At 41.7% G+C, this 72089-nt stretch overlaps 1 protein-coding gene across 6 annotated transcripts; it reads left to right on the top strand.

The window, feature by feature from the left end:
- The first annotated feature begins 24638 nt into the window (after nt 1-24638).
- Nucleotides 24639-71869, top strand: esrrb (estrogen-related receptor beta). Of its 6 annotated transcripts, none has more exons than XM_040138100.1 (8): nt 24828-24861; nt 32701-32769; nt 42522-42931; nt 48878-49003; nt 55212-55322; nt 55869-56030; nt 65106-65375; nt 68600-71869. In XM_040138100.1, the coding sequence occupies exons 3-8, from the start codon at nt 42535-42537 to the stop codon at nt 68842-68844; spliced, it is 1311 nt and encodes a 436-aa protein (XP_039994034.1). In that variant the 5' UTR covers nt 24828-24861; nt 32701-32769; nt 42522-42534; the 3' UTR covers nt 68845-71869. The 6 variants fall into 6 exon arrangements, with proteins under 6 accessions (XP_039994032.1, XP_039994031.1, XP_039994033.1 ...); XM_040138095.1 differs by lacking the exon at nt 24828-24861 and adding an exon at nt 27097-27161; XM_040138096.1 differs by lacking the exon at nt 24828-24861 and adding an exon at nt 27099-27161 and having other exon boundaries at nt 48878-48994.
- Nucleotides 71870-72089: the final 220 nt, after the last annotated feature.

Genomic DNA, 72089 nt, shown 5'->3' with positions numbered 1-72089 from the left:
ACATGAAGAAGGATATCTGATAAGTGATGGTCTGATTTATGGAAGATATATGACTCTAGGTGCATGTTTCTGTGTAGGGCAAAGAGTGAAAGGAGATTCTCATACTGTATCTTCAAAGTTCATCTTGGTGTCACTCGGTGAGTCTCAGATTCACTCAGATTTTGCATTTCTGATTTTGCAGAAATCAACATACTTTACAGTTTTACACAAACAGGAATCAAATGATACAATCCATGCGCTCCCAGATATCGATCAAAATCATTTTTTGAAAGGTTCACAAGAGAAAGAAATATGTTTTCCAAAGGTTTAATAGTTATTTTTTCATTGTCTAAGATTTGGACAATAGCCTTGTGTTCTCACCACTATTTTAATGTTAAATGTTTCATTCCTTTGTGCATTGCATGGTGGAATAGTGGTGTCCATCAACAGCACACTCAAGTATGCTTAATTTTCATTACTTTTTCTGCCATATCAAAATGCTCCATCACAAGTTAAAGCCCTTCATTGATAATGTCACTTAAGAAAAAGTACATAAGTATTATTAGCAAAATGTACTTAAAATATCAAAAGTATCAAAGTAAAAGTGCCCATGATGCAGAAAAATGGCCCCTGTGAGTGTTATACTATTATATGGTATGTTATTGAATTATTAATACTGATGCATTAATGTTTAAGTAGCATTTTACTGTTTCAGCTGGTCAAGGTGGAGCATTTAATCTTATCATATGTTTTGTATGTAAAGTATTTATCAGCAAAGGAACTACAGCTGTCAGATAAATGTACTGGGGTAAAAAGTACAATATTTCTCTTCAAACATAATGGAGTAGAAGTATAATGTAGCATGAAATGGTTTTGCTCAAGTGCAAGTACCTTACTTGAGTAAATGTACTTAGTTACATCTCACCTCTGCGTTACGTACTACATGCATCATAACTTACCTAGAATCAGTGCGCAGTCTAAAATTGTGACAGAGTTTAGGACCAGGAACTGAGAGAGCATTTAATCTACAACTGCAACTGCTGCGGAGGTGCTACAGAGAACAGTCATATTTTCTCATTTTCCTAAAATTTATGGGCTCTTGTATATGGTGCAAAATGCAAGTCAATGGTTCTGTTTTTAAATATGCATTTGGATTGTAAAGTAGAAAAACGGTGTGGGGTTGCAGTTTGTACATACTCGTGTTCTGTTCAAAATTTACCTCAAGCCTTCCACGAGTCTTTGCCCACCCGAGGTTTGCCGCTAACGTGCTACGCACCCACTCCAAAGCTGAGGATCTTTCAGCAGAATGATCTTATTAACCAAGCACCTCCTGAATGTCATTCCTACACAGATAAAAAAAGAAGTGTGTTTTAATGAAGTGTAATATAATTTTAACTGTAAGTCTCTCAAATTAGCAGCGGCTGGATCATGACTGGGCGGCTGCTCTCATCGATGCCCCCAAATAAGCCTCACCTGTTTTTAAAGAGCACACGGGGCCTTCAATCACCAGCAAGTGAGCAGCGGACAGGTCGCTGTTCCCCAGCCCACAACTACAGGTATTAATAGACACAGGACCTGAAAAACAAACTCATACTGATCAACCAATGCAAGCACCTGTATTTAACAGTGTTTCAGAATATATTAGTTGTTTGCGTTCATTGTTAATCTCGATCCACTTGAGGTGAATAAAATAAATGAATTACATTCACTAACCGCACCGTCTGTGTAAACAATGTGAACAACGTTCAGGCCTACAACTTGATTCCACCATCCTCGCCATTCAGGCTCCTCACCTTTAAAAGACACAGCCTTAAATAGTTATTCGTGTTGACACCCTGGCTGATGTTTGTTGCTCAGTAATATATTGCATCGGCAGAGCAGAGCAGTTGTCTGCATTCTGCACCAACACAAGCCTTTAAGTCTTAAGTCTATAAATCTCAGTGCAGGGAGGAACCACAGAGCTCAAGTGTTCCACAGCCTGCTCACTGGACCCTGGGGTTGCCTGTTCTGTCAGCTTACACAAAGTGAACCCTAAGATATGTGTTTTTGTTAGTGCATATACTGTATGTTTGTTAGTGCGCGTTGGAGCCTTTGCAGGTGGCGGCGCTTTGATTAGCTGCCCTCGCCACACGAGTAGATTCCACGCACGATCTCCTCCCCACCTTCGTCTACGCCGCCCCAGCCCCCCCCCCACCCCACGTGCCACCAGGCTGTGCATATACAAATCACTACGGCCCTGTTAGCATAGTTTAGTGAAGTTGTCAGCTTTACGAGGGCCCGGATGCTTGCTATGCGTGTCAGGGACAGCACAAGGGGGGTACAGCGGGGCACACAAGCCCTACACTGTAAATTTAGGTCTGAGGTATGGGAGTTGTGAAATAACAGGCCCAGACCTTTGTGGAACAGTGTGAGCCCACGCCGCACCGTGTGATTTAACAGGGACACAGCAGAGCAGGCAGAATGGAAGCTGAGAGAATGGGATTCCTGCATTAAATAAAAAAGCTCCCTGTTTTCTGATATATCATAAATAATAATTTGATCATATATCACTGAAGATGCATTTTCCAGTGCTCATGATCAGAGCTACGATAAATAGACATTTGCTTATGAGTATTGTTTTGTGTGCGTGTGCGTGTGTGTGTGTGTGTGTGTGTGTGTTTGGGGGATGGTGAGGTGTGCGTGTGTGTGTGGGTGTGTGCTGGCATCATTAGATTGTTAATCTCATTTCCTTTCTGATGATTGAAAATGGAGAGAGGCTCTGAGTTTATCAGGCAGATAAATGGACAGCCCGTCCTCTGAGAAGATCTAATCTGTCATGCGTCAAGTCTGGGGTTTACCTGCCACCGGATAATAACCATGTCGAAGGGCACTGATGATTTAGGAGAGCTCAGCTCTTTGTTTGCCTTTGCAAACACCTGATGGTTTCATTAATTAACTGGCCACAATTAGCGGCCGACGTCATGCCAGATAGACTCCTTCATGAGAAATATGAGATATTAAAGAGCAGGGAGGAACTCCATTAGAGCTGACCTTTTCTGTGAAATTACTGATATTTGAGATTTAATTCAGAATTCAATGAAAACTCCATTTTTATTCTTACGACTGAGGCCCTCTCTGTCTCCAGTCTGAAATGGGGTCTCCTGCAGCCTGCAGGTCGTTAATTATGATCTTTATAAATTAAATTAAGAGGATGTCACCGCTTGATTTTTTTTTATCTTCCTGTCCTACAGGTTAAAGAGTAGATAAGATATTTATCACCTCTTGAATGATAGAAAAAATATGGCCTCTTACATATTAATAATAGCATAGACAAAATTACCCATTGGCTTCCTGTTTCATACATTTTGCATCCAACTATCAGGTAAACATTAATTATATATTACCAGAATGCATATTGAATATCCTTGTGAGTTTATCTGAACAAATGGCCTTTCTGCGTCTGAGGTAAAAACAATCTCACCTGATGGCTGTGTAAAATATTCCGCGACTTGAGCTGCTTTTGACATGTGAAGGATGTAGACTCTGGGACAGAAAAGACAATGTAATTCTGAGGGTATCCGTCCTGATAAAAATGCCTTTAGCAAGATTAAGCGCAGGGTATTGTTACACAGTAATGTTTTAAGATTTGTAATACTCCAGATGATTATATACTTGCTGAAGGGGATTTAGAACTGAGAGTACTGTCCTTCCTCAGTGTTTTACTCTCTTTTCTCCCTCTGTCTTTCTCTTACTTTTAAACACACACACACACACACACACACACACACACACACACACACACACACACACATACACACACAAATAACTGAGCACAGATGACCACCACACTCATCCCTCTAAGACTCCCATTCCCATCTCCTACTTTGACTGAGGGGCCACTGCAGCTGCCTGCTCGCATCTCATCTCTTCCTCTCTCTCTTTCCCACACACACTCACACAGACACACGCACAAACACACACGTCCACTGCAACCCCCGTGCATTTATTTATTCGTTATATTTCCTAATTCAGTTTGACGAATGAGTGACAGCTTGACACTTCATTCGGCAAGATTAATAGAACGACACAATATTTACGTGGCAGAGACAGCCAATTATCCCACCATCTATCATCCAGATTATCTTTCTGATTGAAAACTACTCGTCCATGTAATCGGAATTATTTGGAATTAGAAGAGAATTTATGGCTTCTTGTGTCACTTTTTCTGGACGGTGGTAAATTAGAAATATTAGATACATAAAGAGAGTGTAGGAAAATGGGATAAATAGAGGCCCGGAATTCATGTCACACGTCTCCATTTTATTTTTTGCCAGTCTGTGTGCCCCTGAACGAAACCCCCATTTTGAGTCACCATTTCATAGGTTATCTTCACATATTATGAACACACAACGCAGGTTATATTTTGTGTATAACACTGTATGAATCATACTTCTAAAGAAGAATTGTCACAACATTTGTCCAGCATTTTCTTTGCAAAAGGATGTAGATATGTTTGATCAAACAAACAGTTATTTTAATTAGAAAGCAGAATTAAATGTGCTCAACTTTGAAGACAGTAATGGATAGATCTTATCTACAGAGATAGCCTAGTCTATTGATCTCTGGCTATGTTTTTAAATGTCCATCTCACTCAAGGCAGAACTGACATTAGTTTACTCCTTCAACCTCTGTCCTTCAGCCTTTGTTGATCAATTCTCCTGACTCTTTCTATCTCACTCTACAATACTTTGTATTCTGTTTCCATACATCACCTTTTTGTACCATTCCCTTCTCAAACTTTCACAACTTGATTAATTTACCTAATCTCTCAGCCCCGCTTAATGTCTTTGAGTATCTACTTTTCGTGGCCAAACTACATTTTCATCCTACTTTTCATGAAAATCAAAAGAAACGAAGGAATGCAGTGTACCCGCGGACCGCACAGGTATGTGATGTGGCTGTCAGGTCAGTCAGCTGTGACACCACAGATGGACAGGGCTGACAGTAAAGCCCCAGCACGTCTGCATCTCACTGCAGCAATCAATATGCTCCACTTCTGCAGAATTTGAAACTTGTTTTTAAACAGCTATATCGTAAATTAAAATAGACTTATAATGTAATCTGGTGCCAAAGTGGTCAATAGCTGAACCAAAAATAAATATACCCAATATTTGTTATGGTACATGAATTGACTGAGCATTTTTCGCTGCGGGTCTTTAGTAATGAAATTTGGAAAGTGACGTTTCATCCATTTAGTAAATCCTGGCAGTCTAAAAGCCTAGCACTCAGTCATTTCTTGTTTTAGAAATGGTGAAAATTGCCATATATAACAATGTTGCTGGGGTTTGATTTAATTGGCCAGAGTGCGTTCAGACTTGTAAATGGGATTATGCCGTCCCAATATAGTGCTTCAACAACTCACTTGTTTATTTTTATCCTCTTATTAGGGGAGTTGAATTCTTAAAGGGTGCCAAAATTATCCTGCAAATCGCTGACAGGGAAAAATGAAAGGTCTCTAACGGTTATTATAAGCAATCTGTCTGCATTGAAGCACAATGTGACTGCTGCGCTTGCGATACCAACGAGGTGACCTCAGTGCGATGGGGAGGAGAGACATGTTGAAAGTCAGACACACCGTCTGGATGAGACCACCAGGAATATACACACACCTCACACACCACGTTCACACCACAGCCTACCCCCAAAAGGGCACTCACCATGGACTGTAGTCCAAGTCTCCATATGACTGTTTAAACAATATATCCTATAAACTGTTGTAATACATTGTCTGAATATATGGCTTGTGCGTTTGTATGTGGAACAAATACATGTGCGAAAATTACACCACGTCTTTATAATTGTCCAATGTTTTATGTGCACAGAAGCTACACTTTCGTCATTGTATCCAGTCTTTTTCATGGCAGTCTGTGTAGTATTTCATGATGTTACACTGTGGATTAAGTTTGATTAAAGGATGTACTGACATAACCATGGAATAATGGAGAAGAGACAATGCAGGGTGGGGGATGTGAAGTGTTCTCTCTGCCAGCAAAAGCCTATCAAGATTCACTTTAGCAAGATTAATTCAGATGGCAAAACACATAGAGTTGGATATACTTTTGATAGCGAAGAAAAGGTGATACTCGTCCCATAAACACGTCAGTCATAACCAAGAGATGACTAACAATGTTTTGCTATCGGCTTCACTGTCAGTGGACCAGGAGAGCCTTGTGTTGTTTTGTGTAAAAAAAAAAAAAAAAGATTAGTAACTAATGTAATAGTCAAAATAAATAAGCTGTTTGCGTTCCTGATAGTGTTATAATATTGGCTTGTTTTTCTCCAATATTGTTGACGAATGATAAAAATTAAATTAGTTTACATAAAGGGTTGGGGGGAATTTTTCTGCTTCCACAAGCGACCGTGATAGAAAAAGTTTGAAAACCACTAAAATAATATATATTTAAAATTTTCATACTTAGAAATTCTGATATTGAACCAGACACAGGAATTTGTTGAGTAATCACAACGAAAAATGTTGTCGGTAATTCACCTCTCCCTCCATAGTCTGAAACATGTCATGAAGTTGCTCCGTGTCAAACTTCTTTATCAAAGATGTCTACAGATTGCTGCAGGAGTTGGTATTTTGGATATATCTCGTGAGTTAGTGGAGCCAGATCAATCTGCTGCTTGACTCCTTGAACCCCAGGGAGCAAATTAACAGTATCGAGCTCTTGGCTTCCCTGTAACCTTTCCCCACCCTGACTGACATTTGTGTGGACTTTTGCCTTGGGCCTGGGCGTATGGCAGCCTGTCACAGGATGCACAGAGAGATGCTGCATATGTTAAACAACTGCCCGCATGTGTTAGTGCAGGCTTTTGTATCTGTGTGATGTGAGAATGTGTAAATGTCTGTGTATGTGTGTTTGTGTGTGAGCCAGTCCAGCTGTTGTGTGGGGGCTTCCTCGGCTGTGAAACTGAAACCCTGTGCAGGAGGCGGCTTCAGCGGAGGGGTCGTGACCTCGGAACATGGCACAGATTCACAACTCTGACTGGGATGTGTCAAGAGAGACACTGATGAAAACAAGAGCCTCCAAAGAGAGCTGGTATATTGTTCTCGAGCTAAGAAATCTTGTCAAGGTCTTGTCACATTATCATTACACTGGTACGGTAAAGCTCATACTGTGTATCTGGACTGCCAGTAATGTATTTTTTCGAATTGTCTTGGGTCTGCTAGTTGCCTTTTATACTGAGAAATTTCAGCACTCAGTGGTGTAATGTAACTCAGGTGCTGTGCAATTTTGAATTCCTTGTACTTTTCTGAGTATTTCCATTTTCTGCTATTTTATACTTATACTCCAATACATTGTACTGGAAAATATTGTACTTTTTAAAACACTACAGAAAGTTATTGGACAGCTGTAGTTACTAGGAATTTGCAGATTAAAAATGTATATACAATCATTATAGTCTTATAAAATGTGATGCACTATAAAAGATTCAAATAAAGAGTTAATAAAATAGTTCAAATCAGGTTGACCTCCTCGACCAGCCAAATTAAAATGCTTCTTATATGTTTCCGCATCAGCAATAACCATATAATGTGATATATATAATATAACTCTGATTGGGACCATTCTGCTGCATAATAAGTACTTACCCTTTTGATATATATTTTGCTGATAGAACTTCTGTACTGTTGCTTAAATAATATTTTTAATACAAGGCGTATACTTTTTACACTGTAGTACTGGTAATTTTACATATGTAAAGGACATGAATACTTCTTTTACCAAAGGACATGCAATTTTTTGTTATGTCCAGCTCTTGTTCCTACTATAACGTGGCTGAATGCAGTAAGTAATTTTGGGACATTTTGAATAAAAGCTATGGTTTCAGTTGTAGTCACATCAGTTTTGAGACCTGATTCTTGAGCTAAGATTTTAAGGAAATAAATCATCACTCTATTAGTTCTGGTTATGATTTCGATATACTGCACTGTGTATTTATTTCAGTCAGTATGCCGGCATTATTTTTTCATTCTTTTTTCACATGCTATATTTCCATTGCTTGTATTTGTACTGCTGTTGAACTATAAAATTTACACCACAGTGTGGAAAAAAATGTTATTCTTTTTATCCAAAACTCTTAATGTGACTGGATGAGTAAGCTGCATGGAAACAAATGTAATTGAAGTTTCGAGGAGCTAGGCGGCACACAGTGGATTTTAGTTCCCAGACCAGTTGAAGTGGTGTGGGACAAGAGGGATGGAAATACGGTTGAGTATATGAACCTTACAGTGGAGCTGTCATGGTACTAATGGAGGAAGTGGAACAGAGGGTCAGAAGTCCTCAGCACCTGTGTGGAAGATTAATGACCACAGAGCCATGGGAGGGAAAGACAGACGGACAGGGAGGAAAACTCTGAATCAGGCCTCGGCCTATCTGACTAACTCAAAGGTCAGAGCTACTTGACCTTTGCTAGGAAGCCACCATACTAACCATATCTTTTCACTTGTGTCACTAGCGTTAGTCTTAAACAGTTATATAAATATATAACATATATTAAAACTTGTCTGAGAACATGCTACAACATCACCCGGGATCATCATGTTACATGTAAAGTCTATGTAAGAGCAGTGAGATTCATATTCAGCACAAGCTGTTGTCCATTTAGACCATAAAAGGTGCTCTCAGGCAGTGATGACAGTAGGGACCTTTAGGATTACTTCAGTAGCATGTAGCGCCACAGAAAAGAGATATCATCATTATCTCGACACAAAGGCGGCCCTCACATTGTTAAAACAATTTGCTGCCTGCTAATGTGGGCTGTCAGAGCGCCACACAGGTCTAGTTCCAAGAGTTAAGTTGTAGGGTCCCCCCCCCCCCCACGCCTGTCTGCCTGGGGAATCACAGTGGGTACGAGGCTCATTTCCTCATCAAACACGGGACGAGTGATTTGGAATATTTATGAGGCTCCCAACTTAAGTTAAACATTTAACAAAAAAGCATCCGATTAAAATGAGACAGCAGAAAGGGTTAAAGTCCCTGTGGGCAGCCAAGGCTAAAAATTAAACATGGAATGCTGGAGATGAATTAAAGTAGCAGGTCTAAGAGAGATTTCAGCTCAGTAGCATTACTGTACAGAAGCAGCGCTGATATGGTATATGTTGAAACAAGCTTTTCATTGACTGTGACTAGAATTCTAATTAGGAATGAAGAGATAATGCTTTGATAAAGTGACTGCAAGATCATTTTTGAATAATTTGCATGCTAATGTCAGAATTTGATATAAATGAGACATCACATGAAAATACGGGAAAGTCGCACAAAAATCAAATACTTAAAAACAAAAATCTACAGTATTTCTGTTTTGCAATTTATAAATCCCACTGTGAAAGAAAATAGATTAACCTATGAAGAAAATATCTCATACGAGTCCCATAACAGAAATTGCAGTGTTAGACGATCATTATGTGATATGTTTCAGTGGTAAGGTAGTTAATCATTTTCAGTCACTATAATCAGGACATTACTGAATGGGGAAAAAAAAACTGATAAGCACACAACGTCCAATTTTTGAATACAGATAAATTAGGAACGTCTCCTCCAATAGTCCTGTTGAATCCTAGCATGCAGATATCACAATAAGGATATCAGGGCTAGTAACCCTGCTTAGGTCAGAGGGCACGTGTAACACAATGCCATATTGACTTTATTGATAATCTATGGCTCCCTTTTAATTCTTTCCCTCCTGTGTTCTACTAGCAGCAGATCAGTGAGAGGCTGAGAAAGGAGGGGTCAGCCTGCTCCTGGTCTGCTCAGTGACTCTCCCTACTTCCTGTTTAATCACCAGTCCCTCAGGGATATTCTGCCGTCCATCTATCACACCCAGAAGAAGTTCAGGTGCTCTATATCGCTGAAAGATGGAGGACTTATAGGTCAGGTATGTATATGTATGTGTCTCTTCAGTATGTGCCCCTACACTGGTGCACTGGTTTCTCTGAGATGCATATGAGATGGTAAATAACCTTTACTACGTGTCAGATCATTTGAATACATATGTAGAGTGCACACATCTGTATTCCTGTGTGTGTGGTGTACTGGATTTACTCAAAATAGCCACAGGCTTTTATGACAGGTTCTGGTGGAAAAACATCCCCTTGTGAGCTTGCAGCCGTCATCCTGGGATATTCTCTTCACTAGCCTCAACAAGACACCACAGGGTTAGCAGATCAGTCCAGAATTTATAGGAATAGTTCACCATTATGGGAAATAATCTCAGTTGCAGCTTTAGCTACCAGCCGGTTAGCTTAGCGTGACAACATTAAGTCAGTCAACATTAATACAGGTTTTATTAGTGAGACCATTTTACATTGAATATGTTTTCTTGAATGCTCCCTTGCAGAGGAGGAATGTTGTTTGTTTATGTTTTCACTGGCGGCCCTGAGGGAAGTGACTGATGCCTAAACCACAGAGACACTGCCTCAGGCCGTCATATGTTGCCCTCCAAGGTTCCCTAATGCAGTCTGCATCCGCTAGTGTGTGCGCACGTGTATGTACAGTATGTGTGTCTGTCCATAAAAGATTTAGCAATCTTAGAGGTGAGACGCAAAGCAGCAGTACATCAAGTGTTTTTCTATCTATCTATCTATCATGCCAGTTCTTACAATAAAAGACAACCAAGGGTCTCACTGAGTTGAATTACAGTAACAACCCCTAGCAACTGAACCAAAAATTAAACAAAATGTACTTAAATAAATCTGTAATTACTGAAGGACTGTATTGTATTGTAAGATTATACCGTTGTTTTGTTTGCTTGCATATATAAATTAGTATTTGACAAGGTGCCTGAATTCAAAGACTGGGTATCTCTGGAGCAGTTGAGAGTTACCACTTTACATTTTCATAAAAACACAAAAGCCTTCTTTAGCACTGTAGCTGCTGGTAAATAACAATACCTGAGATTCAGTTAACACCTGTTAGTGCCAAGCATTAAGAGAATTTATCAGGGTGTCTGATTTATTATAATGTCCCCTTGGTTGATGCAAATGGTTTTCCGCTATTATCTTGTAGCCTGGAATGAAGGTCTTCCAAAGGCAGCCCCCCTATTGTGACGGTGTGATCTCATTTTCTCAACAGAAAGGCGAACTGCTAGCCTCCCTCTGATCCACCTGGCAGGAGGGGAGTTGGGACTGAGACAGGCTGGCCAGCCCACTGACCTCTGGGTAAAATCTCTAGCTGCGTTGGGCAGGCAGCCGGTGTGGGCCAGCGATGGGGCATGAATGACTGAAGCAATAGTGCTGTGATTAGCTGACATGGCGGCTGGGTTTTGCAAGCTGTCCTATTCTCGGGCGTGGGTGGGCAAAGGGGCAGAGCAGCTAAAATGGGAATGAATGTATTGATCCTGCTAGCATTATGAGAATGACACACACAAGCTATTTTTACAGGAGGGGGGACACACTGCTGGCGAAAGCAATCTGTCTGTGACGTAGATAAGCTCCTAAAGGGTAGATGGACCCAATGGCTGGGAGAAAGATTCAGGCTAGATTTAAAGGAATAGTTCAATATTTTGGAATTCACTCTTATTTTATTTGCTTTCTTTCCAAGAGTTAAAAGGGAGACGATCAATACCGCTCTGGTGTCTGTGCAGTAAATACTGTGTATAACTACAACCATCGGCCAGTTATCTTAGCTTAGTTTAGCATAAAGACTGAAAATGTGGGAAAACAGCTAGCCAGGCTCTCTCCAAAAGGTAACTAAATCATCTTTCAAGCACCTCTAATCACTAATCACTAACGGCTCACTAATTAGTACATTATATCTCTTTGTTGTTCTGTTCATAAAACCAGGTGTAGTGGTTTTACAGGGGTTACAGTATGTGCTGGTCTATTTCTTAGCCAGTTGTGTCAACTTCTTGGATTGGCAACCTCAGCGTGACAACAAGATTCCAGGAAATGACTAAGTACAGCCAAAAAATAGTATGGCACACAAAACCCTGTAAAACCACCATTTGTTTAATTAGCTTAAAAAGCTTTAGAGGTGATTGTAGGCATTTTTTGATACCACTGGACAGAGCCAGGCCAGCTGTTTCCGCCAGTCTTTATACAAAGCTAAGCTTGCTGGTTGCTGGTGATAGCTTCATTTTTAGTAAAGGTATGGGAGTAGTATCAAGCTTCTCATCAAACTAAATTGATATTTATAAATTAAATAGATAAATGTGAATAAATGTTTAAGAATGAATTGATTTTGGAAGGATCCCCATTCAGTATGAGCATAATACCAGTGAATCAATGCAATTATGAATGATTTTTACAGCAGTAGTATACTTTATGTATGAATGCTGGATGAGCGATGTCAAAATAAGATCTCTGTCACAGTGCTACAAAGCTGTCCTCTGACATCTCCCTTCCCTCCTCGCTGCCCTTTACTACCCAGGGGAAGCGCGCTGCTCCTGTTGGAATGCTGCAGCCTGCCGACAACCCAGGTTCAGAGGAGGCTTATTCTCACTCATGCCACTCACTGAACTCCTCCACTCTTTTTGCATAAAGTAATTGCTGTCAGGGAGTGTGCACTGCAGAGAGTTGCTTGGGCTCCACAAGCACAGAGGGTGAGATTAGGGAATAAAAGAGCTAAGTCAGTGCTACTGCGTCTGTCATTGTGCTGCTGTGGATGAGGGCTGACAGTGATGAATATTGGCCAAAAGTTGGTATTCCACATGATGATTTTCCCTAATGAGAATTGATGAATGTGGGAGGGGGGACTCAGGATTGTGTGATGAGAGGAGGGACCACTCATTAGAAGCCAGTTATGCTAAGTTGAGCGGCTTTAAGGTGGGCGGGGCTGCTGGGCTGAGCTATGCCACTCCAGCAGTTCTTCAGAAAATATCAGCTTATATCGCTGATCAATACTGCCTCACACAGAAGAGTCTCAAATGAGATATATCCATAAGAGAAAAAAAAAAATCAATAAGGAAGCTCCTCCCTGTGCACAAACAGCATTTAGCAATACTGTCCACAGAGCAGTGCATTTATAAGTTGTGTGTCAGCTACCACATATGTTGTCAGCGATCTATAGCAATCTTTGTATCCATATGCATGAAGCTGTGGTAACACCTGGATGTGGGACAGTCACAGGCCTCTGCTGTCCCAGTTGCAGCCATGTCAGCCCGAGAAGAGGAGCCGGGCCACTGGTCTAGCAGATGGCAGTGTGGGCTTTGAAACGCCATGGCCCTGAACGAGCCCCGGGCAGCCCCAGAGGCTAGCGCTCAGCCAAAGCTCCACATGTGGCAAGCCAGGAAGGACATTAAGTGGATAATAGTTAATGGTGAACCAGGTCATTTACTATCATGCACGTACTTTATGGAGCACAACCGCCACTCCTGTGTGCAGAGGGGGCTGTGCCTAAGCGCAGGTTTAACTTTTAGATGCAGATAAAAGTGCTAAATGATCGTGCAGAGCCATTTGCAGACTGTCACACTCTTGGATAAACATTGTGCAATACCTCAGGTGATTTAATAGCTTGTTGTTGGGTTGATGAGAAAGCATATTGGTGGAAATGTTGTTCTTTTAGTCATATGACTGACCACAGAATATGGCCTTACTCATTTCAACATTTTCCATCCTAGAAGTTATTGCCCTTCTCCTGTACAGGACCCAGGGCCATGTGATGTGTCCCTCCACTATGGTTAAGTAGAGATGAGGAGATAGCCTCTCTAATATCCAGGAGCTCATTTAACAATGGCTGGCAGGTCACAGCATGATGACAGCTAAACAAGCCAGCCTACAGGATGGAACATAAGCCACACAGAGCATGTGGACTGTGGCCTTCACTTTCCTGCAGTGCACAGAGGATACAAAACACTCAGGATAGATTGTTATTAAGATACAGTTAGTGGGGAAAACATACATGCATTTGTGATTTGCTCTGGTATACACGTTGAAATAAAGATGCATTAAATTGCCAAATGCAATGACATGCATTTTTGAAATGCAAATGGCCTCCGCCAGCCAAATCGTTTCGAACTTCTCTGTTAAGGACAGACTGAATGTTTTGTCTTCTTCAGGCACAGAGATAGACTTTGTCAGTGGCAGATGCAAAGCAGGGATATCTAGGGACACATAATAGGATTGCCTTGTCTACATTGTATTTTCTCTCAAAAGTGAATTAGGATATCTCTTTTTGTCACAAAGTGAAATAATGTGTCCAATAGCTGCATCCAAACCCTTTAACCACTTTGTTCTGTACTCATAATTGGATTTTAACAGCAGTTTCCTTCAATCATCTAGCCATCACCATCTCCAATATTGGATTTTTCAAATACCTCTATTCATGAAGCCCTGTTTTTATTCCCTTCCTGTTGAAATGACATGGTTTTTAATCAGCCAATACACAAAATGTCTGACTGCACTGGAGTCATTAAACCTCTCTGCCTCTACACAGACACATGCACACATCCTACTGACTGCATAGCCTATTAGAGAGATGGAAGATTATGGCCTAAATGAAGCCATTAGTTACGCAAACCTAATGATCATCTTATTTGTATGTATAAATCTGATCCATTTCCTTTGCTCAAGGCAAATATTTCTTCCCTCAAATGATTTTGCAGGAACTGAGTAAAAACAACAGCAGCATCAACAACAAAAACAACATCAGGAGCCATAATGAAAGGAGCGGAGGCAAAGGCACTCAGGCGATTGCATCCATTACCCCTCTACACTATATGGACCCCTTCATAGGGATTACCCCTGGTTCCACAGAGGTTGATTATTAGATGCGCGCAAAGGTTTCGTTTGAATCGCCCCAGTTAAACGAGAAATTGCAGGCTGAGGAGAGAGGCTAATAACAGTTATTAACCCCGTGCGGGCGGTGGTGTAAAAGAGCGCCACAATAACGAGGTGCACTACCAAGGTTTGAGGCGCAGCGCAGCTAGCACACCCCCGAGGAGAAGCTAACTTATTAAAATAATGAATTAGCCGACCAGATTACTGCAGCCTGCGGCAAAGGCAATTATCCCCCTCCAAATCCCTGGACAGGGCTCCCTAGCGCCACCATAAAACAAGTGCTCAGAAAGCAGGAGCCCTCCGCTCCACACAAATGAATAGGCTGTTAATTAGGATCTCTCCCACTGCGGGTAGCCTTCCCACTGCCATGACGGAAACCACTTCCACGACAGGGAGAGGAGGAGGGGAGAAAGTAATGGGAGGATACTGAATGAGTGTATGATTGCAAAAGATAGGGAAATATGTAAAGACTGGGAGTCAGTGAGGAAGAGTGAGACTGCAAATAGTTTAAACATGAAAAAATGCATAGAATGACAATGCAAGAGCTCGATAGATTACCAGATACATAGAGACAGCAGGAACTGCATGTGGCCCTAATTGTGAGCTCTGTGTGAGGCCTCTTTGGAAATAACCAGGGAGCATTCAATCCCAGCCCAGAGCTGCACTATCTGTTCAACATTTGGTAGCTTTACTGTACGTGGTCAGGTCCTGTGTGAGCTGGTACGGCCTGAGGGTCAGTGCCCTCCTTCAGTAACTAATCTGCTGAGTTCAATAGGTTTCACACTAAAAATGTCAACCCTTGGGCCAAGCTCATTAGTTGCCTTTAAATCCCAAAGATTTTTAAAATAAGTTTTAAAAATAATAATAATAAATAATAATCATCACCTACAGCACTTAGGAATCCCTTAAAGTAAGAGTTCAGCTCTTCAGCAGACCAGTTTCTCCTGAAGTATAGGGGTTATCAGTCCTGGCATGAAGAAACAGTTTGACAAGGATGGAAGTGAAGTAGGTCAATGGCCACCCTGAAAAAGAGCCCACACCGTACCTCATGACATATATACAGGCCCTAATGGTTATAAATACTAAAGTATCACACGGTTGACATCATGAACCAAATCTGGCCACCTTCTGCTGTCACCTTCCAACTCCACATCAGTAGAAATCACAAAGTTTTGAAGGCTGAACTCACCTTGTCCTGCATAACTATACTTACACAGCAGCAGTGAGATGACTGTCAAAGTGGAAACTGTGCCAAAGGGATAACTGCTGCGCATATTGTAGTTCAGCTACCCATTTAGATTTAGTCTATCATGCACTTCACACTCGGACTGATTTATATTCTCAGGCTTGATCGGAAGTCTTTTTTTTCCACTATGGGTAAAGATTAACATACAGATACATCTGGTCTACATTTGAATGCTTCAACCAACTTGTGAAGTTTTCTTCGTAGCGCCTCCTAGGGTCATGAGGAATATTCCATTCTGTTTAACAAGAAACAAAAACTAATTTGTGATGGAAATATTTTCTTCCATAATGTCAGTTATTCCTGGGCATTTTTTGCCGCCGATTTTAATTGGCGGCAAAAAATGCCACCAATTAGTTTTAATTAACAAGACTGTTATATTTACATTCAGTGAAGTGAATTGTATATCCTTTACACCATAGAGTGCTGTATTTACTGTATGTATGTGTACTGTCATTTGAAAAATGAAACATTTTGTATTAATAGTTTGCAATTCATACCCTTTATAGTGTGACTTGCTCCCAAGAGGACGATTATATAGTCACACAGATATGCAGTGCACGAAACAAGACATTATGCCAGTGTACTGTATGAATATGCCTGCAAGGCTTGACATGAATGCAATTTCATGTAATTTGAATGCCTTTCATGAGGCAAGGACTCTTTTGAACTGTCTTAAAAAGCTCATCCACCATAGTAGCTGCCAGTGGCCCTGGGTACAGAGGAGTCATGTCGACAGGCCCAATTAATGATGGGGCGTCTGAGAGTGAATGAATGAGGAGCTTTGAGAGGATTCCTCCACCTTAAATCCCCCTGTGCTGCTGCTCCCAGACTGCCTGTGAAGAACAATCAAACGGCAGCAACCCCCTTCTATTTATCACTTTAAGACATTAGCCAGACATGGGCCTGAATATTAACCAGCTCCTTTTCCAGGAGAGTTCCACACCAAAGGCTGCGTGTGGCAACATACATTTTTAATCACAGGGGGAAACGAGGCCACTCAATCGCTCTCATCTATTACTGTGTGCTTAACTCTCCGCATTTTTTCTCCAGGGCTCTCACAGGAAACAAGTTATCGTTTTTTGCTCTTTTCTTGTGGTTTGAGTTTTAACAATTTTTATATTGTTTAACGTTTTATCAGAACTGCAGTGATCAGAACTTTATACTCAGTTTCATTCAGTGGTTTCTTGATGGATCGCAATGACTCCTTATCTACTACAAATTGTTTGTAAAGCATAATCTAAGTCTCTTTGTGACTGTCTTGACTATGCTGACAGAGTTATTTTCCCTGGGTTGACTGTGTGTCTTCCTGTGTAGGACAACTGGGTTGAGGCAGTGGAGCGTGAGCCAGGCTTCCACGGCTTAATTGGAGTCATGTTCTCCAGAGCCTGGAGCTGCTCCTCTCTCTGCATTGGCCTCTCTGGTGCTGGGCTTGTGGTGGGAGCAGGAAGGGTAGGGCACGGGTGCCAGGCATGCAGGGAGATGATCTGTTCACCCCTTCCTCCCCCTCTGGGTCCCCCCACTGTGACACATGGCACCCTGGTAACAAGGTCACTCCACTGTTGTGGCACCACAGGGGCAGCTGGCCTTATTATCAGGAGAGAAGACATTCTTAAGAAGAATCTAAAGGAGAATCTGATCTCCAATCACATTTATTCACACAAGACGGCAAAGTTCTCTATATCTGGAGCTTTCTTTTTAAGTTTTTCAAGGGTGAAAATTTAACTTAAATACATAACGTATGCATATGTAAGAAAAGCTCAAATATATTTTACATTCGATAAAATCGACAAATAAAAAGTATGTACGATGGAAACACAATAAGAGCAACACCATTACATGAGCATACAATCAAATACGTTGGCCCTTCAGTTAATGTAACTTTTGGAAATTTTCTAATGTTCAGTTATTCCTGAGACTGTCAGAGAGATATGGATTCAACATAATGGTAATTTTAAAAGGCAAGCCAATGTAACAAGATCAAAATTTGGTTCTGTTGGCTTACATTTAAGGTGTCCACCATCTATACTTAAAGGTGTTTTGTTATTTTCCCACCTTGTGTACATAAAAAGGTTATGAAAAATAAAAAAAACACAGGAACACTTTTATACAACACGATGCAATAAAACATCAGAACATTGTCAAAAATGACCAGAGTTGAACAGCTCTCTGACATAGTTTTGACAAAAGTGAGTGTTGAAAGCTTCGATAAAATAATAATCATATCAGGGAGTCTGCATTAGAGAACATTACATTTTTCAAGCATTGCTCTTTTTGCTCCGCGCCTGTAGAGTGAGACGGTATCTTGGAAGGAAAAGAGAGATTGGGTGATAATATGACAAAGATCAGAACCTCAACGAAATGATGATACACGCTAACTACAGTTTCCACAGCTCACTGTGTACCATGTATGCCTAAGCATGAGTATGTTATAAGACTTTTATTTTGAAATTATTTCATTTGGAATTGTTGTCTCGTCTCTTGTGTTATGCATTGTGTAAGGCGGATTTAAATAAAAAAATTAAATTAGCTTTTGAGAAACACAGAAATGCAAGCTGATATATAAATATTGAAATGTCTAATAAATCTCAAAAACTCACAAATCCAAACTCCAAACAATTCATTAGATTTACAGATTTACAGTTGCTCCCAAACAGAGCCAAAATATGTATACTGTAGTAAATGAAACATGATACAATCATCTAATTTTGATTATATATGTATTGTGTGGTTTTTGGAAGATCCTTGATACGCTCAAAGTACTAATGATGCCCTATAAGGCACAATACTGCCAGAACTCTTCAAAGCATGAATGATTATTCTATAAAGGGTGTTTCATGGTTATAAGACAAGTAATATACTTTGCCTTGTGGTTAAGAACTTAAAAAGCCTTATTAGCTAAATTTATTCTATGGTCTATTTTTCATTTGTTTAGGTAACCATTAATTATTCACTGTTTAGTGGGGAAATTACAGAAATCAGTTAAATGAGGTACACCATGCATGGGCTAGCGGTGCCAGCATTTATCAATCTCAATCTCTTTCACTGTGTAAGAAAGTGAAAACTAAGGAAAGTCATTTTGTGCCCAATGAAAGTTTTCCTTTAGAAATTTTGCCTTCCATTAAGAATCAAATTAAGCACTGGACCAGTGCTTTTCAAAATGCTCACCCCCTCGAAATACACACTCTCACACACTAATTTGTGATTTATTATGTTCCTGATGTGGAAGGAGCATTGGTGTGCTGTTGAGTGAGAGGTTGTTTTTTCCACTCCACAGTGGGCACAGTAGTGTTTGTGTGTGTGTGTGTGTGTGTGTATGTGTATGTGTATGTGTGTATTTGCCATTGCTTGTGTTTCACAGGGGGGGCTGAAGCAGAGCATGCAGCCATCATTCACTGCTGTGGGTCAGCCCTCACACATGACGGCAGGTGACCAGTGTCAGACAGGAAAGGTCACAGGCCTGCAGTCTGCACACTCTCCCAGTTTACAGAGCTTAAAGGGTCCTGCAGACAACTAGGGAAAATTTGACTCTAAGAGACAGGTTATCTTCCTCTCATGCCGTTATGAAACCGTTCGCAGGTTCGGGTCATGATGAGATATTTACTGGCCGACGCAGCTAAATGTGCAAGCTCCCTTCGCTGGATTTCTTCTCCCTTGATTTGTGTTCTCTGTCCTGCTCTCCTCTCTCCCTGTTTCACTTTCTTCACTGTCCCTTTTTCTCCAGAACTTAGATAGCACCGAGCCTTTCTTCCTGGCTCATCTGTCTGTATGGACACAGATGACAGTGAAGTCTGGAGGCAGCGTATTTGAACATCTTTCAGCCTGGCCACTCTCTGTGGGAGTCCTCTGACTTGAAGGTATTACCTTATTTGTCTAATGTGTGGTGATGCACATTTGACATTCAACTGTGTGAGCGTGTGTGTGCTTGTGTGTTTGTCTGGACCTTGGTTTATGTCCACTGGCCCATTAGTTAAATAGATAAAATGCATTGTTCCTTTTTCATCTCTGTATCGCCTGAGGGGTATTTTCCCTTGACTGCATTACAATCACAGTAAGTTTTTCTCTCATTAGTGGTAAGCATGTTTTAATTTCTTATTTTAGACCGGGAATTTCACACAATCACATGCTTACGTGTTTTTTGGTGTGAGCACAAGTTGCCGATTTTAATTATTTCAGGTGATGTTGTTGGTTATTTTGGTTTTATTTTTTTAGGGAGGGTAAAATCTGCCGAATGACGATTAGCTATGAAGTTTAACGTGGGAAACCTTTGTACTATCCCCTCCATTGTGGGAAAAGGGCATTGATAGGAAGGCAGATAGAGCTGATCAATAAGAAGTGCAGTTTTCTCCCCAGGCCTTCTTTCATATCTCTCTCTTGTTTGTGTTTTGAAGGGGTCGGGGTAGGGTGTGGTGAAGTGGTGGCGTGGGCGGGCTTCTGCCCCTTTATCAATCAGGATTTTAATTACACACGTCTAGGGCGACAGCTAGATTAGAAACCAATCGACGCTATCGGCCACAAAATCTAATTACTGTTTATTGACAGATAAGGGCAGGCCCCCTTCACTTTTCTAAATAAGATAAACCTCCCCCTTCGTACACAATGAAGAGCAGCTCATACTGTCCATGAAAGACTCTATGATAAGTAAACCCCCGCGAGAGAATTCCTCTATGCTTATGGAGAGACGTTACCTCTATGGACTTCTCTGTTGTAGATGACACAGGATCATTGTGAGGGAGCCAAATTACACCTCCGCTTTAGACTGTATAAGCTCTGTAATAGTAGAAGCTTTTTTATTAATACGGTACATCTGACCTGAGGATTTTTTTTCACCACAGTCATTCAGGGGAATTTTAGAGCTCCTCTCTGTAACCTTTAACCTCATGTTTCATAAACTCTGGTTGCTCCCTTTTTTGTTAGTTACTCATAAATCGATGGGATCTTAATGATGAGTAATGGGCGACCCTTAACCCCACCGAGCGCACGCAGGTGAACCATCCCGTCTCCTGTTGACACACATCTCCCCAGTGGACAGTCCATTCTCGCCCTGCTTGATGTCCTCCTCTCTCTTATCTCAAGACTGTCCCTCCACACCCTCACCCACATCAGCCGTTTTACAGCCTCCGTCATCGTGCAATGCACTTTGCCTTTAAAGCCGAGAATCTGCCTCAGGTAAATCTGTAGTAAATGATTGGATTATTGTTCTTTCATTTGGCTGTGTAGTAATGGCTGGATTATAAACATTGCAGAGTATAGATTTCCTGTCAGATCCTATGAATCAGACATCCTTATCTCATTTCCAGACTGCCGCTCCACCCAGCGCTGCCATCTCCCAGCCAGGGAGTCTGTGAGAGCATGGCGAAGCCACAGACATGCGTTTACGTACACACATGCAGACATAAACATAAACAGACAGACAACCAGACAAGCACACACAGTTACAGACACACACACACACACACACATAATTTAGAGCAAGAGAGAGAGACAGAGAGACTGTTGTCACCCAGCACAGCACAGGCACTCCAAAGTCCATTCGAAGATTTCAAAAACCACTTAGGCCCCCTGTCCATATTTGTTAAGCAAGTAAATCTAAGGGCAACAGCGCACTGAATTCAAAGAGAAAGGAGAGACAGCAATGTGGAGAGCATGAGAGAGAGGGGGAAAGGGAGAAAGATGTCTCCTAAATGAAATTTGGGTGAGGCTGGGATGGAGGGTGGCTGACAGCAGGTGGTGGGAGAGAGGCTTCAGACCATCTGATTTGGTTTGAATCGCGCAAAGAAAAATGTTTGGGTTTGAATTATGCAGCATTTTTGACCAGGACTGGAGATTGATGCATGATTCCTCCGATGCTTGGACATCATAACAGTAGTTGTGTTTGATATGTCTTGTGTTTTTCTCTCTCTGCCCGCCTCTCTGCCTCTTCACTAAATTTATTTTCACTGGATTACCAACACTGTAATTGGGTTAGGGAGCTGTGCGGACCAGCAACCGCTGGACAAACATGCTTTTGTTGGAATCCATCAAAAACTCACTGCACAACTGTGGAGAGTCAACAAAACAATGCACGCCAGACTGCTATTACAAAAATATAGGGTATATGTATATTCCCTATGTAATTGATTCTAAAGTTCAAAACAAACAAATGTGAATCAGAGTGTGAGCTTTCATTCTTTCTCAATCAAAAGTGCTTGAGCTTGACTTGTGTCGTGGATCCAGTCCAGTGAACTGGTCATTTCAAAGTAGCAGGCAGGGAAGTACGCAAGAGAAACTCGCTGTGGCGATGTCTGCCATTATCATAATTATTATGATAGTGACATTCAGGACACCGTAAGAAAACCTCATGAAATCACATTTGGGATAATCAGTTGATTTCAATATTAGAATATATGAATATGCTTTTTGTAAATCATATTGCAATGACAGAGACAAGTGAATGTCGTACACCAGCATCAGTTTAAATCAGTTTATCAACTAGAGCTGCTACTAAAAGTTTTCATTATCATGTAATCTCCCAACTATTTTCTTGCCGGTTTTGTCTGAGCAACCGCCAGATATTTGGTTTACAATGATATTAAATAGAAAAAAAAAAAAGCAGCAAATCCTCATATTTAACAGGACACAACTCAGGAATGTTTGGCACTTTTGCTTGAAAAATGACTTAAACAATTAAAGATCAAAATAGCTGATTAATTTTTAGCAGATCGACTAACCAATTAATAATGTAATCATTTCAGCTCTAGTTTGAACTTCATTAAGCAAAAACCTTGAGTGCAGACACTGAAACAAAGTTCTACAACTCCATAAAATCACTCTCCTGCTTATTAGCAATCATAGTTCCAGGCAATATCTCAGTGACATTACATATTAGAGCCTTACATCTCATGGCTTCCACTTTAACGAGAGGACTGTTTATGTTCGCCAATAAAAATTCAACGGTAAATTCTCAAACTGGGTGATATTCTCCTTTAGTTCACAGTCTGGGTAATCTTTCCGTGCGTTGCTGAGAGCCACTCACTGGTAGTTAATACACCTAACAGAGGGAACTGAACAGGACGTCTGTTGTCATTCCTTAGTGTAGAAGCGCTGTGCCATTACATTTATAGATTTTCTCTTTGATGGGACAATTTGGTCTTTATATCTCTCACAAATGAAGTGATCCTCAGTGCTCCTTGCGCAGCTCAATGTGCAGGTCCCATTTTCAAATACAGTTAATTGCATTCGAAAAGAATCAATGATACTTTCACGGTGACAATATCATTCTTTTAATGTCACTTAATTTCCTCAGTGAAATGATTACATCAATAGCCTGGAACCCATTTCTATCTTTCAGCATGAATTAATCTATTAAGGACAATAATGACACATTTGTAATGGATAGGTTTTTGTGCTCAGAAGTAAATGTAGTCCAGTCTCCATTGTGCACCTTGTTGTTGGCACTGTCCTGACCGTCATTCATTCAGTTTATGAATTACACCATCAGCCTGGGAAAATAAATAAATAAATAAATAAAGGTACCTCTGCTGCGGCTCCTTGGTGGCCTTGTTGTGAGATAGCTCTCCCTCTAGTGGAGATGATAGAGTTGGTTACTGCTGTCAGCTGGCTTTATGCTCTGGTCCACAGCTGAGGCAGTCAGTCAATGATGGAAAATTTGAAATGTGTGGGAGAAAACCCTTCAAAAGACAGGACAGGACAGCATATATATATATATATATATATAGATATCTGCGCATTTAAATCTTTCTTGTCACATTTACGGCATGAAATAGGCTACAGAAGTTGGAGGCTCAGGTGTACTGCTGGGGAAATGTATTTTTCAGATGTTTTTAACATGCCGATGTGGATATGTGATGTCTTGCCATAACACTGGCAGTGGATCCGAAAAACCGGATCAGGAAGACCACCAGGGGCCATCAACAAGTTTCAAAAGAGTTTCAAATTTCCCTATTATGTTTATCACATTCACTGATCACGGTTTACTTTCACACAGTGGCCCTTCCAGTGTCTCGCAGAAAACTACATACCCAACTACATTCAAAGCATTATTTACATCTAATCTAAAAATCTAATCAAATGGAGTTTGTGAAGTTATGTCATACTCTCGACTGTGATCTCTGCAACAGGACGCGACGCGACGCTGCTATTGTCCTGCTATTTATTCCCCAACAGAGGAAACCAAGCGACTGCCACGGTGTGCAACCTTTTGCACGTCCGCTGTCACCTGCCGTCCTCTCAGGTGGAAATGTCAGCTACCCACCATGGCGGGCGGAGAGGCGAGCTGAGCCAGATGAGAGCCTCCAACAAGAGTCAGGAGACTTCAAACAGCTGCACGGGACCACGGAGGCACTGACGAGGGACACGCCGCCTAAAACGATATTGGGTGAGTTTCCTTACCGGGTGGCGCGCCTATAGGAATTCACGGAGCAGTAAATTAAAACAATGGCGGTAGAAAAATAAAAACAATGGGCTATAGTCGCTGAAACAAGAGGTGGGAGCTGAAGTCGTGAGACAAACTGGCTGGACGGTTTCCATCGGACCCCCCCACTCCCCCCTTTGGAACAGGCTTTTTTTTTTTTTCCTCTCTCTCTCTCTTTGAATCACATTTGACCCCGCTCACCCGGGTCCCGCTGCCGGTGGAGGTGCTTGGTTTAGGCGCAGGGCGCGCGCCGGAGGAGGAGTTGACAGTGTGGCTGCGGCGTGTGACCGTTAAACGGCGCGCCCCAGACACACAGAGCCACACACCAACACCAACACCACCAACACCACCACCACCACCACCACCACCACCACCTGGAGACACCACTTCCACGGTGCGCTGTGCTCAGCCGGGGATGTGACATGACTTGTCCGAGTAAGGTACACTATACATTCATCATCAGCCGTAGGTTTTCTTCCTGTTACACATTCCACACATGTCATTTTGGGTTTTTTTTTTCCCCTCTGCTCTGTGTTCTTTTTTTAATTTTATTTTAAGAATTTTAAATTTTATTTTCTTTTTTTTTACCCTGTTTTAAATTGAGCTTTGACGCACCTGTGGCTGTACTGTAAATGACATCATTAGCTCTCATCGAGGCATGTGCTGTGCACGCGGAAATGCTACACAGTCACCTATTCCTCTGGGAATGGCGACTGAATTACGTTGTCGATTACTCGATGCATGAAAAGGTTAAATATAACGACTTTAAGGCCTATGCGGAGAAATCCGGAGGTAAAACTGTTAAACGCAGACCACTAACCGCGCAGATTCATTTGCGGTTTTTGTTTTTTCTTTTTAAAAAAGTGTAATTTTGAGGATGCTAGGTGAAGAGTTTCTATGCATATCTTCTCCCAGGCCAAGCCTGTTTACATCGCCAGACTTCAGTTACATTCTGCATGAAATGAACGTGACAATTACAGAGCTGACTAAAACACCGTTATCTTCATTAAACCGTCGACAAGCTGAGGCTTCATGTTGCTCAACTGCCTCAGTATTAGTAAATAAATTCAGCCCTATGTAAATTGGAACACCCTGGTTGGTGTAATGTGTCTTTGGTTCTTTAAAACTGCTGCATGAAAAGTGAAGCCAATCTTATTTTATGACATTAACAGATGTAATTTTATCAGTCTTACATACAAACAACATTCAAGTCACTGTAGCTGACAACTTCTTAAAAACCACTTTACTTTTCTTAAGCAACCGAAAGTGACTGTTTTTATCTTTTGACAAGTAAAACTTACAATACTATGTTTTATAATTGTACCACCTACCACACATACAGTACATTTAAACAGACGGACACGCACACACGTACAGAGCGTGCTGTACGGATTGAATAAACGCAGATATGTGTGATGCCATAAAAAAAACGTAATCTCAATCATTAAAACAAAAAGAGAGGTAATTGGCAACATGTTACAGTAGATAGATCAACACAGAGTTTTATTCTTTGTTGTCATATTGCCCCAACTTCATCATGCCACGTGTGATCGAGTGTTTGCCCGGTGCAGCTCTATTCTTTATTTGTATCAGATCCCTTCCTGTCAAATCAACTGTCACGCGCCGTGATTTTTTTTTTTTCATAACGGAGCTGATAAGAAGCAATGATAGCAGCAGCAGCAGCAGGGCTCTCACAGCTGACGCTGCGTGACAAAAGTCTGCATGGTGTCAGCGGAAAGCCTGGGGAGGCCAAAGGAAAATATGCAGAACTGTGATTTATCAAATGGAAGCAGTTATCAACATGAAAGAAAGTACACAGGCGAGATACCAGGGTAATATTGCGTGTGTCATGAGAGAGTATCACCTCTTGTGAGTCTCTGTCTGGTTGTAACTAAGTACCTTAAACCATGCTGGATCAGCTGTTACTGCTACTAGGATTTGAGTTGACATTTTTGACGTGAAATGAGGAATTCTTTTGACAGTTTATTTAATTAAGCCTTAATTAAATCCTTCTTGGAGTATTTTTAAAAGATTTTTACATCGCAAGATAGAGATAGATTAGGTTGCTACAACTTGAATAAATAGCTACAAATTTGAATTTTTAATTATATTGAAGTTCTATTTACTAGAGTCTATAATGAGGTACAGAATACAGAATACTATGTGCCTTGTTGTGCCTTGTCAAGTGTGCAACCCTGTTTTATTTTTAAATTTTTCCATATTTTATCCAGTGTTGTTTTTAAGTCTTGAGAACCTTGTTTCGTAGTTGATTTTATTCATCTTGAAGGAATTAAACTGACAGGTGTTTGAGTTGGCATCAATCTTAATTGGATTTTCATTTATTTAGTCATTTGTTTTTGTCACAAAAAGAGAGCAGATGCTGTGTGATCTGTGCCACTGTGGAGGCACTATTGCTGCACATCAATAGGCCTGTGATGATCAATAGGGATTGCGTGATGTTTTTGCATTGATTATAGAAACGTGAGCCGATGAATGGAACCGGATTCCTCTCCGGGGGTTATGCTGTTCCTGTTCAGCAGAGAAAACGGGAGAGCAGCAGAGCGACCTAACACACCTTTTTGCATGACTCCGCTGGTAGATCTGGACTCCTCCTCAAGCACTCGTATTTTCACTGAAGTAGCTGAAGACCATTGTCAGGCACCTCGCGAGTTTCTGAGAAGTGGGCAAGCTGCTGTTTCGTTCTGCTTGACTCAGCCAAGTGTCAGCCTTTGTCGGACTGCTCATTTCTCCAATAAGATGCCATGGTAAGCTCTGTTCTTATAATGTGGGGATACAGTAACATGGAGACCCTCACCGACTGTGAAATGGTATCTGCATTCTCGGAATTCTTACTGAGCTTGATCAACAGTGAGACACAGGCGGTTCTAAAGCTGGGGTTAGAGAAGACAGAGCTGGATTTTCCGCTGCTTTAGAAGCTGATGGGCTTCCAGAATATGAGTTATGGCTTGAGATCATCTCTCACAGGTGGTGAAAGGTTCACAATGGTCCCTTACATCTAACACCCGCAAATGGAGCTAGTGTCACAGCTCAATAAATACATTTACTGTCCTTAGTGGTTGGAAAGCTATAGGTTTTTGAAAGTGAAGTGCTGCAGATGTACTCGACTGCTGGCAGGAGCTTCTATAGTGTGGCTTAGGCTGGTGTCAGATTTTACTTTAGGATGTGTTCTATAACAGTGCAGGCAACATTTTGATATCTTATAATGCATATAGTCGATTACAGTAAGTTTAAAAAAATTTTTTTTAATATATATTCATAGTCAAGTTGCTCGGTAAAGTTCTCTGTGGGTGTTTTTTGAAGTAATATTGCTTTTGCTTTTACCGAGGCTTTGTTTGATATCATTATATTAATGCAAGCATACAAAAAAAAGATGTAGAAGCTGCATCTTTCTGCATCTTTAGACTGCACAAACTGAGAAAGTGTATTTCTGTCTATAATCAAAATATGTAAATGAATAAAGACAATTTGCTTTAGTATCAAATACAATAAAAATTACATTTTCTACAAGTCAAAAGAAGGAAAAGAAAGCAATTATTTAAGCTTTTCACAAATTTCACAAATGCTACGGTGCAGGCTCTGACCCTGACAGTCCCCTACCGCTATTTATTCTCTGCATTTATGTTTGAGTTTGAGTTTTTCGTATCCAGAATTGTACAACTCTTTTTATTTAATTGAGATGGAAACTTTGTGTGTTGACTGTTGCATCTCTGTTGTTCATGTGATGGGTTGTTTTGTCTATGTGTGTGTGAGCCATGTGTGGCGTGTGTGTGTGTGTGGGTGTGTGTGTGTGTGTGTGTGTGTGTTGTGCATAGCAGAGTGAGCGTTTGGATCCCTCCTCCCCGTTGCTCCGCCGGCCCCTCTGTCGCTTTAAGTCCTGCCCCTCTGAGCCAGCCAACAGCAGCTGTTCCATATTCATCAAGCCCTTGAGTCTTAAAGAGCCCTATCCCGACCATGGAAAGAGTCATTCCTCTCGCTCGCGCTCTCATGCTCTCTCCATCTTAGCGCTCATCCCGCTGCTGCCTGCGCTTCTCTCTTTCTCTCCCTCTCTCTCTCTCTCTCTCTCGCACCCCCCTTTACCTCTCTGTCTGTCCGTCCCTCCCCCCTTACTCTCTCCCTCTCTCACTCTCCCTCTGTCACACACACGCATTCACTTACATACACTCAGACACCCACTCTTTCTCTCTCTCCCAAACATATATACATAAACACACACATACACAACACACATGCTCACGCACACACGCGCCCACTCAATCCATCAGAGTCGAACATACCTGTGCAGGCCGGGGGGTGCGGTGCTGGAGGGGCTTTTCGACAGCGTTGTCTCTGAGGGTGCTCTGCTATCATTTGGGGAAGAAGCGGGTCCCAATTGTTTTCTCTTTCCTCTTCCTCTCATTCCTGGAATGCTAAAACTGGACTGATGGACATTTCAGAACTTTGTCTTCCAGACCCTCTCAGCTATCATAACCAGTAGGTGCACCTCGTTTTTTGCTTTCCTTCTTTCATTTCTCCTTTTAACCCCTCTGTTGTGATGCAGCTTTATTTCTTTGCTGTCTTTCTTTTTTCTTTTTTTCTGTTATTCTTTTTTATCCTCATCTGCTCCCATAACAAATAACCTGCTCTTGTTTTATGTTCCTTGAACCCTACTAGTCTGGGCACCAAACTTTTTGCTGTTTTAGCGGGTGATGTACTTTCTTTTTTCTTGCTTCTCCTGTCATTTACCCTCTCACACCTAACACACACTTTCTCTCGATCATTGTTTTAAGGGCTTTTAAATTGTGAAGGACTTGACAGTGTAAAGTAACAGGGCAGGTGCAACTGTGTGTGTATAGATGTTTTTGTGTGAACACATCGTGTATGCCAGTCTTTATAAATTTCATTCAGAGCATGGCTGATTGACTTAGCTTGCCCCCCTGTAAAGTGTGTATTTTTTCCTAAAGAATTTTGGATGCCTGTCCAGTTGGGTTAGGAGCTTGTTTGCTGATTGCTTTGTTCCTAGATCGGGCCGCCCAGTGAGAATGAGAATAATATTTTAAGGACATGAGATTAACGTCAATCCACGGAATTGGAGAGGATAAATTACACATTGTAATATTTACAGTCTGGGAAAGACAAAAAAAAAGGACCCTGTAACCTCAGTGAGCCAGCAGGTTTGTCCCAGCCAGCGGCACGCGAGGCAGGCTGCTGTTTCAACATCTCCTGGCTACTGGGACAGTCTGGGCTCACACCATACTTTAACTTTGTAAATCCATCAATACCTTACATTTGATACAAAATAAATTATATTAAGTTGCGGGAAATATTTATTTTTTGTTTTATTGATATCACTGATAATGTATGAAAAACCCAGGCTTAAACATTGGGCTTGTGTAAAGATTTGTTGCAATATATAGATAATTTTTATATTAGTCTTTAATATTTTATATAGATATTATCGATAAAGTATATATATTCAGAAGTGGTGATTTATGGAAAACCAATCAGATGTTTAATAACTCAGTGAATTTAGATCATTTTATTTTTTTCCACTGGAGTGTTTGCTGAGAAATGTCTAGATTATACTCTGCATTCTTATTTTATATACCCAATTGTGTGTTCTTGGAACTGATCTTTTCATGCACTTAATATTATTCAATTTCACTGTAATTAAGAAGTATAGTTTTAAAAAAAAAATCATTACAGTTTAAAGCAGTACAGGCAGTGAAACTCTTTAACAGAAAATAATTCAGTGTAAAGTTAGAGAGCTGAATTCTGTTAGTTTGTATTGCTTTACGGCAACCATTTGTTTACAAAACCTATTTACTTTAATCACTAGAAATTCAAAACGTCGTTGTCTAATTATATTAATATCTTGGACATATATGTAATTATGTTTTTTTTTTTCTGAGATGGATTATACAATTTCACTTTTCTCTCAGGTACACTTTGATATAAAATTATACAAACAGCAGTAACAAAGTACGTATTTCTGTAACATGTCAGGTATTGTAAGATCAAGTGTATTTACATTTTTCACTTGAATATCTAAGTTGGAAGACAAAACTAATTTCGTTTTCAAGCAGTTCCTTACATCACTTCACAATTTATGTAAATTAAACATATTAATATATGATTATCATTAGGTTTACGAGACATTGAGCTTTTTCATTTTTGAATCATTTTCCCTACAAATGCGTTTTCCATCAAATATAGAATCATATTCATTGCAACCAGGAGAAACATTATTAAACATTAAAACTTCTGACATTTTCAACTGAATTGCAAATCATTTCATCAAAATGTTTTAGTTTCAGTTGATGTTGTCTCCCTTCAGCTAAATTTCAGAAGAGTATCTTCAATATTATTTCTACACTTAAATGTTAATGGACATGATATAATATTCACAAGTCACATTATCAAATATGAAATAATAAATTCCTAAATTTGTTTTTTTTTTGTATGTTAATTTCTTCAATAACATATTGCTGTTAATGTTTATATTTTTCAATTAGTTATTTTTTCCCAAAATAATAGTATATAGCTATAGTAATACACTTGCAATAATATTATAGATGTAGTGATGTGTGCACTGATTTGGAATTTGTATATAATAAAAGGAAATACTGATTAATATGTTGTATTTTTGTGTCCTATATTCATAACATTTTATTAATATTGATACATATAACATTTAAAATAACAGTGAAAAGAGCTCTTCAAAGCGGAGTTGTGAACAGGTGTTTGATCTATACATAACTTCAGCCATTTACTGTAGATGTGTTAAGTGTGTTAAGTTAAATAGTTTTTGATAAAATGTGGATCTAACGTTCTTTTTTTTCCCTTCTAAATCCTAAACTAAAAATCTGTCACAGCAACTCATGTAGAAATGATAGTACTAAAATAGCATTTTGCTGGTTACCTGTCTCCCTACCAACAGCTGGTTATTTGTAGGATCTCGCCAGCATTGGCCTGAGCATGTTGTTAATTTTGGTTCAGCAGTGGCTCTCTTCTGCTAATTGTGCAGCGGTATTTGCAGCCCCTCACTGGGGTGGATGTGGCCGTGATGCTTGGCTGAGAGGATTAGTGGGATGTATGTGCTCCATGTAATTAGCACAGCACTGTTGTGGAATCATTGTAGTATACACTCTATAGATTGACCTGAGGGCTTCGCCACTGAATGGGAATTAGATTGAAACAGAGATTTGTCCTCAGAATAGAGAGACCCAGTCGTCTTGTCTCTTTGCAGACTGGCAAAATTTAGAAGTGCGAGTGCATGGAAGTTGTTACCAGTTATTCTGTTAGCACAGGTTTTACTGAAACTGAATTTGCTCCGCATTGGTTTCTTTCATCCCCATTTGTATGGACCCCATTATGCTCAACCTCTTATTTATTTTTGCTTGTTTAAATCTAAATATCTCTTGCAGCTCGTGCAGCAAGATTAGTTATTTACTGTATGAATCTGACAGGCTTATTGTTGATCTTCTATTGCAGTGGCTGTTCGCGCCACTCAGAAGTCAACCAATGCTGAGGATTGTCAGTTTAAATTGCTCGGTGCTTGCTTGAAAACACACACGGTCTGAGCGGCAGTGAATTGAGATGTGAATTCTTTCTTCTTCTAAATGTTCCATCAACACCTTTGCTTTCCTTAAGCCCTGGCAGAGCCACAGCTATAAACTAACTAGGCTATCCAATTTCCCTTCATGAAATAAGAGCTTTTTAATGTATTTTTTTAGAGAAGCAGAAAGAAGTTAGCACACAATGATGAATTACATTTCAATTTATTTGACTTCATTCCCAGCTTGCTGCATTAGAGCCTGCAAACACCCATCTCTAGCAGTTTGTCCGCTTGATTCTTATTAGGTTTCAGAAAACAAGGCGAGGGAATTGCATTAGTGTATCTTAAGTTAAAAGCTCTTTGCTCTTTGACCAAGTGTTTCATTGTTATTGGGTTAATCAGATTTTTGCTGTCTTCATGGAGATGCTATCGCAGGCTAGAGGCAGTGGTGGGTAACCAAAGCACCCGTGCACAGACACTATCCAGATGGGATCAGCTTACGGTAATTTGGTTTCAGAATACATTACCAGAAGAGGCTCCTGGCCGAGAATGACCACCCCGCTATGAGCCAGGAGCTGGTGGCCTCTGTGTCCAGCCCAGCTGACCATCCAACCCACCTGTCCCACTCCCAAACTCCTCATCTCCCAGAGCTTTTAGGAAGTGTTGGGATGTGTGCCTTTTAAAGAAAACCTGATGTTTTAAATTAAATTTGTCATCCAATTCTGAATACCTCTTCCTTGTACCAACAGGGCTTTGTTGTCCAATTCATTAGAGAGATTCCTGAGTCCACTGGCCACGCTGGAGCCCTCTCATTTCTGGTATCTAGTATCATTACTTTCACTGTAAATATGTCACTCAGCTCAGGCTGAGAGGGGGGAGGGGGGAGCATGTTGTCCCTCTCCAGGCCATATGGGGATGCAGAGTATATTGACACTCTCTGGATGTTCACTATTCTGTAGCTCCAGAGGTATTTGGGTTCATGCTTGTTAGCACTTCGGCTGTCTTTTAGCTTAGCTGCCACATCAAACCCCACCGTTCGGTGATTTACTCCCCAGGTAATTAATGGGGAAATACGAGTAAGAAAAGCATGCAGTATCCAGACTTGTTCTGTTTTAAAACCTGACCTATTGTTTTTGTATTTATTCTTCTGGAACCCAGTGCTCTCTATTTAAAAAACTGTTAAAATAGTCATATTGCAAGTTAACTTTTTCCATTCATAAAAACCAACATGGCATGAATCTCATTACAGAAAGTATCCTATATTTTTTCTATGTTATTGGTTATTTACATATTATAACATGTTGTCTCTTGAGATCCCATCTGATGTTTGGTCTTTACACCTCTCAGCGATTATATACCATGCCTCTTTGGCTATTTCACAACATCCACCCGGACAGAAACCACCAACCGTCACCGCACACGTCCCTCGTGATTTCTCATCTATGGTAACCTTGGACACCTCCACCGCAGTGTGAGAATCTGTTTAAAAATAACCAGGTCCATTAGTCTAGAAGGATAATGCTAGCCTACGTAGGCTCTCATGCCCTTGTGGCAGCAGAGTGCTATCACTGACACGGTGCGTCAGCACTCCTTCCTGTTGCTCCACATTGAAGGGCTCCTCTTCATTTACACACACAAGCATGAATGCACGTATGCATACACACAGATACCATAGAACACAGAAGTTGAGAAAAATAACTGACTCACGAAAAGCGCTGTTAACATGGGAATTACAAAACACTGTAAACTGCAATAGAGTCGTAAATAAGTTAGAGGAAGACATCAGACTGACAACACTAAAAGTAAAGTTGGCTGTGTTTGCTAAATTTGTCATGTTTCATACATTTTTTAGTATTTTCATGACATCTTCCCTAACTCACAGCAATTGTGCCACTCTTTGAGGCAAACTCTAGGTCTGTTAATCCACACTTGGTAAGAAAATGTGATGTAAGGTGGGTAACTATATGGGTGTTTATCAGTGAAGGCTATTGGTATTGAGCGGCCAGTTGTTTGAAGGTTATGTTTCAGAGCAGTAATTGAAATGCAAAATAACATTAGGATCGATGGTTAGCTTTGTTTATTTATGAAATCAATATTGAAACCGTCCGTCACTGTGGCAGCTCTGATTCCCACTGACAGCTTCACCAAGTCTTCTCTGCATGGCATGGGTGAGCCTTGCACTCATTACAGCTTTTAGACCAAGCACGTTTTTTTTAATCTTGTCTCCGTTTGGAAGCTGCGATCAAATGCTTCAGGCTCTTATATTAAAACAGACAGTCTGTAGTTTGAAAGAAAGCTGTTTGGCATAGCATCATTAACTGTTGAACACTGTTAAATTAAAAAGACTGATGCAGTGTACACACTTAGTGTGTTATGGTTGTGTCTTCGGAGAGAGAGAGAGAGAGAGAGAGAGTACTACTACTGGTCATATTTCATTTGCCCAAGGGAAGTAGATGTAACCAATAACCAGCCATTAACATACATAGGCCTAGTTTCTCTTTGCTGAATAGCTATTTCTATTGATGCACTTGTTTCTCTTGACCCATGTCAAAAATGCATCGCTCATATTACAGAAATAACAAAAAATCCTCTCATCTGAAATTTAACGTGACTCAAACACTAAATTATGTACTTTAAATACCTTTTTCTAGAAATCAGAACTGGATGGTCTTCAAAGGTAAACATAATAAATATTTGGCAGTGTGAAGATATATTTAATTAGTCATACAAATGCCTTTGAATTTCTTTGCTAACTCACACAGAATAATAATGCTCTGCAATTCAAAAACTGATATAACATTAAAACACCGTATTCTTACTTTATACCCTCATTAATTTTCTTGTTTTACTTTTTTAAACCATTATCTCTACCATTTTGTTCTGTTTAAATCCGGATCAAGATGTTCCTGTGCTTGACTTAGCCTGGTTCCAGACCTCTAAATAACTGTCCTCACTCGACATTTTTCAGTAATTCAAATAACAAAGTGAAGTGACAATGAAATAGCTAGGCTGTGACTCTCCAATATACAAAATGTTGTTCATTAGAGACTAACTTTGTTTGTCTCATGTCTCAGAAAACCTCTTATCAGACATATTTCCTAACTACTTTACTTGTAATACAATAGTTTAATCTGATAACTGACAGATTTATTAGTTTGAAGGGGACTGTGTGTGTTTGTGTTTGTGTTTGTGTGTGCGCCATCCTAATGCTTGCCTGCCTTCAAATTATACGACTTTGTGCTTATGTGTGTGTTGGCCTGTTGGTCACAAAACGTGCTCGCATCAAAATGCCTCCTTATGAGACCACCCCTACAACACTAAGTGCAATCGAATGGTCACATTGAGTGGCTGGTTGTTGAACCTGCCACTTGGAGAGCGCCTCCCTTCCTCCTAGTACATCCGGTGACACCACACGTGGTGAACACTGAAATGTATGTTTAGATTGTCTCCCTGAAGGAGACGCATTAATTCAGGAAATATCCCCAAAGTTTAATTATTCCTGAATGGTGTGGTGGTGGATAGTACCGTATAAATCAGTTAGGCCCACCCGCCTTTTTATTACCAGCACTATTTATGGGGAATGTGTGGCAGCTGGTAAAGATGAGCCTGTAAAAAACTAGAGGCTTTTGCTATGACTATGTCAGACATAGTCATAGCAATATTTTTTTTTAGCAACATCAATTCATTTTGGAGATCTTTGAAATTTTTTGCTTAAAACAAAATTTTAAATGTGAAAAATCAAGTAAAATCTTGAACTTGATGATCATGTTGTATCATGCAGGTTATTTTAAACTTACCGATGTGCCGTGATTACATGCTGACTGTGAGCCTGTACAAATATTTACACATCTGATTGTGTTTAAATTATCCCAGACACCTGATAAACCTGCTAATTTTTGCCTGTTAATTTAACCTTCTATATTTGTGTATGTGTGTGCATGTGCTTGCATGTGTGTTTGTCTGTTTATATTTGGCTCTTCTTCTGATGAAGAGGATAATTTATGGAGGCAAAGATGGGCTCTTTGTTTTAAACAGGTAGAGTTCTCCCCTAAACAAGAATAGCCTATCAGAGGAAGATTAATGAAGTAATTTCATGCATGGCTCTATGTCTCCGTCCCCCTGTACGCACAGTCACTGTGTCTAAACCTGTGATTTACACTGGACTATGTTAAATAGCCTTAACCCTTTATAATAATATGTCTTTCTGTTTGTGACACACGTGCATAAACTGAAAAAAATATACAACACAATCAGGAATATCCTTCACCTTTTTGATGAAATTAACCAATCTCTTGGATCTCCTTTCTCTGACGGTTTGTTCCACAAATATCTAGACACTGAACAACGGTGCATGACTTCCACTCATATTTAATTTAATTTAATTTAATTAATTTATTTATTTATTGCTTGTGTTCTATCATTTTGTATTTTATAATCCCCCCTCTTTCTATTTTACATAAGAAACACTATTGAGAGTATTTGAGAGGTGTGCTGTGGGTCATATCTGCCAGCTTTCCACATAATTTATGGCAGTTAAACAAAACCCAGCATTAAAAGGCATTTGTAACACAAAGCAGAATTTGTATGACTTATTCCTACAGTATTAGTCTAGACAGGTCATTTAATGTGTAGGAGGATATTACCAAGTTTTTTTTTTAAATTTAGGCAACTTTTTTACAAGATAGCCTAAAATTTGGTCTAAGATCTGTTCTAGATATTTTATTAATTTAACCTAAAATTTCCAAAATCCTAAAGATATGTACATTCAAGGAAGATCATGGCTGAGAAACAGTAGTATTTCATGATATACAGTTACAATATGCAAACAACAATAGTAAAGCAATATCTTGGTAAACATTTATCTATGATACATAACAAAACCAGTGTAACTGAAGATAATTTTACAAAAAAAAGGACTCAAACATATACTGACTTAATGTGCGGATTTATTGATTGCTTTAAATGCTTTCTTTCAATTTCACACAGTTTTACAGCCAAACAAGAATAAACAATGCACACAGACTTCGTCTTTTTAGCAACATGTACACATGTTCCACCATTCAAATGTTATAAAGTAAAAGACTTGAACTGCCACGAAGCAGAATATTGCAGAGTTAGAACATCTGCAGTAAAAGACGGAGCCACCTGTGCCTTGGTATTCAAGAGAATGTAATTGTGATATGGGCACCAGTGTATCAGTAACATATCACACAACACCAGGTTGTGTATGATGTCATTGCACACAACAGCTTTCTTCTGACTAGCTTTGGAGGAGACGCAAAACGTCAGCAGTCGGGAACAGTGTTTGCCAGTACTGGACTATAATTCCTTTTTCTAGTTATCATGAGCCATTGTAAATTTATGTTGTTAAATTATACCATGGCTATACCACATAAAGGATGTAATGGAAACTAATCTTTTCTAATAAAAAGACAGAATTAGAAATTTGATCCCAAATGTACTGCCCGGGAGGCTAGACTTATCACTGAACTTCTTTTTTACATACAGTATGATGAACGGTCCAGCTCTGCAGGGAGCTTCCCCTCTGGATCTGTGTAGAAGATTATTAACTCTTTGCTCTCTGTAGTGGGAAGTTTAGACAACCGACAGCTCTCTCAAACCCCCCACTGACAGCAGCTCTGTCATTAGCCATTTGTCTCTCACAACATCCTGAACTCAGCCCCTTATAAGAACTAGATCTGCCCAGTGCGACCCAGACAGTTTACGTCAGACAAACAGCAGCGCCTATATCACAAGAGGCCCTCTCTTTCCTGCCAGCAGCATCTCTAGAACAGGAAGGAGTGGGAGGGGGGATCAATAGATGTGATCTGCTTCTTGGCCAGCGCTATCTTTTGGTGCCGCCGGAGCATGGGGCTCATGTTGTTGTAGTGGAGTGAGCTCATGGCTTTATAAAGACTTCAGTGACATCGCTGCGGAGCAGCTAAATATAATCCTCTGCTGGAGACTGAAAAACTTAATTGCCCTGGACACAGGGCAGCATGGTCCCCCCAGTAGTAACCCTGCCCGAGCCCCTAGCCTACGGACTATTGATCCGGAGTCCTCGCTCTCCGCCGCTATGATAAACACCCCTCTCTCTGTCTCTTCTCTCTCTTCCCCTCATGTATCGCTTACTTTCTCTTTTCCTGTGTTTCTGTCTCCTCAACTTCCCTTTTGTTTGCCTCCATAGATCTGCACATCATAAATCTCTGTCAGCTTCTCCTGAGTGTCTGGCATATCCGTTAATAAAGAGGCCCCTCCCCTCCCTTCAGGTCCACCCCCTCTGCTTCCTCCTCTCTCTGCCAGGGCAGGACTAATGAATGAGAAACTCCAAAATTAGGGGCCTCTCCCTCGTAGATTAGAATGGGTCCCTATGGAGTGCCGGGCTTGCCTCCAACCAAACCGCAGCCGTCACCCCCACCCCCCCAATCCCCACCATATTTCCATTTTACATATTCTGTCTGCAACACAAACACACGCTCAGACCTATGAGTACGTAAGCCCATGCGACGTTGTTACAGACACACACACTCATGCACATTGCCCCAAAGATTCTTTTGGCCCGTAATTCCCCTGATGGTCATTAACCTGGAAACAGTTTGACAGAGAGGCGTCCTCCATATTTCAACCAAGTGTGTTTTGGAATCTCCATTCCCTTCCTTTCTCCCAAGGGCCACCCCAACCCCTCCCTGAGCCCCAGTCCGTTTTCCTTTAAAATTTTCACACACACTGAGCACCCTTGGTGACATACAAGCTACTGCATGTATTTCTGTGACTTTAGTTGGGTTGTGCAGATTTTCGGCATGGTCTCGGCTGTCCCAAATATGAGTCCCTGGCTGTGTGTCGGAGCGGTAAGAGGTGGCAGTGGCCCCTGGAGGAGAGGTCAGCGTGGCAGCTGCCAGTGGGTTCTGGCTGTGGCCAGGCTGAGAGGGGGTCTGTCAGGAGCTAATTGAGTTCGTCCTACCAGCGCTGACTCTGGGGCCAGTGGCTTATCAGGCCACATTGCCTGGGGCCCTCCAGACAGATCTGCCCCTACTGGGGCATCTGATATCACCATCACCCTGCCTGCAGATGTCAACCTCCACCCACACCACCCACCCTTTCCCTTCCACTTACCCAGTCTGATCAGGTAGCATGGATGTGACACTCGGGGATGAGGTTAGCAAATGTTATAAAATGGTGTTTTTTGGCATCTGGCGGCCTTGAGAGTGAAGAGGACATCGGGAATTTATTCACTGTTTGAGTTGAGCCTCTAGCACAGGTTTGTACTGAATGCTTGTGGTTTACACATGAAACAGGGAGAGGGCTGCAGTCACCCAGAGAATAGTGGAGGATGTCTGTATTCTCCTGAAGCAGGAAGCTCTCAGCAGGAATGCTTACAAATTGGCTCATTTAGATCCTGAATGTTCTGCATTCTTACAATAGCATCATCCAATGTTCAGAGATTCGCTTGCAGGCCAGGGAGGTGTTGAGACATGAGGGAATGAGTGGTCCTCAGTTCTCCTCTCGGAAGTGGAGGAACAGCAAGTGTGAGATGAGCTGCCAGATCATTAAGCCAGCTAATCCCGGTCACAGCAGCACCAGTGGAATGATATTAGGGATCTGAAATGCTGTTAGGAAGGCCAGGTGGAATCAGATTAAAACCAAACTGTGCATTGTGCCTTTGTGGGCCCATAACCCACTACTCAGCATGAATTTTGATCGGCACAGAGGGAACAAAAGGATGATGAACAGAGAGAGTAAAGAGAGAGAGAGAGAAAGATATTGTATCTTAGACAAGCACTGCTCCTTTGGTCAGCCAGGCAGCAGAATTTGAAATGCTCTTACCTTGAGGAAGGAAGTACGACAGAACTATAGATTTTACAGCATCAAGTCACAGTTAGTTCAGCAGACCCTTTCCTGTCTGCTATATCTGTGCAGCACACAAGCTATTTAGCACCTGCCCCATATATTGAATTATTTATCAGGACTCTTGCTGCTGTCAAACTATTTAATGTTCATAATTCATTTTCCTATACAATGGTATTTATAGATTTAAATTGGACCTGTCCCATTAGAGATTACGAATATTTATAGAAATATTTTAGACTATTTGATTAATACACCAGGTTCAAGTGGTGAGTATTCCCTCAGTATCATTAATCAATATATGCAGGCTTGTTAAAAACATAAGCATAGCAGTGGTATAATGTGTCACAGCAGAATGAGTTAAGGGGATTCTAGCCAGCACATTTATTATAAATGACCACATTCAGCTGGAGGGGAAACAGTTAAGACACTTATGCAATTATGCTAAGTGTCACCCTGAAGATGGCCTTTGAACTGGGGTTAAGCTTACTCTGAATTTGAGAAATAAAAGCTAAATGGAGCCATCTTGTGCTCCTGCGTTTTAATATATAGCCTTTAATAAGCCAAGTGCAGGTGCCCTATCGCACAGGTGCACATATCCATCTGAAACAGAGAACATAAAGCAGATGAAGACAGAGCCGTACATTAATTTATGGGGATGCAATCTGCATTCATTATCAAGAGCTGCAAGTTCTATTTTTGAGAGGCTTGAAATGGATTCACTTTTTCAATTTTTTCTGTCTGCAAGGACGTTTAAGAGTACAGGTGGATCATTTTTAAAACAGCAAATCTGAATAAACCCCCACAATGCCATCACTAATATTAAAATATTTTATGCTTTGTTTAGATTTAGAGTACTGAAGGAAAAATGTATTGGAAAGCATTTTCTCTAGCAGAATGGTAGTTGTGTATCAGTTTTATATAGTGGAGGCTTTATATTGCAAGAAGAATTCCAGGAGTGCTCAGGCAAAGGGCTTATTCCACAAGGTCAACGGTTTTAACAGGGGGCATTTTTTATTATTTATTTTAGCAGTTAACCTTTTTGTGAATTTCCAGAAGTGGTAGGCACCTGGAGCTCCGATGAATATACATGACAGCGGGGAGGGAAACCCGGGAATGAGATTTAATTTGACACGGTGACCCCCATCTCCTCGGGCCCAGGAAGCCAGGGTGAGAAAATAAGGTTGACCCACTGACCCCTGGGCCTGAACCCCTCCGACACCCACCCTCACAATTAAATCAGCCTCAGAGAGCAAGAAGCAGTCCGGCGGACCGATAGGGGACACGGCGGAGGCCTCTCAGTCCCTGTTTCCTCTGAAGCGCTCTGAGACAGACAGCTATCGTCCAATCAGGTAGATAGAGCCCAGTGGGGAACATCCCCCTCTCTCAGAGCTGATGGTAAACTGACATGTCAAATATGTAAACATTACCATTAGTTGGCAATATGCTAATGGCACTAATGTGCTAAGGCACAACTTGGGCTGTTTAGCTGCCACTCACTAGGAGCCTCCATGACTACATTTGCATAAGCCATGCAAGGCTCAATTTTGTTAATGCAGGCAAGTGCAGGTGACCCTTCACCCCTTCCTTGGTACCTAATGCAGAGGGGTGTGTGTGTATGTAAGTGTGTGACCTTGCCTTGACCCTAAGAGGTCATTATGTCTACACAGCATCCCCAATACATTGAGTTATCCATCTCCTCTACCAGTCCACCTCTTCAGTTCACTCCATGTGCAGACAGAAAAATGAGTTGAACATGTCCAGGCTAAGTTTTTCCCTTGTTGTTCTCCCCGTGCAATTTTTCAAGTTAAAGGTTATAGAGCAAGACTGAAATAGATTTATATGGGCAAGGAAGGCTTCAGAGTGCATTTTGTGGCGACAGCCAAAAGGCTACACTTTAGTCTGCACACGTTACAGCTTACATGTACTCCAAAATACAGTTATTAGGCAGACAGTGAAAAAGTCAATATCTTGCCATCATGTTTCCTTTTGGTTGACTGCTGACTCAAGGAGACAAGACAAGGTCCACTCTGCTCTCTAAACTATGGAGATGCCCCCGTCTTGATGTGCTCTTTGTGTGCACTTGTGTGTTAAGTTATTTGAGTGCTCTCGCTCTTCTTCCCTCTATCCCTCTGGCTCTCATTCTCTTTCACTTTGCTTTCTCTCTGCCCATGTGTTTTTATTGTGTGAAACTGCGTGTGGATGTGCATCCTATGGTTGTGTGTATTTGTTCACTGGTTGGTAAGGAAGGTTAGGAACAGAATATTGGAAAAACTTGAAAAACAGACACATGAAAATAAATTACATATTAATATTCAGAAACACATCTTTTTTACTGTAAACCATTTGAAAAACTTTAACCATGAAAGCCATCATTAGATGTTTGATATCAACTCTGGAAAAGCAGTTGAACTCTGTAGTCGAATATAAGCAGTATGTTAAGATGCATCTTTTCAGCAATTCATTCACTGAAGGTAAATTTTACATAATGCCTAGGTAAAGGAACAGAGCATTGGTGTTGTAATTGTTGTCAACTGCCACATAATCATTATATTTTGCACTTAATCTCAATCAAGCATTTTGTTCTTTTGGCATTTCCGTCACTCCACTGGTTGATTGAGATTCATTTCTACCCTTAGAAGACCTCTGCTAATCATCTTCCTCTTCTCCTCCTCCTTTTCCCATCAACCCTCCCCCTCTGTGTCTCACCCCATGCCTCACCCAGGCTGCTGAATAGAATGGCCGCTGATGACCGGCATCTACCCTCCAGTTGCGGGTCCTACATCAAGACGGAGCCATCCAGTCCCTCTTCGGTCATTGACACAGTCAGCCACCACAGCCCCAGCGGCAACTCAGATGCCAGTGGTGGCTATGTCAGTGCAATGAATAGCCACTCCAACGGCCTGGACTCTCCACCTATGTTCACCCCCAGCGGGCTCGGGGCTGGCACCTGCCGCAAGCGCTATGACGACTGCTCCAGTACCATCATGGAGGACTCGTCCATAAAGTGCGAATACATGTTGAACTCCCTCCCCAAGAGGCTGTGTCTGGTCTGTGGAGATATAGCCTCCGGGTATCACTATGGGGTGGCCTCTTGTGAGGCCTGCAAAGCCTTTTTTAAAAGGACAATACAAGGTATTTTTCTCCTTTCACCTTCCCCGAACACACACTCAATACCAGTTATTTCATCCCATGTTGCCATATCACCAGACACAAAAATACCCTCCATACAAGACACCTTTGGCCTCAAAACAACACTGATTCAATATGTAAAAAAAAATCATTGGAGTGTGAAAGATGTTTTCTCTACCTCCGGAGACCAGCAACCTCCTTAAAAAAAAATCTTGTTTTTTTTTTTTTTTTTCAATCTGTAACCATGACAGGAGCATTAAAAACATGCAGGTTTATTTGGTGATTATCAAATAACTGTGCATTTTTAAAAAATTTTGTTAATGCTGACTTAAAAAAACTGAAACCAGAGGAATAATTTGATATGTGACGGACTGCTAGTGAGATTATGATGACATCATCTGTCATGGCGGTGGTATATGGTGGACATGACATCATCACTCAGAGGTCAGATTTGGTGGAGTGTAGGGGCTGTTTGCCGAGATGCCTTTGGGGGACTCAGAGAATGTGCTTTATTATTCCTGTCCTGTTTTTGTGTGTGTGTGCCTTGGAACCAGGGTGCGATTGGCTATCTGCGAGGCATGATGTATCACAGCTTCTCATTAGAGAGGCAATGAAAGGCCCCCCTCTGTGAAACTGTGCGCTCTGCTCTAGATTAATCAGGAAGACGGAGATATTGTTGAGCCTGGAAAAAAAAAAAAAAAATTGGCAAAACAGGAACAGCTGCCCACGTCTAAACTGTGTTGGCTTAGTAGTGGAATACATGCAGTGGGAAAAACTAGATAAAATAAGTCAAATGAGCCAAAGGGTTCGTTTATGGTGAAATAAGTTGATTAAGAGTGGAAGAAAAAGAGCTTGATATTTAAACCGAATGTGTGTAATGTCTTTAATCCATTGCTTTCAGTAAATTTTAATCAACAAATTATTGCTGGCATTATATGGAGAGCAGGCTATCTGTCTTGATGTTAGGTGTTGATTTTGGACCTTACAGCCATATCAGCTTTAGACAGTCTATGTACCTTTTGCAGGCAAACAAAGGCATTAGGCCAAATCCTCCTGTTTACCCATGCTGCCATCAGCAGTCCTGTCTATTGACAAAAGATGAACATTTTCTCTCAAGTAACATAACTGGGCTTTTGTCCCCTCACTAAAAGTACACTGACGGCAACACAATGGAACAGAAAAGAGGCATCTTAAGGAAGAAAGAAGCGTCTTAAGTGGAGCAATGGCTCAACAATTAAGAGGAAGGTACATGGAAAAAGAAAATGAAAGCTCCTCGTTTTTCCCCCCTCACTTTACATTGTCGATTTGAAATCCCTCTCTTTCTCTTCTTGGAGGGCTGCCTGTAATGGAGCTAATCTGCCGTCGTTTGTCCGAGCCACAGGAGTTTTGTCAATAACAATCAGCGTTTGGAAAGTGTAATTAAGGCCGAGGCTTTTCATTAGGAAGAAGGGAGGGGGCCGTCTCTAGGGACAGGCATGCCAATTAGAAACTCAGGCACGCGTCGCCGGGTAATTTCAGGGAAAGGAGGGGGAAAAAAACCAGGACTTCTTTAGATTGGAGAGGGACCCTGCTGCTCTTTCAGAGGAGAGGAGGAGAGGCTTAATGGCATAATAATCAGACAGGGGTCCCAGGCAGAGAAGGCAGGAGGACGCAGGGACTTTTTGGGGGAGGTGAAAGCCTTCCGAAATGATAAACGAAACATGCAGGATTGCTGGAGGAAAATGGAGGCAGTAAATAGCGGGATGTAGAGCCCTTGAAAGAATGAGAGGGTGCCGTTGATGAGAACTGATTAATTAAAGGAATAACGAGGCAGTCAAGGGTGGAGTGTGAGACGGCCCTCTCTAATGAGAAGAAAACAAAGGAGCTGTCTTTTTCAACCCTTTATCATATTGCTCTGTAGCACTTCGGGCAAACTAAGCTAAGTTAATGTTAACCATGTACATGACAGTTTCTTTATCACCTTGTGCTCACCTTGTGTAACTCTGTGTATTTCTTTGTGATATAGCAGCAAATTCTAAATGGGAAATTTGTAGTTATTTTTTTGAGATATTGATACGTAGCCTTTTGGTTTTTGTATTTAAGATATTTTGACTTTGTGTACAAATTTAGGCATTTATTCACAGTAATTTTTGTTATCTTTGCGTCCGCTTCACTTCCCCCTCTGGCCCGCACTTCTTTAGCTGATGCCCCCAACTTGTCAACAAAAGTGGATGGGAAATCCATCTTCTGTCACCCGTTCATCCAGTGAAAAGCCCTGTGAACTCTTTCGTGGAGATAGTTACATTAGTCAAGGCAAGGCCCAAATTAATGTCAACCTGGATCTCCATCCATCCCAGAGCTACCACTTTTCTCAGTGAACCCCCTAATAACCCCCCCATCCCTGCACCTCACGTGCCCCACCAATTGAAAAAACATAAATCCCTTATTGAACAGTGTTTTCTTCCCATTTTGAACCCAAGTGTAAAATTGCTTGAAAAACCAACTGAACTCAGTGGCCCTCTTTTATATGAAGTAATAGACCTTGACAGTAAGCCTGTAAAAGTCCGTTTAGATTTTGATGAGAAATACCTGCCATTTTACTGTAATTTACTTACAAGACCTGACTTTCCCCTCTGTGCCCTGGCATGGGTCCTGAAAAGCCATAAAATAGATTGAGACAGATACTTATCAAGAGAAGAAGGAGGGAAATCTTTTTCTTCTCCCTTCACTCTGTAATGTTATTGGTAACCATACCATAACCTCTCTAAAGACGGATAAACCCGAGAATGGCCCTCAGGTTAAAGGGTTTCCCGCCAGTATGCTTCATTTCTGAAAGTGAAACTCGCCATACTATTACTGTACAAGCCAGGACTTCCAGACATCATTTCTGAATGGCAACATTGTTGTAAAAGGTTTTATTAATCCTCCCCTTTAAATGCAACATTTGAATCTACTATAACCAGAAATCCCCTTTTTAAATCAGTAGATAAGTGTCTCTGCTTATCCTGTTCAGAGTCACAAGTTTAGTACAGTTCAGTCAGTTAAGTTGACAGTTAAGTCAGGAAAAAATACTTTGTCAATTCCTTTGGGATAAATTTGAGGCAAGTGAGACAACCACTAAAGACAGCTACAAACAATATTATTCATACTCATAGATGGAAGAAAGAGACAAGAGATACATAAAATTGAAATAATGGCTACATTATACAGTAATAATGTCTAATCTGTTCCCAAAAAGGAGCGTGTGTTAAAGCTTGTTAAAGCTTGTTAAATACGTAAATCCAAATAACTATAATAACTTCTTTATTTAACAATAATATTCAAGAGCTAATCGACAATTAGCCCTATAAATTGCCGGTATATTTATTACACAGTATAAATGAAAGGTTCAACATACTGTCAACAGAAGATAATTAAAATTATAGGCTTGTTACTGCTGTGGTCACAAACATTACTGATGCAAACAAAAGTCTACCAGCATCAGATATTACAGTAACTTAAAATTATCTCTTCTCTAGTGTATTAAAATCCCGAGGCCAGTTCAGGCGTCGTCAAGTTCCAATCTTGTGTTTGAATTTTTGGCAGTGGGGATACACTTTTGTTCATAGTTTGTGCCTATAGTGTTAACGTTTCTTTGACGGCTTTTATAGGCATGTTAATAAAAACAAGAGGCCAAGGGAGGTGACAAATTGTCATTTTAAATCAGCATTAAGAGGCATTTGGCATGTTATGAGGTGGGTCTTACTGTATGGATACTAATACTGAATCACTCCCTCTCCTAAATATAAACCAAATATAGAGTTGAAAAATTAGTTAATCCACCCCTCGCTCTGCATTGAGCTATGAGAAGCCCCATCTGAGAGAACATCAGACGCACAGGGGGCTTGACAGGACAGGTGGACACAGTAGCGCAGCACTGTGTGAGTGTATGTTTGTTTTCGTTTCTGGAGTGTGTGATATCAAAGGGCTAACTCTCTTAGTTAGCCACCAGGTGTGGTTTGCGCCCATGTCCCCGGCACCCCTGTGAAAGGGAAGGGAGGGGAGGAGGAGAGAAAAATACCCCCATAAACAGAGCGTCCTCAGGGACGCACAGGGTCAACTGTGCTGGGCTGGGATGTGCACGCAAACCCACAACACACAATTTTCTGGGTTTTTGAAATGATATAATGAAGTGAATAAATTAAAAAATTATTTTTTTTTTAGATTTGCAATCAGAGTCCTTGTTTTTAAAAAAAAATGTATTTAGTACGGTACATCCCTGCAAATTGCTGATTGGTTAATGCGTAATCTGAACACAAACCAAAAAGTCCTCCATGAATAGATTCCGGCGGGGGGGTGGCACTGATTGCCTCCTCCGAGCATATGGGAAATGGGTAGGATTATTATGGTCTGGTTCCACTATGACAACAGAGAAAACAGACAGAGGAAAGACAAATCACAGCTCATCAGCCGCTTCCCTCACACCTTTATTTACCCCAATCCCAAAGAGATGAGGAGAATTAGCATAATGATTTCTACCCCAGATATAAGGAGGAATTTCTAATTATTTATAACATCTTGGGACCCTCCACTTGATCTGTCCAATAATGTTAACATAATTGCATAAGTTGTCAAAGGGTGTGGGAGGGCTAGTGGAGGAACGCCAGTGGAATATTACACAGCCTTCTGTTTCTCTGTACAGGAATATGGAGTGAGGGTCAGAGCTGTGGAGCAGCTACAGGATGTCGGAATGCAATTCTAATGTGTTAGTGGGTGGATTTTTGTCTGTCAGATAACAGACTGAAAAATGTAAAGGTGCTTTATCTGTTAAAGGGGATGCTGCATGCGTGTAGTAGTTTGAACAGAAAATATATTTACTGACATATTGTTAAATACTTACATCTATTTTAGTGGATGAAGAAAAGCTGTATTCAGGGAATTATGGTGATTAAATCACATTTTTAGATCACTAAATAATAAATGTATGCGTGCTATACTGACTAAGACATAAACCCCTAGGTTAAAAGAAAAGTTTAGAAAAATGGCAATGTCAAAAGCTTTAAAGCTGAAAGGCCATTCAAAATGAGGATAATGCAGATTCCTATGCTGAAGCAACCATTACACTGAAACCCTTTATTGAAACCCCCTGAACACAGTAAAATGTAGGGATTCAGGCAGAAGCGGAGGAATTGCCTCACATATCCTGCCCTTTCTGCTAATGCTAGAGTAGAGCAGAACCGACTCTTTTATTGTGTAGCAATGAAACTCTTTTTCATTGCTCCGTCCTGGAATCAGACGCCGCAGTTGAATAATGCATAAGGCCTCTTGCCTGTACACTATGTAAATACTCAACAATGGCAACAGTGGTAACAACAGGTTTGGGTCTGCTGCAGTATTATGTAAAGTGGTCAGGGGCAGCGTGTCTGGCTCTCTAGCCTGCTATTGAGGCAGTGGCAGGCCCCTCTGAGCGCAGGGGGACATGGCCTGCACCCGGGGCCCGGAGGGGACACGCACAGAATTAATGAGGCCAATTTAGTGTTGGACCAGGGTGGCGTCTACTGATGGGTCCTGAAGGACTATTGTAGCTTTGCCTCCACCCCCCACCCCCACCCTTTACCTCTTACCCCAGCTTCTCCTCCTGCAGTGGCCTCCAGCAAGGTACTGTAATCGCTGGAGGACACCTGAGCCACCTCCACACTACAGAAATGGATTCCTTAGGATTCTGTATGATTAACAAGTGCCCATGCCTGGTTAGCAAAGGATGATTTATTATAGACCATGTGATAGCAAAGAGAGTACACATTGGTGTTTTTTTTACATCAGTAGCTGTGCCCAATTTAGCATTGGTTTCTCTTTAGTGCTTGGTGACATGCCTCTACCTCATATAGTACCCAATATTTATTATTTCCACATTTTACTTTGAATTGTAATGTTTTAGGCCTTGACTTATTTTGCCGGTGCTAACCCTGGTTTTCTTTTTCTTCTTCTCAGGTAACATAGAATACAGCTGTCCCGCTACAAATGAGTGTGAAATCACAAAACGAAGACGCAAATCATGTCAGGCTTGTCGCTTCATGAAATGCCTCAAAGTGGGGATGCTCAAAGAAGGTAAGAAGAGTAAGAACATTTTTATTATTCTTGCAACCACAACATACACATACAGCACTGTATGTATTTTTGGTATAAAAACACATTTATGCAAAAACAAAACCTCCGTTGATACGATAATGGATCAGCCAGTGGAATACTACAACACCGCACACTGGCTCTCAGGATATTTGTTTCCTTTAAGTCCCACTGTATTTTTCATCTAGTACCCCAGAGTGAGAGATGCACACAACTTGCCAGCCTAGACAACAGTTGCCACCCCCTCTGTCCTCCCCCTACCTACACAGCGGTAAATAATGTGCAGTTAAGCTGAGGACAAAAACATGCTGAATAGGTTGATCCTGCCATCTGAGTAATAGAAATGTAACAGTATTCCGCCTGGAAAGTCTCAGGCCAGGTCCCTGAGCACACACAGTCTCAGTTCTCCCCGGCATATTGATCCACTAAATGTTTTCCGAACATCTCAGCTCTCTTCCTGTGGATGGTTTTTTAAAGTCACGCCAGCAGGGAATTCAGTGACAATTAAACATGCTTCCAATGGATTTGTCTGGCTGGGTTTCTCACCCCCCCCCTATCGCCACTGCCTGAGCCCCCTGAGACCCTGAGGCTTGGCTGCTCTTCCGGGGGAGGCACCTATCCGTTCTCTCTTATCCCATTGCATTAGTGAACGCGTTCTCACCTGCCTCTCTCTTTCTCTCTCTGTATCTCTTTCTCACTTGTTGGTTGCTCCAGAAAGGCCAGACAAATGAATAATGAAGGCTATGTGGCTTGGGGGTGAAGTGACGGTGTTTTATTTATTCAAGCCACCTCTGGGAGCAGCTCAGGGATTCTGTAAGGAAACGTGTTACTGTTTTTTATTCATTTGTTTTTTTATTTTCCTTTCCTCAAGTGCTCATGAGTGTGGGTCTGGTAGTGCTTCTGTGGTGCAAAGTATGATTGTCCCTCATGCTTATACAGTGGTATAAATACTGCCAGATAGAAGATCTAATGACAAATGAAATTCTGTAAAACCTTACACTTAAATTCTCTGTTAAACTCTGTAGAGTTTATACATTCCACCATTATTCCTCCCATTATTCACTGGAGAGTGGGATTTATAGATGCACATATATCCAGTCGCCACCTGAAGCCAGAGTCATAGTCCGTATGGATCTCCACAGAGTAACAGAATCCCCTGGACTGGATGCAGCCAGATAAAGCCTCAGTGCCAGAAAGACAGAGTAATCGCATTACTATCTGATGAAAAATTTATGCCAATATATCATCTTGGAGAATAAGAGACTACAAAAATATGTAGCCGTGGCTATAAATGAATGACCAGTGTCAGGTCAGAGTAAAAAGAGTGTAAAACTCAAATATGCAGACTTCGGATAAGCTTGAGGTTTTAATGCACACTTCTGTGTGTTCAGCACATTCCTAGAATAAGAATGACCTTCCTCTTTTACATAGCGGCTGTCATCACTAGTCACTGTAGCTATTGCCGCAGACCGATTGAAGTATTGTGCAGGTGTTGCCAGAGATCCCGCTCAAATAACTGATTTCTCTCACAATCAAAATTATAAAACACATTTCATGTCATGGTTAACAGAGACATGAGAAGTGCAGTTTTGCGTAAGCTCTGCCATGAGGACCGGCACTTTTAAGTGTCACCAGGATGAAATGGAAAGAGAGACACATGGGCTGTGTCAACTGTAAGCTCTATGAAGCCATCGGCTCAACGCCCTGCTCAGGCCCTGGGTGTGGAGATGGCCACCGCTCATGTGACTCAGGTTGCCACTTACTTTCATTACTGCAGAAAGGTCACATTGTATCTCAATGGAAAATCACCTAATTATAACCGTACAGCTCCAACAAAGTACAGTGCTGCCCCCCAATGAAACAGAAGTTTAAATCCATCAATGTCTCTCCAAGAATAACAATATTAGACATCTTCAGAGGAAATTAAGTTTAGATATTTCTGTTTTTATTTTTGTTTTTACTCTCAAAATCAGAATTCAGAAGATATCAGTATCTACTGATCAGGCACAAAAACACAATAAGTTCATATCTCGAAGTGTGGTAAGAGGTGTAAGGAAAATGGTCCCCGAAGATCAGCAGACTAATTACACGAGACCTGCCTAAACCCTATGTTGAGTCGCTGTACTTTCCCTTGACTGTATAAAGGAGGAGGTGATCAATAGAAGAATCAAATGTCAGGGGCAACAGGTTTTTCTTCTGATCAATGGAAACGGATCAGAGCTTAGAGCAAGAGAGAAGACAAGATACTATTGAGAGATTACACTGACATCATTCAGTGGCAGTTGCTCTCTGCACTCACTTCCTTTCTCCCTCGCTCATACACACATAGATGCCTCCAAATACATTAACCCACAAACACACACATATATACATACGCGCGCACACACACACACACACACACAGTGGCGGAAAAATGCTTTTTTTCTGTGAAGTTACAATATTTATGTTTTTATGCTTTTAACATCTGCAGCATTGACCAAAAACGACAGCTTTTTGTTCCATTGTCCTCATAGTGTAACAGTGCTTTGTGTAAAGGTAGAAAGTATTCTGCCTTATTGTAAGAGAACATGGTGACAGTCATGTACATTTGCTGAATTAAGAAGCAGTGTGTTTGTGCTGATATACAATACACCTCTCATTGTTCACCAGACTGGCATGCAAAGAACAGCCACATCCCACAATAGCCCCATCAGAGTCACATACACAACATACAGAACATACACACAAACCACACTACACTCATGTGTATAGTACCTGAAATACTAGACATGTAAATGTCCACGTGTGTTGCAGGCAATATATAAGAGTTATAACAGCTTCCAAGATGTAATAATGGCAATAGTAAACCTCACTGAAATGTTTTTGTCACAATACTTTAATTTAGAACAATTAGCAGTATGAGCAGGGATGTCAGCTCAATAGGGTATGTAGCTAACCTGTAAATGGACTATGTGACGAGGGTGTCAGTATGGCAGCCCTAGGGGTCAGCAGATGAGGAGGGGGCGCAAAGTACTGACAGTTTTTCCGCTAACCTCGCTCATCACCACTCGTGATTAAAAATGCTGCAACACACATACAAGCATGCAAAGCTGGCAACAGGGGCCCTTTGAAATAGTGCTGACGGCAGTTTAACGGGGCGGCCTCCTTGAAAGGCAAGGTTCACCATGCCTTGCCATGTGGCCTTCTGATTTTCCCAGCTAAAATAGGGTCTGCCTAAGCCCCCCTTGGCATTGCCAACCATCCCAGACATCCTGACACTTTCCCCAGGGAGAGACACCCAGAACAGGTGAGGGACTCAAAATAAGGGCCCCTACCACGGCCGGCTACACAAAGTGAGTGAAGACAGGCTCTTCTGTAGGAGTGTGCTTGGAAAGGGATTATTATTGTTTTTGGAGAGAAAGAAGAGCCCTAGGTCAGCTGGCCCAAGCCCCCACCCTGAGGCCTCGGCTAATCCGAGCACAAATGCCAGCCGCCTTGGCCAAAAGCCCCCCCCCCAGCACCCTGCTTTGAAGAGATGATACCCGAGCTCACCCACTGCAAGCCTTGCTACACTGTGTCGTGGGCAATAAAATGGTGAGATGATTTTGGATGAAATGGTACTCAACTCTGTTCACACATTTATAACACACCTACTGTTTCCTCTGGAGGAATCACAACAGACCGGTCAGAGTCAGACCACTTAAAGCTTCGGGTGCCACCAAAGGGACATATGAACCTCACAAAGGCCCCTATAAAGTCCTGGCCTTAGTACCTGACAGCATGAGTGAATGAATCCGTCTAGCTACTCTTAATCACTCTCTCTGTCTTTCTGCCTGTATCTGGCCCTGTTGGACAGTAAAATGAGACAGGTTAGTGCCAAGCTTTAATTCCTGTCAGCATCTGTTAATTATGGCCAGGACTGTTCTAATTAAAAGAGGCACCCATCTACTTTCATCGCTGGCTTTACACTGGCTGACACAGCCACATGACTCAACCGGCAGAGAGGATCATGGAGGACAGAAGCACGGCCACCTGGCAGCGGCCGAGCTCATCGGGAAAGCCGGAAGGAACTGTAGAAAGTGGTGACATCAGGTTTGACAATGAGAAGAATTTTTCAAGCCCCCAGTTGTAACGACACCATCTCAGCTGAACTGAAAAGTCTTTAAGTACCTACTGTTAACCAAGCAGCAAGTGCAGGTCGTTTACAGACTATTCTCAATACGCCTTCACTTGAAAAATGAAATTCTATTTAGATTTAGAAGATGAAATTGTGATTTTGTGTGTGTGTGTGTGTGTGTGTGTGTGTGTGTGTGTGTGTGTGTGTGTGTGTGTGTGTGTGTGTGTGTGTGTGTGTGTGTGTGTGTGTGTATAAAGTACAGGTATTTGCCATCAGATGATTCCCTGGTGCTTGCTGGGAAGGATGAGGCTCTGTTGGGAATTGGGAATTGGGGATAATTAGGTTAGTGGGTTGTCAGTGTCAGGAAATTGAAAGACAATCCTAATCAGATTTGTGTTTCTAGGGAATCAAATAATTTATATAAGTAGAAGAAATCTTTATTCTGCAGTTACATGATAATACAGTTTACCGGACACCCCCACCACCACCAATGGCCTACGTTTGGGAGAGTAGGGCTATGACCATGTAAGACAAGTGGTGAAAATCAGGAAGATATTTTGCATAAATCCGCTGTTGAATTCCCCTTTGTTAAATAAAGGCCACCGTTTTTAACTTACATCATCTGATTTTCCTTTCCTTTTCCTCACCGTGCGACCTCCAATCACCGCGCATGGGACACATCCAAACTCATCCTCTCCAAGAGCACTTGCTGATGGGCAAATTGTATTAGGCTCATTTGCAGTGGCCATACAATGCCCAGGTTTGACACCGTCCTCCCTGTTATAAAGTGATGAAATCATCAAGGAAGTGCTCTGGCTGCCGGTGTTGTTCGTTCAGAGGACATGGGAGGCTGACAAATTAACTGCTCCACCACCACAATCATTCCACTGAGCCTTTTCTCCTCCACCCGTTAGTATTAAATTTGTGTGGGGGGTTACATTATGCATACAAGGTAAATTGAAGGGATTCTCCTCCTTGACAGGATTAAGATATCAGGGATATTTAGGCTGTGCGGTAGCAGTGACATGCTGGTCCAAATATAGGTATGCAGGATATAAATGTTTGCATACAATTACATTAAATAACTAAATACCTGCCCGCTGGTATCAAATAAATAGAACAGTGTAGATGAAATATTTTAACTATGTTGAAAATTAATAGAATAGAAAAGACATCCAAATGGAAACATTCTTATCAAATAATGAGATAATAAATAACTTATGTTATGATGAGGCTGGTTTGACATTTACAGTATCAGTGTGGAACCTGGCCCCCTAGGTGTGGCTGGGGGTGATAAGGCCTCAGTGCTACTCCAGTGAAAGAGGGGTGAAATAAGGGTCTTTTATGGGAAAGCAATACCTAGTTATCTATCTGCTATATGACAGTGGATGTTTTGTACAGTGTGTGTGGGACTATGTCTTTGCTTGTAGGCTGGCTAAGTTTCTTTTTCTGAATCCCAAAGAATACACACATTCGCGCTCTCTCTCCCCCTCTTTCTGACACACACACACACACACACAGGCAAAGAAGCGTGTAGCTGGCAGCTAATTAGTATGCAGTCTGCCTCACCCCAAAAGCTAAATAATTAGAAGGCCAGTCTGTGAGATCATTGACCCTGCGTTAAATATTCATATGTTTAGACCTGCTCCGGGCTCAGCTGTGTCACAGTAGACCAGCCAGGCATGGACCACATATGGGAAGGCAGCCGCACCTCTAACACATTCGCACACAAGCAGGCACACACCGGAGTTCATGCCCACACACACAGTAACACACATATATGCCCCTATGCAGTCTTTTTATAATGCTTAAATACAAACTAGAGACCCGTGTGGTTTCTCACACAGCAGCTTTTATATGTGAACTAATACATAATATGTTAGAGTGTAATTTCTGATCATCCTACATTTTGTGTGAGTGTAATAGAAGGAGGATTTCTTTTGCATATCTTTGTGTCTTTACTACTGTACCACCTTATATCTAAAATTATTCATCAACTTTTTTGACCTAGCTAATTTACATGTATTTGATATCCCTTAAAATCTATTCATAAAAAAAATACATTCTCGTCATTTTTTTGTCCTCTTGTCGTTTCTCACCCAGGGGTTCGTCTGGACCGCGTGCGAGGGGGCAGACAGAAGTACAAGCGAAGGCTGGATACAGAAAACAACCCGTACCTGGGCTTGACGCTCCCCCCTCCCACCAAAAAGCCTCGTGAGTACTGCTCCGTCACTAGCCCATTGTCTCCTTCCTCCGTCCCCCCTCCTCTGCCAGGCCATCAAGCAGGTAAAACTGAGGCACACTTCTAGGCCAGACTCATGTTTCCCTGTCTCGCCCCTGTGTGGCCAGTTGAGAGGTCGTTGGTCAGAAATATAGGCCAAGTATTTTTCTGGCCAGAGCTGAATTATGATAAGTCTCTGAGCGGATGACCGATATTAAACAACGACAGAGTGCTCTAGGATACTAGTGTCTCATATTTTCACGCATACATTTTCTTTCCACTGGCATGCATTCTGTAGGGATAAGAGCTTTCACTGCCTACATTACACAAGTACAAATTTAGGTTCCAGCTATTATTTTGCAAAGTTAGAAAGAGAAAGAAACAGTGAAAGTGAGGCCATCACTGGTGTATAGGATATTTCACCGATGGACGATTTTTATCACGGCAGTGCATCTTTGTGCTTCGCTGAGCTCTGCAGTGATATAACCTTTGACCTCTGCTTTGCTTTGAAATCCCCCTCCTTCCGCCTCTATCCTCAGTCACAAAGATAGTGTCTCACCTGTTGGTGGCGGAGCCAGAGAAGATCTATGCCATGCCTGACCCCACCATGCCGGAGAGCGACATAAAGGCTCTGACCACGCTGTGTGACCTGGCTGACCGCGAGCTGGTGGTCATCATCGGCTGGGCTAAACACATCCCAGGTATAAAACAATTATTTTTGCTCCCTTTTCTTCTTTTCTGTCCTTTCTGCTCAGTCTTATTTTAAGGCGCTTTTATTCCATTTTTATTTTTCTCTATCCTTCTCTACCTCCTTTCTCACAAACACCACATGTGCATACACACATAGATAATTAATGACAGCAGCTCATACAGCCTCAGGGCGTGTGGAGGATGGAGGGGGTGCAAAATGAACATAGCTGTGCGAGAAACAAATCAATAGAGTGCATCTAAAATCCCTGCATTGAATGGAGAGGGGGAAACGCACCCGCTGCCAATGTATGCTGTAATCACCAGGGAGATTTAGAGCAAAGTTGGGGACCTGCCCAATCAAACAAGACATCATATCACACACACACACACACACACACATGAATGCACACAAGCGCAAGCATGCACACATATTGAATTATTGATGGGCATATTCATGTTTTTTCCTTTGCCCATAGACATTCTGATAGACGAGGTGTTAGGTTGTAAAAGGCTGTTGAATTAAGGGTACAGTGCTTCACGTCAGCAGAGATTTTGCTTCCTTCAAGAGTTTTCCTTTGATTTTGACAGAGAAAAGACATTGTTTGGCTGCTCTTTTTTTTTTGCAACCGAGGCAGATTCTCCTTGATCTTGATCTTGAGCTTGACCCCCATAACTCTGTAACATTACAGTGCCGTAGGCATGGGGGGGTAACAGACTAACTGAATGTGTCCCTCAGCGGCACCTCCATAACCTCCTCTTCTCATCAGCATAACTTGGGACAGGCACACAGCTGTCAGCATGCAGGAAATGTGCGACATCACTACAGCACTGATACATGCACACAAGAAGCTGCCTCTCGCAAACACACACACAAGCATTCAAATGTGCGTGTATTTTAGCGTCATATCAGTTAATTTAGAAGATAAATTTCAATCCCAATTCAGAGATTTAGAAGGTTAATTTATTTCCAGTAAAGTGAAACGGACTCCAGCTGACCTCAGACAGGTGCATTTTGTTCTGAAAAGGTATTAGAGTATTTCTCAGAAGGAGGGGTATTAATCAGGTACAGATCTGATAGTAAGGAGATTAGAGATGGATATGCTCCCAGCCCCTGGCCTCAGCCCCGGCCCCTTACGCGTCTAAACTGTTTGGATCACTCCCCACGGGCCCTGCATGGTCAGCAGACTGAGAGTTTAACCAAGGAGCTTACTAAGGATTGGATCACAAGTGACCCGATAACACACTCTCATCATTGTGACCCAAAAATTACACTAGCGTTGCACACATGTACAAAAACCGCAACATTCCAGAGCTGGCTGCTTAATATAGACTATGCAGACATGGAGGCATCACTTACCAAGACATACATACATACAGATGCAGTAGAGTGTCTGTTATCTTCTTTATTTTATTGTGAAAAAAAAATCTGAGGCCACTGAGTAACCTGAAGTATTTGTAGTTAACATTTTTAGCATGTACCATTTGTGAAAATATATGATTTTTCTCCATAAAACATACTCTCAACACACCATTTAATATACACCAGGTTTTAAAGGTTTTAACTTATATCCGGTAGTGCATCATCATTTTAATATGTCTACACTCTAACTCGGATTTTATGTGTCATAGTGCTGAAGCACTGTTAATCGGATTATACTAACACGTATTGTACAGTGTATAGATTCATTATGTTAATGGGATTTGCCCCACAGATTGCGGCAGAGGACTTGTCATTACAAATGCGTTGGTAATGATTATTTAACCCAAAACCCGAGGCAGTAAGCCTGTTCCAACTGTGAGTGAGTACCTGGAACTGAATGATTGCGCTAAACCATGAGCAGCACCTGCAAGATGATGGAATTTAAGTAGATTATTTTGATCTGCTTGTGTATAAATACACACAGTCATACGTGTGCTTTTGTTTTATATTTGGTCACTTTGTATCTTTTGTAGTGCAATCACACATTCTTTTTAGATTAAAATGACACTGACAGAATAAAGACTTCCATTTCAGCCGAGTGCTTGGTTTGTGTCGTTCCCTTTGGTGGTGTCTTTATAAGGACAGTGGGTGTCCTCTGGCCATGAAATGGCTGCATAATTGAGTTGTACATGGCTGAACCTGATCAGAGACGGTTCACTGGTTGAGCGAGACTCCATGCACTAACACTCCATGCACCAACGGTACCCCGGGGCAGCCTACCATGCGCCGTTCCTACCATATTTCTCCCTCCATCCGCTCCGAGACAAGAAAAGAATGGGGAGAAAAACTGCTGATTGCATTCTGATAGATTTTTGCAGCCTTAGGCAATGGAATTAAAAAGATTAACAGTTCATTATGAAGTAGACCACATTGATTAGGCCATTGACAGATGGGCCAATAACCAAAGTCCAAATGTAACAATTTAAATGTCACAAAAATTGGCACTTACCCTCTCCCAATTGATTTTTAAATTTCCCCTATTCTCAGCTAACGTTTGAAAATGCGTTTCAAAAGTGGCATAATGTGGAGTAGAGTGGCCCTATTGAGTTTTAATTGGAGGGCGATAGGAGGATATCAAAGCTCTATCATTAGTGAAGATGGTATCTTTGCCTTACAGGGTCCAATGTCAACTTACTCATCTCGGCTCTATTTAGCATACCATGAAAGGTCAGTTTGCATGCACAAAGTGCTTTTTGGGTTTTACAGTTTATTTTCTATGATTTTAAATGAAATAGGAACACAATTTAATCAATGAGATCAGGTGCACTTGTTACCTGAGTTTAATGAGGTAGATATTGAAGGCTGGTGTCACATATCAAGAGCATTTTCACAGGTTTGCCATTGCCAGACCGCATCCTTGCCCTCATTCTGAATCTGCCTTTGATTAATTGATAATCACTGTGGAGCTTTTGGACACTAGTGTCACTGCTCCAAATAGCACCATGAAGCACAGACTAACACGGCTGTTGCTTGAGGGGGGCAGGGTCATTAGGAGCAGTGTTAGGGGGATGCTGACAGATGGCTTGTTGTTCCTAAGGTGCTAACAACCTTTGACACACATAGCCGTCCACTGTCCACCCCTCTGGCCCGCTTCCATCCCATAAAACTGCATTTCACTCTGTCCAAGAGGTTTAGGGAGGAACTAAGTATACTGACAGCTTCAGCACACTAGAACCTGTTTACCACCTTGACACTCCTTCTATGTCTCCTTCTTCAGGAGTGACAGAATACTAGTGAGATCCCTGTAGCCCTATACCACCCCACATCCTTTCCCACCCGCAGTGGGAATGTCGTGTGTTCATATGTAAAAACCGCTATGCATGCTGCTTATTCAAGAGGTGCTCGTTGTTTGGTGTTTGCCAGCTCCCATCCTAGCTTCCCAGGCCCGAGTGTTTTCAGCTGGCAATTCTCTGAAGGGTGAGGGGCCAAGCAAACATTGACACTCTGCTGTTGCTGCTGCTTTGCTCCTACACAATAAAACATATTTTTGCTCTGGCATGTCACCACTAGAATGTAAAATATTTAAACAACATTGGATTTTATACTCTGTCTGAAGTTCATTATTTGTATGATGTTAAGAAATTAATTTACTGCACAGCTGTGATTCTAACATCCTTCTCATGTGTTACGGCATTTTTTGGTATTAGATTCAGACCGGATTAATCTAATGAAACAGGCTTGTTTTCATTGTTCTATTCATTACTGGTGTTTTGGGAATATTCATCATCTGTGCGTTATTGGATTGCAGCTCATCAGCCCTGCATTTGATGGACAGCCGTGTTGGTTGTTAGCATGGCGGCAGCGATGTTAAAAAGGGATCACACCTCTTGTATGTTGTCGTGTTTGTGTCAGCTCAACCCTCCACCATAATCACCTACCCACCCACCTATCAGCCCACCTTCCTCCAGCCCCCTCCAGGCTCCTGTTTTCTCTTTGCCATTAAATTGTGAAATCTACTTACTGTGTTGCCAGCCTGATCCCACTCAAGCTGCGTAATCTCCTTGTAATAGAGTGTGAATACTGCCTGGCAATAAATCAGCACCTCATCAGTGCACTTTATTAAATATAGACACCAACAGACAGCTCTTAGTATATTCAATTTACCCTCTGACGTAGGCTTCAACACAGGAGATAAAGATAGATTGAACAATCAGGTGGATGCTGAGGCCTGAACCCAGGCAGGAGAGCGAGAGGACGGTGGAAAAGCTGCAGGGAGATTGGGATGGGGGCGTATCGGAAGCAGACAGGCAGTCAGGAGTATGCAGGGCCAGGAAGGGGACATGTTCCAGGCAGGGTGGGGGAGTGCTTTGTTTAGTTACTGTGACACATGAGCAGGTACATCCAGCATCATAGTTTTGTGTTTGCACTGTTCATATTGTCACCAAGTTGAATCTGTAGAAATTTGTAGAAAGTCTGAAACTGTTATCATCTGTGTACAATTGTATATAATGTTTGATATAAATTGTTCCGTATGAAATCTTATATGCTGATGTGCCTTTAAGTGATCGTCAGCAGAGCGCAATCCCTCATTAAGCAATGTTGCTTGATGGCAGCGGAGATAAATTGTGTGTAATAGTGGCAATGATTAAAGTCTGATTCGTCCTGGTCTTTGTGGCTAAACAGAGATATGTAACAGGCAGTGGTAGGCGGTGGGACCCTGGGGAGGGCTATAGACCTCCCTGCAAGGGTCAGGAGGTCATAGGGTGCAGATTAAAACAAGGGGATTACTGTATTTGACGTTCTTCAAGCTCATAACATTCACAGACTACTGGTCAAATCAACCATTCCCCAGCTACTTACAATGGGATAATGGGCTGGTTATCACGTCAAAAGAAGGCAGATAGCTGACTCTCCTGAAAGTGAGCGCTGGAGCTGAAGAAAAACAAGATTAATTTTTAGTCATCAACCCCCTTTTCGTCTAGTCAGTTTAGCTTGTATTGACATGATTTTGTCCATTAAAAAAACAGCCTTTGTGTCATCAAATCAGTATCCCGGGAAAGCTCACAGCAAACTGAGCTGTTTGTGTTGTACATGTGGCTGGACTTCAGGTCAAATTATTTATGTCAAGCGCAGCAATTTATTACCAAGCTGCTATTGATTGGGTCCTCCTGATGCTGTCATGTAAATTCAGGAAGAATCACAGTCGGCAGCTGTAAGTTACACACACACACACACAGAACAACACCAACCAGCCTGTGCGTGCGCACACACACACACACACCCTTATGCAGCTGCTCTACATTGCCATTCATTCCTGTACTGGTTATACATCTTACACTGTAGCGTGTCACTCTGCCAGATAAGAAGAATCTATACAAATCAAAGGTGCATACATTTTTTTTCTTGCCCTCTTTTTAAAGTGCTATCTAAAATAAAAAGCTTTGATATCGAATACGCTTATGGCAGCATGATCATTCAGTTCAGTTTGAGGTTAGAAAAAAAGACATGCTGAACCTCTGGGGTCCTTTTAGGGGCAGCTTTACTCCAACTGGAGCCCGGAGAGCACTTGACTTGGCTGAGGTGAGATTGCCTCTGGGCAGAAGTCTTCGGGGCCTGCTTGTCCTTCTGATAGCTGGCCATGATAGATCAGCCCCTGTCCAGTCAGAATTACTCTCTTTCCTCTTTCTATCTCTCTCTTCCTTTTCCCCTTATACTCCCCTTTTGCTCTCTTTCTCTTTGTCTTATCTCCATCCTTTCTGGCCCGTATCCTCTCTTCTCTTTTATCCTCTATTTCTCTCTCTCTCTCTCTCTCGCCATTTTTTTCCTACTCTCTCCCCCCCTCTGTCTGCTCTGTTGTCTGATTGAGAGAGAGTTACGAGGGGGCTGCAGCTGGAGGGGGCCACCGTGCCTCGTAATTACATCTCTTTTTATTACCCGTGCTAATGGCCCTCGGGGAGAGGGAAACAATAATAAATTAATAGAATATGAACTCCAGCTCAACAGAAATCTCCAGCATTTCATTTTGGACTGTCCTGTGCTCTGGCAGATGAAACGGTGCGCTGATTAATCTCTACGAGGGGTTTGAAGCATCCGTGTGTGGGTTTGGGCTGCTCCCTCCTGCCAACAGCCGAGGGCTTCTGGGGAGATAAAGGAAGAGATGATGATTTTGGCTTCTGTTGTTGGTCTTTAGTGGTCTTGTTTTCACCCTTTGAGCTATAAATGATGGTGTGCTGATGCAGTTAGTGGTCAGTTGCGCTCTGTAGTGCTGTTTCTCTTTCATCTATATTTATTTTTGTTCTTCTGTGTAGATTGAAATGAATTTCAGTGATGCTCTTGCAGGATAAAATATGTCACATCTGGGAATTTTGAAAGTGAAAATCCTTTTGAAAAATAAATTTAGATTCTTAAATAAGTGGGGTGTTTAAATCAAAGTGAAGCAAAACTGCATTGTTATTATCTCTATATTCCTGCTACAAAGACTTTCAGCTGGATACCTACTGGTGCACTCGGCAGTGGAGTGGAAAAGGCCCTTCAAGTGCGCAGACAGGCCTCTCTGATTTGGTCAATATTGTGTCATGTTTGGTCAAACCCGGCCAAGGCAGTGGGCTGGAAATGAAGATGTAAATATTGATATTTCATTAGAGGAAATCACCCACTCCGACGGCACTTAACCGGGCCACCTTCAGAGTGTGGCGGCCGGAGCGCCGTGTGACCTGCGGAGTCGGGAAGTCACTTCATTACGCGATTAAATTGAGTGGAAAAAGGCGAGGCAACGACACGAGATCCCATTTGGAGCGATAATTTAGGCCCTGAAGAGAGGGGATGGAGCAGGGGAAAAACACCACCTCTCCATCTCACAACACTGGATTAAATTCAAGGACTTTTAGCGTCAAAGGTAATTGTAGGCTGCTGGACTGCATGTGTGCATATGGCTGAGAGGTGTCTGCTGTATCAGAGCAACTCTAAAGCCTCTCCAACAAGCCCTGAACAAGGCCTTCACACGGGCTGTCACTTGGGAGCAGCGCTTTAGTTCCGCTTCAGTCCTCCTTGGCATTAAAAGGCTAGACAAAGCCTTGGCTGTGATTGCGATGCCATCCTGATGCGGCAATCAAGACTGCGCCCATGCTTGCATGACAATTTCCCTCCGGCCAGTCCACACTCTGTCCAACTTAATGGCCACGTACGCAGACAAGGAAATAACACAACAAAAGAATTTAGGCTGCTGTCTGGATATGTGTAATGGCAAGAGTCTTTACAAAATATGGCTTATTGCCTCCGCTGATAATAAAGTGTTTTGAGTGCTTTCGGCAGTTTGCTTTGTTGGGTCTAATTTGGGCTCTTCAGACCTCTGACCAGTCCAGTCGGGCACCAGCTCCTTCTGTTAGCACTTTATTCTACTGACTATTGATTCCCCTTCAAAATGTGAAGGCCCTCAAATTCTGATCACAATCTGTTAATTAATGTATCCTGCGGCTCTTCCCCTGCAGTGGTCATCAGCACGATAAGGGAAATTGAACACTCAGGTACTACTCTCGCTGGCTCTTCTTTTCTCACTGCCTGTCTCTCTCTCTTTCTCTCTCTGTCTTTCTCTCTCTGTCCTGTTTCTTTTTCACCTTCTCTCATGCTTCCTCATCATGTCTCTGTCTGTGTGTGTGTGTGCGTTCATGGTGTTCTGGCAGGAGGAGATAAACATCAGGCTGGTGGCTGCACCCCAGTGAGATCATTTATATTTAAGAGAAAATGTGGCGCGTAGGTGTGGTGAGCGCCTTGGTCAATACTGTAATCTATCGCCTCTTAATCACGCAGTGGCAGCTAGCGTGGCAACACCGAACTTGTGAAAGTAATCATATTAATCAGGGGTGGAGCTGAAGAGCCTAATATTCTGTCAGAATGGGCTGCCTGCAGGCACCCTGTGCAGGGGGAGGGAAGGTGGGAGATGGAGGGGGAAAAGTGGAAGCTGTGGGGGGGGGGGGGGGTCACGCTGTTTATTGACAGCTGAAGGGTAGCACGAAGGGAAAAGGGATGAAATAACTATCTGTCTATCTGTCCCTCACTGTCTCTTCTTTTCTCTTTTTGCCTTTACCCTCTTAATTTGTTTGGTTTTCTCAGAGCTCATCTTTGGGGGATCTAGCAGCTTTTTTTAATTTAATGTACTATTCTGAGAATATGTAGAGGTGTTGAAGGGGAATTGACAGTGGTTTGATGTGCCTGAGCCAATTTCAGCTCATCCAGCTGCTGTTGGAGAATGAGGCCCTAGGTTTAAGCAAGTCTTCAGGCTGGGTTTGAACCATGTGACCCCAGCACCCAGTTTGTGTGTGTGTGTGTGTGTGTGTGTGTGTGTGTGTGTGTGTGTGTGTGTGTGTGTGTGTGTGTGTGTGTGTGTGTGTGTGTGTGTGTGTGTGTGTGTGTGTGTGTGTGTGTGTGTGTGTGTACTTTTATGTGTATGGATTTATGTACATACATGCAGGTGTCTTGTTCCGCATGTGCACGTGTGTCTGCTTGTTTTCTGGTTGACACGTTTGTGTATCTGTGCAGGGCCCTGTGTGAGCGCGCACGTGTGTGTTTGTGTGTGTTTGTGTGTGTGTGTGTGTGTGTGTGTGTGTGTGTGTGTGTGTGTACGTCCCCTCATCACCTCCTCCCGCTACACAGTGCATGTCATGTCCTCAACCCCTCCAATGAGAATGTGTCTCGGTGCTAATCCCCCTCACACCAATAGAAGTGTGACAGGATACAAGGGGTAACCACATGGCTTTGTGTATCCCAGACCTTTGCACCGATTTACTGTCCTCACTTACAGTAAGGCCCACTCAAGTGCTCTGACACAGGCTTCAAAGAGGACCTTCCACTGTGCATTTGAAATTAAACACCTCTCACTAACATGTGCCTCAGCATGTACTCCGGGCTACCGGGGCTCGACAAGTCATGTTTGGTTTACTGATCAACTTAAAGTGCTGTTTGTTTTTTTTAACTTTGAGATACTCTCTTTTTCATTTTAATACCCTTTAACAAAAGAAGACGTCTGACTGAATCATAGAAGCTGCACAAATATCCTTTTGTTCTTTTTTTGATTTGAACAGAAACGCATAAACACAGACTCACTCCATTTATTTTGATATCATCGTTTGGCCATCCCATCCTGATATAGTTTCTCCCTCTGTCGTTCCAGGATTTTCTACTCTCTCACTGGGAGACCAGATGAGTCTACTGCAGAGCGCCTGGATGGAGATCCTCATCCTCAGCATTGTGTTCCGCTCGCTGCCATACGAGGATGAGCTGGTGTACGCTGAGGACTACATCATGGACGAGGAGCACTCGCGGCTGACGGGGCTGCTCGACCTCTACGTGTCCATCCTGCAGCTGGTCCGCAAATACAAAAAGCTCAAAGTGGAGAAGGAGGAGTTTGTCACCCTGAAGGCCATCGCTCTCGCCAACTCAGGTGGGGAGTTGTCAGCACGCTGACGCATCATAAATGACATTCAGGTGTCATGATTTTTGATTGAAGCAAATGTCATGTGCTTTGTAATCAAGAGCAATCCGAAAAACCAAAAATAATTTGGGGTGACTAGATTGTGATGCCTGTGAAAAAATGAAATCATTTATTCCATTAATCATTTATTCCATGAAACAGTTTTATTTTAAAAATTCTAGTATTGCATAATAAAAACATAAAAATTGTGCTAATAATAAAAACATAGGAAATATCACTGTTCTGTGTAATTTAACAAAGGTCTTCTGAACCTAATGTAAATGATTTATTGGAACAATATTTGACTCTAAATTTAGAGTCACTATTAGAGGCACAAACCTGTAATTTATTTGGAATACATATACTAACCTTTTGTTGAGTTACTTTGCTAGATATTACACCATAATTAAATTAATATTTATTTCTAAAAATTACTCAATTCCACTATATTTTTCTGATAAATGATAAATAATCTGAAATAATGATAAATTAGATGTATTAACTTAATATAACATGTATTTATTTGATATAACAAAGTTGTTGAAAATTCAAAATATTTTGTAGACTTTTTTTTACAATAAAATAAAATAAAATGCACTTTTGACCTAAAACCAACCAAGTCACAGGACTGAAATGAATTAAGCATTTTTACAGACTGTAACAACAAATTAATATTCACACAATATATGAAAAATACACTGACAATATAACTTTAATTGCTAAAAGTAAATACTGTTGACAAAAATTTTTCTGAGACAGTCTTCAGGTTTATTACTCACTCAGAGTATTCCACTTTTCCTGACTGGACCTCTGAGTAATGCACACTAGACAGTGTAATATCCAGTAACGGCAAGGTATTGCCTAACACAGTTTCAGAAATGACATTTCTAAGTTTTTCAGGAGTTTCTCTGTGTAACCTTTAGTTTGGAGCACGAGATGGAGAGAAGATAAGGGCAGTGTACGAGAAAGAGGGATGGAGGAGTGAGCCTTTTTAATTGAACACCTTCCATGTTGTGGTATTTCTCCAGCACTCTCTCTCCCCTCTCTTTTTCTTTCTCCATAACAGTAGCTGCAGGGCACGGCAGCCACGGGAGATAAATTTAGCATTTCATTAGGAGCACAGGGGCTGTCAATAAAATGTGTTAAGTCGAATGGAATGAGTATCAGGGAGTGATGGGCCTCGTTTGTTCCAATGCGAAGACGGCACGATGCTATTGACAGGCTCCTTTCGAGGAGGCAGGACCTGTCCCGCTCTGATCAATGCACGCCTGAGTCACCGGGCTGCTTTGCCTTGTTTTGTCCGGGGCTGAAAAATGAAAATGCTGATGGTGGGGCTTTGCTTTCAGACAACAGAGCTCTGGTAGGGAGGTGGGGTGTGGGAGAGAGGAGGGATGGGGGTCGAGGAGAAAAGAGGAGGGGGCGGAGGGTGGAGGGTGTCCGGAACGTTAGAACAAGGTCTCTGGGAGATCACTCTCCCGGGAGCCCCTCTGTCTGACAGCTGTGAAAATTCATAGCGATTGATTTTGTAATTAGCAGTTTATCAATCGGATCGACGTGGGCTCACTGATGGATTGCGAGGAAATTGTTTCCTCAAAGTTGTTTTTTTAAGTCTCCCCCTCCTCCAAGGACTACAAGCAGTGTGCTCGCTGTCTCCTGCCCTCTTTTCCCTCCCATCTGTTGAGATGTCTCTATCTCTCTTTTTATTTTCTCCTCTTTTTTTCCTGTCACAGCAAAACATTTCTTTATAGTACAGTTCAAATTAGGTTTACTGCTAAAGTATGTGTGTGTGTGTGTGTGTGTGTGTGTGTGTGTGTGTGTGTGTGTGTGTGTGTGTGTGTGTGTGTGTGTGTGTGTGTGTGTTTGCGAGTGTGAAAAACAAAACAAAATATTAGTTTGATTTTTTTTTTTTTTTTTTTGCCTTTTGTTCTTCTATTCTCCTCCTCCTCTCCCTCCCTCCCACATTCACTTTACAAAACGACCTACTTCATTTTACCACTGTGGATTTGAAAACCGTCAGGGTGAGAAATGTCTCAAGGTCTTGGGAATACAGTTGTTCCAGTCAATGAATTTGGGGCGAAGTCTGAAATCTGTTTTGCCTTTTATTGTCCCATGTGGTAAAATATGCACCGCCAAGGTGAGACGAGTCAGGCAGCCAATGACGTGTTGCCTCCCGAGTGCCAGACACCGGTTAACCAGCGTGAGAAAGCTCGACCCTGCACTGTCCCTGAGAGAGGCCGGGAGATAGAAACAGAGGCAAAGGCGAGAGTGAGAGGGGAGTGCTGTAACACGACGTACAGTAGGATCAGTAAAAAAAAAACGGCGGCACTGTAGTGAAACGTTATAGGAGCAAGAAGCCAGACTGAAACTGTAGACTGCTCTAAAACCGGCCAGGAGGTGAGAGAGAGGTTTGGGCAGACTGAAGCTGAGAGCGAGTCACAGTTTTTATTGTTCACAGTCCAAATAGGAAGCAAGACGTTTTTTAAAATATAGAAATACTATAAATAACACAAAAAATTAGAGGGAAATTTAAATATGCAAGTTTTTCATCCCTATATATACATAACTGATTTTGTTGTTGCAGTAAAATAAACCAATTCATATTTGTTTTCTCCTCTGTGATGGTCAGAAACTCCTTTGAGGGAGTAGGAAGGAAATTAATTGAAAGGAAGTGATGTATTCATCTCAGGCTTGTTTACGGCGTCCAATTCGCTAATGGAGCCCCCTTTATTTTCTTTGTTTTTTTTTTTTGTTCGAAAACAATCTGTCCTTTGGAACAGAGAGGTGTTTAATGTGTACTTACTCAGCAGAGATTGGGTGCTATTCATTCCATTGTTACAGGAGGATAACATTGATTTTCAGTCTTCCTGGTCAAGGGCCGTATGAATATCCTGCTCAGTCCACCAAAAAATAAATATATAAATAAATAAGGTAAAGCAGATGTTCTTTTTTTATGATCTATTCTTTATCTTGTCAGGGTGTGAGTTATATTTATAATGTGTTCCCTTGCTGCTACTGACAGAGCAGTAAAGATCAATCATGAGATTTAATTTTGTTTTAGAAAAATCCATTTCCCATCACTCCTTTTATATTACCAGTGTCTCAAAGTGCAAACTACATTTCTTACGTTACTTTTTTTTTCTTTTCAAATTTGAAAATCCATCAATCTTCATGCTTCTTTCTGTGGTCTCATCCAGACTCCATGCACATAGAGGACATGGAGGCGGTCCAGAAGCTTCAGGACGCCCTCCACGAGGCCCTGCAGGACTACGAGAGCAGCCAGCACCAGGAGGACCCACGGCGGGCGGGCAAGCTGCTCATGACCCTGCCCCTGCTGAGGCAGACGGCCACCAAGGCCGTGCAGCACTTTTACAGCATCAAGGTGCAGGGCAAGGTTCCCATGCACAAACTGTTCCTGGAGATGCTGGAGGCCAAGGTCTGATCGGAGGGTGGCTGATTTGTCCATGGCAACAGAGGAGGGCTGTTTAGCGATACAGAAAGTGACTTGAACCAAGGCTGAGGGTGCTCAGGAGAGGGAGACCCCCACTGACTGTACTAGGCAGGACAGAGACTGACCTCTCTCACTCCCTCCCCTGGAACCCAGGGGCACTAAATAAAAAAGAACAAATGCAAAACTTGGTTATTAGTATAAATATAAAAATGATGCAGATTAATTTAAAATATATAAGAAATACTATGTACAGTAATAATTTTTTTGGTTTTTGTTAATTGTCAGTGGTCATGCTGTATATGAAGAAGGACCCCTCTGCCCCTCAGCATCTTCAGAATAAGTAGTTGCCAGTTCTTGATAAAGAGGTTTCTTTTTTCAGAAAACAAAAAACTTCCTTAAATTTGTTCTGAAGACAGCAAAGGTGTCAACAACCGTAAACAGACTCACTTGTCTCACAGTTGTGTTTTTTCCTGGACCCGACCAGGACATGTATATATTTATTATTGGAAGACTGAGTGTACAGTTCAAAGTCTGGTGAACTTGGTGGCCATTTTCTCTTGTTCTCCTCCTGGAAAAAAATGAACTAAAATTGTTACCTAAATGTGAACTCTTAGAAGTTTAAATGTCCATGGATATACCTCTCCAGAGCAGTAAGCCGTGTGGTCTTTGTTGATCTGTCTCAGACTGGAAGACTTGCTGGTCCCATGTTAAACTAAACTAGCATAGGCAGGTAAAATATTCAGTCGTCTTATTCTGTAGTAACTCAGCAATAAAGGGAGCTGTGGGGAGGCTGGGCTTAACCTCCTATCTTTCATCTGCTTTGCAATGCTGCTGTTGCTAAAGGACCGTGCCTGTGTATGTCAGTCCCACCAGTGGGATACACCACCGTACCACTGTTGCACACCAGTGTTCCTCCTCTCCTGTAGTAGTTAGTGTCAGTGCTGTTCATGCGACCCATTGAACTCCAAATTTGGTCATTGTTTAAGCCTGTTGAAATTGCCTCTTGGCATTCAAACAGATGACCTGATTCGGGCTAGGTGAAAGATGATCGGCAGGTTTGGTATGGCAGTATCAAAGGGTTTATGCCGAGTGGCAGAATTCCAGGAGATTCCATGTTCAAACAATCAGAGGCCCATATGTCAGCCACTCTATTTTGGGCCCCTTTAAGCCTGTGGCAGAGTCATCCCACACACAGGGAGCAAGGTGCCCAGCATCTGCTCTCACCATTTTAGACGCCTCCCATCTTTTAATAGCCGTGCCTGCATTTATAGAGCTTCAACCAAATGGAGGTAAATGGCAGGTGCAGAGCCAGAATGGTGGCACTTCACACTGGGTTTATTTTTAACCCAACAGGAGGTTGTTGTCTGCGCGGCCTCCCTCCAGGAGTACAGTAGACACGTGGAACACTTCTTCTTGACCTCATGTTGACACAGTGGCCGGTGCAAAGTAACACCCTCCCCACTGGCCAGGAGGCAGGCAGGCATCTGTGAGGAGAGCTCGGGATGCCCAAGCATGCACATGTGAATAGCTATGCAAGAAACAAAGTGTCAGCATGCTCCAAAGGGTAACAGCAACCCAACAGTATGTCAGTACAAGGTGCGATCTCTGGTGGGAGAAGGAGATATTATGCTCCCTTCTCCCTGTGCTTAGCTACATGTCCATTACGCCAGGTGTGAGTAATACTTTAGTCCAGTCCAGCAGGGCTGTGCTGCTTGTCTCCATGTGAGAGAAAATGTGTTGGAGGTGAATGCTTATACTACTGAAGGATTTTATGTGATGTGATAAATTGTGGTGCTGTCTCAACACATTGATACTGTGATCAAAGGAATCCCTGACATTGCAGTAGGGTAGAGTTGCCGCCATGCTTGCGATATCAGTGGCTAGCACTGATCCAGCGGCCGGCATGCCTTTTTAACAGCAGCCTGACTGGCCACGTAACAGAGGATGACTACCCACTCCAGCGCCCAATCATCCCAACTTGAACTAGCTGCTGTCCAGTTAACAAGCTCCACTGTAGACAGTGACAATATAACTTGAGTTATTTAACTGTTGTGCAATACAACAGGGACCAATTCTGACTGAAACCATGCTAAAAGCATGCTTTTACTTAGATTTGGGAGAATTTGTACGCTATTAAGTAACATACAGTATTCTAAAGCCCTCCAATCAGAAACATGTATCCTGTATATCAGAAGAAGAACTATATTTGATTTGCTTAACTGACAAAAAGACTTTTGTGCTTGTTTCAATAAAATTGCAGTATAAATTAAAACTTTTGCAGAAAATCTTTACAACTAGAATTTTGTAGGGTCCCAGACGATCAGCCATAAGAATCATAATAATGGGAGTACTCTCACCTCCCTTTTTCTTTTTACCTAGCAATGTGGCACTGTGTTAAGTAAAAGATAAAATGTCTTACATTACAAGCTGTGTCTAAGTGTGTAAATATATCAACGTCAATACAGTAGGTTGCCGAAATACCATTGAAAATAAAGTATGCAGCGCCCTGCTGACTACTACCTCATTATCATATTGTCAATATTTCTCTGATTCAAAACTTTCTGCTCTTTATCATCTTCACATGTCTGTGACATACCTGAGCCATCCATGTTTTTATCAAAAACTGTTTCTCTCCCTCAGTGCTCCTGCCAAAATATTTGTAATTGTAGTTTCTGATCTTCTCTTCCCATTCGCTCTTCATTGATCTGTTTGTAAAGGTAAAGCATGCTTCATGTTGACCACATGACTTGGCCATCAGTGGGTGTGACCCCCATTTTGGTTACTAAGCGGGTATATGTTTTTATGAACATCAATGTGTCAGAATTGGTCCCTTGATGATAAATTGCAGACAGGGGCAGGTGACTGATTTCCTGCTTCTGTGTTATGAGTATCTATGGTGTGAAATATATCATTTGGCAATGGTGTACATTGATATCTCCGATCGTTGAATCACCAATATCTGTGTAACTTTTACGTTTTGATTTTCAAAAAGGTAAAGGATCAATGAATTAAATACTCCCTGAACTCTGTGATTCTTCTGTGTTCTGACTAAAAATCTGTTGTAAAGTAAAACTTGTATTAATCACATTCAACCAATACAAGCCAATAATGTTTAAACAGCTTTTCGAGGCAAAGGTCTATGTTAGCATGCTAACATGCTGACAATGCTAACATGTTGATGTTTAGCAGATTTAAGGTTTACCCTGCTCACCATCTTAGTTTTGTTTGCATGCAAA

The sequence above is a fragment of the Xiphias gladius genome, chromosome 10, assembly GCF_016859285.1.
Source record: "Xiphias gladius isolate SHS-SW01 ecotype Sanya breed wild chromosome 10, ASM1685928v1, whole genome shotgun sequence".
Classification (NCBI taxonomy): domain Eukaryota; kingdom Metazoa; phylum Chordata; class Actinopteri; order Istiophoriformes; family Xiphiidae; genus Xiphias; species Xiphias gladius.
This window is presented reverse-complemented; position numbering and strand designations above follow the sequence as displayed.

Coding starts and splice junctions, on each gene's coding strand:
- esrrb (XM_040138095.1), top strand. Junction 42,932..48,877: donor TTTTAAAAGGACAATACAAG/GTATTTTTCTCC, acceptor TCTTCTTCTCAG/GTAACATAGAATACAGCTGT. Junction 56,031..65,105: donor CTGGGCTAAACACATCCCAG/GTATAAAACAAT, acceptor CTGTCGTTCCAG/GATTTTCTACTCTCTCACTG.